The sequence below is a fragment of the Zingiber officinale genome, chromosome 9A (assembly GCF_018446385.1).
Source record: "Zingiber officinale cultivar Zhangliang chromosome 9A, Zo_v1.1, whole genome shotgun sequence".
Lineage (NCBI taxonomy): Eukaryota > Viridiplantae > Streptophyta > Magnoliopsida > Zingiberales > Zingiberaceae > Zingiber > Zingiber officinale.
Window position 1 is genome coordinate 20,136,052 of NC_056002.1, and position 72,089 is coordinate 20,208,140.

Here is a 72,089-nt window from a genome sequence, read left to right on the forward strand (position 1 = left end):
GAGAAGATAGCTTTACAGGCTCAACAAATAGAGGCTATGAAAAAGGAACTGCAGCATGAGCGACAGTCATTGAAAAACAAAGAGCTTGAAAGAAAAATCCTAGAGTTGTGAGTGGATCGGTTAAATTCCAGCCTCCAGGTGGAATCTGCTTTAAAAGACAAAGCCATTTCAGATATTTCTCATAAAAATGTTGTCTTAGAGAAAGTGGAGAGGCTTCACAATGTCTTTCTTTCTGAGCAGACTCAAGATTCAGCCTTAAGAGATTTTGCTATTCTACAAGAGCAAGAGCAAAGAAAGGCTCAGGACGTCGAGATATCCTCACTCCAGAAGGAGATAGAGCAGCTTAAATCAGAAAGAGATGCTTTCAAAGCCCAAGCTGCCACATTACAAACCGAATTTCAAAGTTATAAGGAGCAGGAGGAGAATTGATGGGAGGACAGGCGCTTAGTCTATCTAAGGTCCCCAACATTTACTAATGAATATATCCACCGGGTCATAGGAACTTTAAATCATTCCGTGACTGGAGTTATTCAACAATTGAGGGAAGGTGATTATCTACCTCGCGAACCTCCCCTTCAGTTCATAAATCGTCGCAGACTTAACCATGAATTACCCCAAGACTTGACAGGCGATTTTAAGTAAGCATGATTATGTACTCAAAAAGACTTGTAAATAAAAGACTTGTAATTAAGTACTTGCAATATTTGTAAAAATTCATACGTACCTGTTTTTCCGACCTTCATTATCTAGTTGCTGCTTCTTGAGAATACATATTGTCTTGCTTAAAAGCTTCTCCTATCGTGGTGTCTTAATTAATTATATGGCTCCGACCAATAAGGCTTCTCGGTAAACCCTTTGATCTCTATTCAGGCTTGACTGTATATAAGGAATTTCAAAGACCTCAGTGCTTCCGAGGGATGTATAATCTCGAGTAACTTTATCTGAAAAGTTCCATAGGATTTATGTATTCTTGGTTGGGCGTACAATCCCGAGAGATTTTAAATAGAGAACTTCATATGATTGTAACTTCTGATGGGGAATGTAATTTTGAAGGATGATATATAAAGAATTCCCTCTGGACTTTGAATCCTGGTCAGGAGTGTAATACCGAATGATCTTTATAAAGAAATCCAGATGACTTTGAATCTAGACCAGGCATATAATCCCGAACAATTCAATATGAAGAATTTCATCAACCTTTGGTCGGGCGTATGATCCTGGTCGATTAAATATGAGGAATTTCATCACATTTGAGCTTTCGATCAGGCGTGTAATCTAGATCGATTTAATATGAAGAATTTCATCAACCTCTGGTCGAGTGTATAATCCCGACCGATTTAATACGAATAATTTCATCAACCTTTGAATTTTCGGTCGGGCGTGTAATCCCGATCGATTTAATATGAAGAATTTCATCAGCCTCTGGTTGAGTGTATGATCCTGACCGATCTAATATGAAGAATCAACCTTTGAGTTTTTGGTCGGGCGTGTAATCCCGATCAATTTAATATGAAGAATTTCATCGACCCCTGGTCGAGCGTATAATCCCAACTGGTTTAATATGAAGAATTTCATCAACCTCTGGTCGAGCGTATAATCCTACCCGATTTAATATGAAGAATCAACCTTTGAGTTTTCGATCGGGTGTATAATCCCGATCGATTTAATATGAAGAATTTCATCAACCTCTGGTCGAGTGTATAATCCCGACCGATTTAATACGAATAATTTCATCAACCTTTAAATTTTCGGTCAGGCGTGTAATCCCGACCGATTTAATATGAAGAATTTCATTAGCCTCTGGTCGAGTGTATGATCCCGATCAATCTAATATAAAGAATCAGCCTTTGAGTTTTCGGTCGGGTGTGTAATCCCGATCGATTTAATATGAAGAATTTCATCGACCCCTGGTCGAGCGTATAATCCCGACCGGTTTAATATGAAGAATTTCATCAACCTATGGTCGAGCATATAATCCCGACCGATTTAATATGAAGAATCAACCTTTGAGTTTTCGGTCGGGTGTGTAATCCTGAATAGAGTCCTATGCTCTATCATATTCTGATTAGGTACTCAATCCTGTATGACTTTGTTAATGATAGTTTAAAATCTCTGGTTCCTCCCATGAAGGCCCGTCCGGGTTACTTCAAGAGATTTCCCGATCGACTATGTTCGTGAGAGTTTAGAGTCTCCAGTTCCTCTCAAGAAGACCTGTCCAGGTTACTTCAAGAGATTTCCCGATCGACTATGTTCATAATAGTTTAGAGTCTCCGGTTCCTCTCAAGAAGATCCGACCGGGTTACTTTAAGAGATTTCCTGATCGACTATGTTCATGATAGTTTAGAGTCTCCGGTTCCTCTCAAGAAGACCCGTCCGAGTTACTTCAAGAGATTTCCCGATCGACTATGTTTGTGATAGTTTAGAGTCTCCGGTTCCTCTCAAGAAGACCCGTCCGGGTTACTTCAAGATATTTCCCGATCGACTATGTTCATGATAGTTTAGAGTCTCCAGTTCCTCTCAAGAAGACCTGTCTGGGTTACTTCAAAAGATTTCCCGATCGACTATGTTTGTGATAGTTTAGAATCTCCGGTGCCTCTCAAGAAGACCTGTCCGGGTTACTTCAAGAGATTTCCCAATCGACTATGTTTGTGAGAGTTTAGAGTCTCCGGTTCCTCTCAAGAAGACCCGTCCGGGTTACTTCAAGAGATTTCCCGATCGACTATGTTTGTGATAGTTTAGAGTCTCCGGTTCCTCTCAAGAAGACTCGTCCGGGTTACTTCAAGAGATTTCCCGATCGACTATGTTCATGATAGTTTAGAGTCTCCGGTTCCTCCCAAGAAGACCCATCCGGGTTACTTCAAGAGATTTCCCGACCGACTATGTTTGTGATAGTTTAGAGTCTCCGGTTCCTCTCAAGAAGACCCGTCCGGGTTACTTCAAGAGATTTCTCAATCGACTATGTTTGTGATAGTTTAGAGTCTCCGGTTCCTCTCAAGAAGACCCGTCTGGGTTACTTCAAGAGATTTCCCGGTCGACTATGTTTGTGAGAGTTTAGAGTTTCCGGTTCCTCTCAAGAAGACATGTCCGGGTTACTTCAAGAGATTTCTCGATCGACTATTATTTGAGAAAATTAAAATGCTTGTACTAACCTTGTGATAGTTTTAACATCTTTGAGATTCTTTAAGGAAGCCTGGTCGGCCATTCCCCAGAGCTCCCAATCGACGAACATTTGAGTGGAATAAGAATGTTTGCCCAATAATCACCATGTTGTTTAAGCCGTGCTTATTTTTCGGGTGATACTTTGCTTGCACTGCATTTGTAAAATTAAATGAAGTACAGAAATTTCGAACATACTTGTTATCTTTCAGCAAGACCGAACGGAGCAGACTTTCTCAAAGTAAACTCAATTTGTTCCTCTGAATGCGTTACATTTCTCGTGATTAATCCGCTTGTTCAGAGATATTTATGTTTCTCGAACGATATAAACCCATTAGGTCTAATAGGGCTGTAAATGATTTGCACTCCATGGTCGTTCGAGAATTCTTCCTTCTGTATCTTAGAGATAATATGAACCTGACGTAAGTTTTTCTACCACCTTGTAAGGTCCTCCCCATTGTGGTGCTAATTTGCTAACATCCCCAGCGGGCTTAACTCGTTTCCACACTAGATCTCCCACTTGAAAAAATCTCGGGATAACTTTTCTTTTTTAGTTTTACCTCATTCGTTGTCGGTATGATGTGAGACGAGTTACAGCTTTGTCTCGAATTTCTTCTATCGGGTCTAACTCCATGAACCTCCAACCCGCATTATCATCATCATATAATTGTCTTCTGTCTGATTCTACCCCCACCTCAATAGGAATGACAACTTCTCCCCCATAAACCAATTGGAATGGAGTAATCCATGTAGCTTCTCGAGATGTAGTATGATATGCCAAAAGAACACTGGCAACTCATCTACCCAGCTGCCACCAACATGATCCAGTTTGTTTTTTAGGCCTCTTATAATTTCTCTGTTAGTTATTTCTGCTTGCCCATTACTCTGTGGATATGTCACAGAGGTAAATGCTTAAGTAATGTCGTAGCTCTTGCACCAGTCTAAGATTCTGTCTCCCTGAAATTGTCTTCCATTATCAGAGACTAATTTATGCAGAATACCAAATCTGCAAACAATATTTCTCCATAAGAATTTAATAACTGCATCTTCAATAATTTGAGCAAGTGGTTCTGCTTCTACCCATTTGTAGAAATAATCTACTACTACTAATAAAAATCTTCTTTGCGCAATTGCCATGGGAAATGGATCAACTATATCCATGCCCCATTGATCAAAGGGGCAGGAGACTATAGAGGTTCTTAATAATTGTGTGGGGGTGGTGTGAGATATTCTGATGTTTCTGATAAGAAATACAAGTTCTAATAAATTTAGCAGCATTTTCATGTAAAGTAGGGCAGAAATATCGTGCTAATAAAATTTTATGGGCCAAGGACCTTCCTCCTATATGACTGCCACAGGAGCCCTAATGAACTTCCACTACAAGAAAAACCCTCATAGACATCGGTGGAACAACAACGGTTTTAAGCAAAAACTGATGTCTTTGAGTATTTTACACCGATTTTTGGAAAACCCGGTGTCTATGAGCGCAGATTTTCACTCATAGACATCAGTTTTTTTAGCTGATGTCTATCAGCGTCTTTTTTTCATTAATAGACATCGATTTTAACCGCGGTTTTTAAAATCCGGTGTCTATGAACCAAAATTCTGGCGGACTTTCTTAGCGCGATTTCTTTTGGGCTTCTCCTCGCCCACCATAAATCGAAACCCTAATCCTCCGCATCCTCTTTTAGGAGTTACCATTTGAAAGACGAGCAATGAATCTCTCGACGGCGATGTGGACGGCGGCGGTCGTCCGCGCTGTCGCGGTCTACTGGTTCATGTGGGTGATGGGCTCGGCGGAAGTGAAAGGCAAGCGGGCAGTGAACCTTAAGATGGGATCGATTATGCGGGATAAGGTGCAGGAGTACTGGTCCTTCTTTCTCCGCTCCAAGGAGGGCCTAGCACCATTACTATATTAGTGAAGTGAGAGCTAGATCCCCTCGTTTCCCTGATCTGATCGCCATCCGAACTCCTAGGGTTCGACGCCCAGCGACTCATTCTTGTTCCGGCGGCCTCTCTGGCCCTTCCTCTCCCCCTGCATATCTTCCATTCTTGATGTAGGACAAGGCGGCCGCGGAGGACGGCGAGAAGGAGACTTTTTCGAAGAAGCCGCGCCACTACGAAGCCAAGATGCCCCTTACTGATTCCGAGGAAGACTCTTTCCTCTTTCCCGTGAAGGAGATCGTCCAGTACCCTCTTCCGGGATACATCGCTCCCTCTTCCATCAGCTTCAGCCCCGATGGGCGCTTGATCTCCTATCTCTTCACCCCCAATGGTACCCTCCACTGTAAAGTCTTCGCCTTTGACGTCGCCTCACGGCGGCAGGAGCTTGTGATTTGCCCGCCTGATGGAGGGGGCCTCGATGAGAGTAATCTCTCGGCTGAAGAGAAGCTGAGGCGAGAGAGGTCAAGGGAGAGGGGATTGGGAGTCACGAGGTACGAGTGGAAATCAAGGTCGACGTCCTCTTCTTGCTCCGCTCCAGGGAAGCCCACTATCATGGTTCCATTGCCAAATGTGGTCTGTGCTTTGCCCTATTTCCTGATTTAATGAGCAAGTGTTGACATTCAACTAATGGGTCAACCGCCTGTTATCTGGAACCATCTTTTAGTACCTTATGTTTCGACATATTGTTTCTATCAGGCATAATGTTAGTACCAAATAAATATTTATGTTATGCTTGTTTATACAAGACGTGCATGCGAGTTCAGCTTGCTTTATGCTTTAAGCTTGAAAGCCTATCAGAAAAACTTTTTCTATTATGATGTTACTTATAAGCAATTCATGTTTACAAAGATTTCATGATGAAGATTACTTAAATGATTATTTGTATTATAATAAACTTGAATTGGTTTGGACCTTTTGATGTGATTAACAATTCAATTTTAATTATTGTTCTTATTTTCCTGTGTTTGTAAGAATTCTATTGTAATGCTTATTCCTATTTTTCTGCATTTGGATCCTCTGTATGAGTATGTTTTCCTTCGTAAATCAGTAGTCTTAACTCTTATCAGTTCACTTCTATTAATCTCTTGTTAATTCTTTGGTACTCTTTCATATTATCCCATTTTCTGAGAAGACAATAAAGACTACATGAGAGCCATCCATTATCAACTGAATTTTAACCTCCGGTTACTACACTTAATATTATAAACCAATCTATTCCTGTTGCAGATTTATAATTTTAACCTCCGGTTAAGGAACGACAGAGGCCACTTATCACCATAGTTAATTTTTAGCAAAAAGTTGTTAAAAAAAAACTACTTAAAATGTATGATCATTTAACATAATTTTCTCGTCAAGAATCAGAAACTCTGTGCTTGATTAGAATTGCAATGCTAGAGCTTTTCTTAGTAATTTTTCTTATGCAAACCTCAATTACTCATGCTTTTGCAGATCTCGTCAAAATCTCTCTAGCACATCATCGTTTTACAATTTTTTTTGTTATCTTTGTTGGATGATATTGATATTATTTTGACTTAGCCATCCTCCTCTGATTTATTTGTTCTGACTTTGTCACGTTTTAATTTAATCTCTTGTGCTAACCAAGTCAATGTAGACTTTCTCATTGCAGAGCAAATTTAAAGAGAATAAGGACTCGTTCAAGAAGGTGAGCCGCAAAGTGAGACGATCTCAAGAACTGCTAATTAACGACTAATCTTCACTTTCAAGAATTGTGTTACTCGCAAGATGATCATAAAACTCTGTTTTAAAATGCAAGGTGAGTTGCACAAGGCCTTGTCACCGAATGCACAAGTACTTCATTCAAAAGCAAAACTAGTAGACGTGGATGAAGATTAGCACCTTTTTTAGTCAGCATTCCATGATTATGATGTCTTATTGTTCTGCCTAAATGTGATCATGGAATCTAGATCACTTTCTTTCAAATAAGAAAGGAAGTCAACTGAGTAGACTTTGCTGTAGGACACTGCCATCCAATGACTTCACCATAAAGCATGTGAAGAGTTCTGTTCCCCCAAATAAACTGATTTGTCCTATAAACAATAGAATTGTCCTCCTTGTCTCTGGCTCAAATATTAAAAAGATGATTACAGTGATTCCATATACTTTCACAATTTGTCTCTAACTTATATAAAAAAGGGTAAATCATGAGATTATCTTCTAGACACCTATCATGAATTGATCCTTATTTCATTATAGTAAATATATCATTCTCTAACCAATTGAGTATGTCTGTGAGGATTTCACATCACGTTATTTCCTCTATCATGAACAAACGGTGGACAGGAGAGAAGTCCTTGCATTGTTGCATTTAAAAAACATATATTTCCAGAATTTACTAGTCCACGGGGCAATAAGCATTCGACTACTTGTTCTTTCTTACTAGTAATTTCCAGAGTTTCCACTGTGGGAGTTGGAGCTGCCCTTGAATCAGAAAGCACACTATGGTTTTTTGACGCTTGGAACCCACCTTTTGAGCTTGCTAGAGTAGTTTCTCTTGTAATTCCATGATCAGATTCTCGAAAAGAAGCCAAATCAGAGTTATAGTGCCCATTTTCAGCAACTCCTATAGAGTGGGAGGAACATCTACTAGTGCATCCATTTGATTGGGTTCTTGTTTTCACAGGTTTGCTATCATACTTAGCTGCTGATGAAGTAGTGCATGCTCGGCCGTTTGCAATTAAATTTCAAATTTGAAGACCTTTTGAATTTACAGATGAATTGACTTTTATAGTTTCACTAGCAGAGCCTTTGTATAAATCAGTTGTCTTATAACATATTATTTCAAATGTGCAGATCTTATAACAGATTATTTCAAATGTACATATCAAAGAAGCTGAGCAAATAAATAAAAATTACCAGTAAAAGGTTACTTATCTCATTCTCAATCTCTATTTGAGTAGAATTTACAGCATCTTTAATTTCCCTTATGTAAGCAACAAACTGCTTTATATCCATATTGATTATTTTATTCTATTCAGGTAAGAGAACTGGAGAATCAATTAAATAGTGAGAGGACAACCAAGAAGGATGTTGCAAAGTTCCCAAAGCCTACAGTGACTCCTTTAAGATGGAGGTCTCCTTTACAAAGAATCATCAATCAGTTGTCACCCTCAGGACATCAAACAAGCAGAGGTGCCCATCTAGTAATAGATAAAGAGAATTGTCTATTAACAAATAAAACTATTGGGGAAGATTTAGTTAAATCTCTGCACAGAGCAAGGAGGATAACGTTGGCACCAATAAGAAAAATATTTGTGTACTATCTATTACCTTTTAATGTTGTAAGAAGCATAGTTATGTGTAATTTGTGGATACTGACTTGATGTGCACAATATCTATTATCTTTTTTATGTTGTAAGAAGAATATTTATGTGTTGGTTATATGGATATTGACTTGGTGTGTTTAGATACATCGGTGCATTTTTATTTATGATTTTCTTAGTGAATTAATAATATTAACTTAATTTTATGATTTGCTTGGTGATAATATTGGTTTTTCACTATTTCGAAAATCGAATTTGTGTCGTTAAATAATACTGATATTACATCGGTTTTCCACCGCTGCAAAACCGGTGTCATTAACTAATATTACATCGGTCATATATCGCTCCCAAAACTGGTGTTATTAACATATAATATTACATCGGTTTTATATCCGATGTCGTTAAGTGATACTACACCGATTATAACCCGATGTCTAAAATGGCAGACCTTTTACATCGACTTCATAGACATCGGTCGAAAATGTAATAGACAGCGGTGAAAAACCGATGTCTATGAGGGTTTTTCTTGTAGTGTTCCTTCAGGATATACTGTATATCTTCTGTCCCAATGCACTTAAGAAAAGGTCTGGAGAAAACCCTTTTATATAACTGTTCCCCTATCATAGTATACTGAGTAGCCATCATCTTAAATACCCTTGCTTGTTCTGCATCGCTAGGAAGAATACCCTGCTACAAACACAATATGATTTGTGCCCTCCAATCACCTTGTATATATGCGTCAGCCTATCTTTCAATACAAGATACTAATAATGTCTGCTCCACTAGCCGATCCAGGTTCCATGGTATTATAGCAGAGGCCAATTTAGCTAATTCATCTGCTACTTGATTTTCAGATCGAGGAATTTTTTGTATATTTACTTCTTGAAACTGAGTCTTCAACTTATCAAATGCCTCAGCGTATAACTTGAGTCTATCATTATTGATTTCGAAGTTACCTGATAATTATTGGGCTGCTAACTGAAAATCAGAATAGATGATAACCCAAGCTGCTCCTACATGCCGAGCAGCTTGTAATCTTACTATCAATGCTTCATATTCGCTTCATTATTGGTGGCCCTATAATTTAGCCTAACAGAAAGTTGAAGCCTATCTTCCCTTGGAGATATAAGAAGAACACCAATTCCACTGCCTTGTCTGGTTGAAGATCCATCCACATAAACTTTCTAAGTATTTTCTTCTTCAGAACCTTGAATTTCTATGATGAAATCTCCTAAAGCCTGTGCCTTGATGGTTGAGCGAGGTTGGTATTATATGTCATACTCACTAAGTTCGATCGTCCATTTGATCAATCGACCAGACGCCTCTGGGTTAAGCAACACCCGCCCGAGAGTACTGTTGGTCAATACAATAATTGCATGTGCTAAAAAATATGGGCGTAACCTCCGAGCAGTTAACACTAATGCATAGGCCAACTTTTAGAGTGTAGTATATCTACACTTGGCTCCTTTTAATAAATGGCTGGAAAAATACACAGGTTGTTGCTTTCTCCCTTCTTGTCTAACTAACACAGAGGCTACAACATTTTCATTGGCTGACAGATATACCCATAGGGTTTCTCCCACTACAGGCTTAGCTAATACAGGAAAGGTAGACAAGTAGTTCTTTAATTTCTAGAAGGCTTTGTCACATTCTTCATCCCACTAAAATTTGTTAGCGTTCTAGAGTATTTTGAAGAAATAGAAGCTACGATCGGCCGACCTTGAAATGAATCTAGACAAGACGGTAATCCGGCCAGTGAGTCTTAAGGCTTCCCTCATGTTACGTGGTGGCTCCATGTGTTTGAAGTACTTTGACCTTGCTTGGGTTGGCCTCTATTCCTCGCTCGGACACCATGTAACCCAGGAACTTTCCACCTTTGCTCCAAACAAACATTTGTCCGGGTTCAGCTTGAGCCCATACTGCCTCAATGTTTTGTAAGACTCCTCTACATCCCTGCATAGATCAGTAGCCTGAAGAGACTTAATTAAAATATTGTCAATATATACTTCCATATTTCTTCCAATTTGTTTCTGGAAGACCCTATTCATAAGCCTCATGATAAGTTGCTCCTGCATTTTTTAATCCAAACGACATAACATTATAACAATAAGTACATTCAGATGTTACAAAACTGACATTCTCTTGATCCTCCTTAGCGAGAGGGACTTGATGATAGCCTTGATAAGCATCCAGCATAGAAATATATTTACATCCGGTCGTAGAATCCACTAATTGATCAATCCGAGGTAAAGGATAATAATCTTTCGGGCAAGCTTTGTTGAGATCACGGAAATCAATGCATACCCGCCATTTATTTCCAGGTTTGGAGACCAGGACCACATTAGCTAGCCAGCTAGGGAATTGCACCTCCCTGATGTAGCTGGCTTCTATGAGTTTGACTACTTCTTCCTTGATAATCTGATTTTGCTTTGCACTGAAATTCCTTTTTCTTTACATGACAGGCCGAGCATCCAGGAAGACATGTAAAGAATGTTCCATTATTGAAGGAGAAATGCCCGTGACTTCTTTAGGCGTCCAAGCAAAGACATCACTATTTTTCTTTAGGCATTGAACCAGTTCAGTTTTCAGCGTAGGATCAAGATCGGTCGCGACATAAGTAATAGCTTCAGGTCGACCGGTCTGTATCTGGACCTCTTCCTTTTCCTTGTAGATCAGGACAGGTGGCTTCTCCTAAATGGCATTGACCTCCATTCTTTGGATTTTTCGGGCGGCATTGGCTTCAGTCCTGACGATCTCCACATAGCATTTGTGAGCCGTCTTCTGATCACCCCGTACTTCCCCGACCTGGTCATCAACAGGAAATTTAATTTTTTGGCAAAAAGTAGAAACGACCGCCCTAAACTCATTCAGGGTCGGTCGACCCAATATCACGTTATAGGTGAACGGGACATCCACCACCATGAAGTAAGATCTTCTTGTCCTCATTAGGGATATTCCGCCCCTAAATATATGGTCAACTTTATTTGGCCCAGCGGTTATACTTCGTTACCAGTGAATCCATATAGAGGAGTCACCATCTGTTGAAGTTCGCTCGGATCAATCTGTAGTTGGTCAAAAGTTTTTTTGAAAATAATATTCACAGAACTACCAGTGTCTATAAAGGTACGAGAAATAGTATAGTTGGCTATCACAACCTTAATTATTAATGCATCATCATGGGGTATTTCCACCCCTTCAAGATCTTTGGGTCCGAAACTGATTTCTGGCCCTCCTGCTCTTTCTATACTACATCCTACAGCATGGATCTTGAGTCTTCGTGCATGCACTTTTCTGGCCCTGTTGGAATCTACATCAGTGGGCCCGCCTACGATCATGTTAATGCTTTCCCGAGTAGCATTGCTTCTATTCTCTTCTTGTCGGGCGGTCATGGCCTCAGGTTGAGTCTTCTCAAGCACCTGAGTTGTACCGACCGGGATTGGTAATACACCTTGTTGAAGCTTAACCGGGCGATATTCTAATTTGAGTGGGCTTTGCTGTTTGGGATATTACTGCTGATAATAGTTTTGCCTCTGATATCGATCCCTATTTGCTTTCCTATTTTTCAAAACAAAGCAATCTTTTGTTTGATGACTACTGGTCTTGTGATAAGTGCACCATCTCCTTGGTGCTTCTTGTTGCATCTCCACATGCTGTACCGCTTGTGGGCGATATTCTGGATGACGATAGGGCGGAGGGATTACTCGAGGTCCCCTTGGTGGAGGAACTGGAGCGGGAGCCTTGACTGCTGGTCTTGTGATAAGTGCACCATCTCCTTGGTGCTTCTTGTTGCATCTCCACATGCTGTACCACTTGCGGGCGATATTCTGGATGACGATGGGGCGGAGGGATTACTCGAGGTCCCCTTGGTGGAGGAACTGGAGCGGGAGCCTTCTCCTTGACAGGAGCAAAAGAAGAAGTAGTATCTTCTTTTCTGCGTGCAGCCTGGGCTTTTTCAACATTAATGAATTCAGTAGCATGCTCAATTAATGAGTCAAAATTGGCAGGAGGATTTCTCACTAGATCTTTAAAAAAATCATTGTCATTCAAGCCTTGAGAGAAAGCATTTACTAATATTTCAGTAGTAGCATTAGGTACATCAATAGCTACCTGATTGAATCTCTTGATGTAAGCTCTGATGGACTCTTTAGATCCTTGTTTAATTGAGAATAAGCTCCAAAGAGTTTTATGATACCTCTTGTTGCTGGAAAAATGATGCAAGAAAACATTCTTGAAATCTTTAAACTTCTTAATATAATTCTCAGGCAATTTCTTAAACTAGCGTTGAGCAGCTCCTCTGAGTGTTGTAAGGAACATCCGACACTTTACTCCATCAGAAAATTGTTATAATAAAGCTATGTTCTCAAATTTCAACAAATGATCCTCTGGATCTATAGTTCCAATATACTCATCGATCTGAAGATTTTGATACCGTTTAGGAAGCGGATCATCCAGCACACTTTGAGAAAATGGAGAAATAACTCTTTCTGGTGAGCTATCACTAGCTATCATTATCTTAGCTTTGCGCTTCTCTTTGTTAGGTGCCTCGCCAGAGGATTCCTGAAATACAAGTCTTCGTCCTCCCTATTCCAAAGGAGTGCGAAGGAAAGCTCGAGGACGCCTAATCGGAGAAGTAGTGGTCAGAGGGAAATATGCATGATCTTCTTCTTCCGGCTCCTTCCCCCTTCAGTGCTCAGTAGTTGAGATCGCCGGATTATGAGCTACTGGTAGAGTAGCTCCAGTATGAGCTTGTTGTTGTTGTTGTTGCTATTGTAAAGCCTTCTGTACATGAGTGTTGATGAGGAAATTCAGATCTTCACGATTAATAGTGAGTAGGTTCGATTTTCCAGCGTCTTCCATCTTGTAATCTCAGATTCAGGTGAAGATTCTCACAGACAGCACCAAATTTGATCCTGTCTGAGAAGTTGTACAAAATGGAAAGTTGGGAGAGAACTCACTGTTGATGGGGGATGATACCTGCAGAATACCTGATCCGAGAAATTCAAAGCGGATCTGAAAGAATGCAACCACCGAACACCCTTCTAGCACAGAGATCCAAAGACTGAAGGAAGAATCCGATGAAAAATACCAAGATCGAGATTTCCGACGACTTCCTGCGCACAAGAGACCAACCAACGCTATTGTCAGTGACCTAAGATCGGGGTGGGAATCCCTGGCTAGGCCCTCCGACGCTCAAGTCAGTGATCTCTCTTAGTGTGGAAGAAGAAAGAAGAAAAATAAACAGTAATTGGAATTAGGTTTTTTTGCGATGTGGGTTGTGAGCGTGAGCCTCCACTTACCTTGCCAACGGAGAAGATTCCCCCTTTTATACCACTTTATATAACCTCCGTAGTCATGAAGTAGACCCCGATTTGTTAGAGTTTGTTATGAGATGACGTAAGCTGTGTACTTGTGGAAAATATCTTTTAAGGAATCTTTTTTGTACCCCAGATGTACCTTCTTTGTCATCTAGTACCTGCAGAAAAGTCTAGAAGCATTCTTCCCACCAAATTAGTCAACCTGTTATATAATCACATAAGTTATTTAAGAATATTCTTGAAACATTTGTTCTCGCCCTGTCTTATATCGAGTTATATTTATCGCTCATGTTTGCTTACCCTGTCTGCACTATGTTGTGGACAACCTGATATTATACTATGATTTATATTGGATAGAATTGAGCCTAAGTTATGTCCAGGCTGGTTATCATTATTGTTTAACGTAGGTCCTAATCGTACAGTAATATACTATAAATTCCATAAAGCCTTGTATCTTTTCAGATGTGCTAACTCAAACAGTCTTGACTCATCTATCTGACCATGCTTACTCTCGGCCGATATTAGCCTACCTGCTTAGGGTATTATCCCGGGCGAGATGACTCTATCTTTCTCAAGGTATATCCCGACCGATATTACTTTATCTTTCTCAAAGTACATACCGACCGATATTAGCCTACCTTTCTTAAGGTATGTTTAGATCGAGATTGTTCTATCCTTCTCCGGGTATTATTTTGACTGATTTGGACTTTTCTTAAAGTATTATTCTGATTGGTTTATACTATCTTTCTCAAGGTATATCCCGACCGATATTGCCCTATCCTTCTCAAGGTATATCTTGACCGATATTACTCTGTCCTTCTCAAGGTATATCCCGACCGATATTACTCTATCCTTCTCAAGGTATATCTCGACCGATATTACTCTATCCTTCTTAATTCTGCTATTTCCTTTCTTCCCACTGGGGATCTACTAAACCTAACCCATATCAACGATCTAACTGGTTGTTGCTGTTCAAAAGCCCTAATAGATAATCATACAAAATTCCATAAATCTTTCTTAACCGATCCAAGGATGCATCAGTGAAACTTGAGGTGGTAGATCTATACCATAGAGCAAAAGAAGATTCTCCAGCCATGGAGTGTGCTACCATAGACTGGTGAAAATAAGAATCGTAAAGATGGACTGGAACAACTTACTATGTGAGAAGGAAAGCTTAAAGACAAAGAATGGCGAATATAAAATCAATAATTGTGCGCAGGGATGTTCTTGTTTGACCTAATATAGCTTGACTCGCTTAATATGAATTGTTAGATCTCTACTGTTATGAGAGCGAGATAAATTTCTTATCATATAATCAAGCACATGGAACAAATAAAATTCAAATAATCATTACCTGAAAAGAGACAATTCATCTTCTCTACCAAGAGTCACATCACATTAATGTGATGCAACCTCAAAGATGCATTTGTGTATTCTGGGCTCAAAAATCGAAGCATTTGATGCATGAGAAGAGCTCAAAAGGAGTGACTGCATTTAAATATATAATAATTGAGACATGCTGACATTTAATGCGTAATCTCTTCATAAATACACAAATGGATCCACCATGTGTCTTAAATAGTTGAGATAGCTGGAATTATTTTGATCACACAATAGTTTAATCAGTTGGACTTTCGCCTCCTTCGACTATATTTGAAAGAGAGACTTGTGATTCAAGGGAGTGATCATTGGGTGCTACATGGATAAGAGGAGATTGGTGAATCTGCTGAGGTGATTCTCATAAAGGGGAAGTCGAGTCGACGCCCGACTCCCTGGGCTCCTGGCTCCTTGACCCCCCCTGCTCCTTGGCCTCCTAACTCATTGGCGACAAGCATCGGAACATAGGACTATTTCAAGAAAAGGATAAATATAGTATAAATCTTGAATTATTTTAGGAAAAAGATAATTATTACACAAATCTTGAATTATTTTGGGAAAAGATAGCGCGCGAATAAGTCTTGTATTTTTTAAAGAATTAAATAATGATAATGTGAAGATCAGAACGGAAGGAAAAAGTCTGTTTTCTCTCTATAAATGGTAGCTCTTTTTGACATCCAAAGTATATATGCATATATACGTCTAAACCTTAAAATTGTTCTTTTCCATTTCCATCCTTTAACTTGTGCGTGGAGTGGCTGTGCCAAAAATCCCTGACCATCATTTTAATCTCTTTTTTCTTGTTAGCTGTCATCTAGGCTCATAGAACCATATCATCATCATTATCATCAAGTGATTGACGATTAAGTTAGTAATAAAGTTAACTCATCAACTAGGCAGCATTAACAGTTAAATACTTTTTATTGTATTTTGATTCAATTATTTGTTGATAATTATAATGGTGAACTAGAATATAAACTTCTATGTCACTATTATTTTCTGAACAATAAAAAATAATAATAATCTAATCTGGTATATATTATTAGATATTTTTTTTTACATAATTTGAAGATTAAGAATTTGACCATGTCATTGTGTTGCATATGTGGATATTGCAAAAGATCCACTAGCATAGGGTAGTGATACGAATAATAAAAAGTAAATAAAATTTAAATTTAAAATTGGATGAATAATCTGAAAGTCAACTTCCGTATAAATTATACTATGAATTTATCTAACAGACTAACCAGAAAGGAAGACAGATGATTTATTTTTAATTACGGTTGGATCCTAATTATAATGTCATCGTAATTAATTGTGATTTTTTTATAAGTTCATCATCTTCATCAAATTATAATTTGGATCGGAGCGAATGATCGGAAGTCGCCCCCTGCACAGTGTTCGATAACTTGAATATTTACCCACTTCCGACAACCTCCGGATGATTTTTAACCGTCCGTTCTAATCTAAATTATAATATGATGAAGACGATGAACTCATAAAAAATTATAATTAATTACGATTAGATCATAATTATAAATAAATTATCTCCTAATTTATTTTTTGTTTTTTTTACTAGGAGATCTTTCTCTCGGCAAATCTTTCTTTTCTAACAAGATGTTGAATATTTATCAAAGAAACAATGTTTCTCGAAAACTTCAATTATATATTATCTTATTATCTGACAGTACCTAACGGTATAATTAAAAGGGAACCAACATTAATTAATTCAACCTTTTCAAATTAAAAAACGTTTTTTATATAAAAGAATTTTAAAAAATAAAAAACAAAACAAAACAAAAAGACGTGTCGTAGCCGGCGGAGCAGCGGACCAACCAGACCCCCGATCGCCCAACAAGGTCGGAACACGCTCCTGGGGGCCCGCCTTAGTTTTACACGTTTCGCGTTCTTAGTGGTCAAGCGACCTGTGTAGGTGGTCCCCGTGCCTGCACGGGCGCGCGTTGAGTTACTCTTTGGCCGCGGAGGACCAAGATGGGGGTCTATTTTGAAATATTCATTTTAGGAAGAAACGATGTGTAATTATGCGGTAACGGGGAACTAACCGTCGGATACGGAGTCGTGAAGGCATTTGACGGATAGATAAAAATTTGGAATTGCTATGGGTTAGGAATTAATTAAGAGGGATTAGTGACAAAAGGTTAATTAAGGGCAACGATTGGAGGCGTGGCTTTATAGATTCAACGCTGCCGTCTCCGTTTCCCTCCACTCCTTCGTCGTTGCTTCGCCTTGCGGAGGAGCGGCGACAAGTAGAGGAGGCGTCGGTGGGGCGATCGATGGCGTTCCAAAACCACCTCTCCGACGAGCTGGTGATGCCGCAGTACGTGGAGCAGAAGCTGGCGGCGGGCACCCCTGCGATGCTGAGGAAAGCCATCGACCAGTTCACTGCGGCTCAAAATTCCGCCGGCGCCTCATCGAGCGAGGAGGAAGACGGTACCGGGGACGGAAATGATTTCCACCGCCTAATGGATGGCGTCGGGAAGCCTGCCTTAGCCGGCGGGAGCGGCCCGACTTGGCTCAATAGCGCAATTCTCCAGCAACATGGACATGGGAGCTTCTTGCATCTCCAGACCGCTCCTGAGGCGGATCCTTTGCCAGGATGGCGCGGAGGGGGCGAGGGGTACTGGTTCCCCTGGCCGCCAATCCTGCGAAGCAGCGGGGGAGAGGAGGGGGAGGAAGTTCCGGTGTCGAGCGACTCCATCGTGGCAGCGGCGATGTCTTCGGGCGGCGGAGAAGGGAGCGGCTTGCGCGAGATCGGCGAGCCTGAGGCGAGGGGGAACGGCGGCGCCACCGCGGAGGGGACGTGGCAGAATGCGAGGTGCAAGGCGGAGATATTGGCGCACCCCTTGTACGAGCAGCTTTTGTCGGCACACGTCTCTTGCCTGAGGATCGCCACGCCGGTGGACCAGCTGCAGAGGATCGATGGCCAGCTCGCGCTGTCGCAGCAGGTTGTGTCCAAGTACTCGGCGCTCGGCGGTGGCCAGATGATAGGAGACAACAGGGAGCTCGATCAATTTATGGTATGCAAAAAAAAAAAAAAAAAACCTACCTTATCCCTCTGTACTTTTGTCGGCGTCTTGTCAATCCTTAACTTCTTGCTTGGATCGAACCATCATCGATTGGTCTTTCTTTCTTTTTCTTTGAATTTGGATGAATTTTCCTCTAGGTGTGATTTATGGAGAAAGACTAGAGGAAATTTTTCTGGCTAATTTTATTTCGGAATGGAGAATAAGCGTTTCCCTTTCCTGTTCTACGTCGTCATTTCTATGCTTTGGACTCGGAGACGCTTCCTTCCGATGCTTTCTTTTTGGCTATAGAAATCCAGGAGCACTCTGTTTACTGAACCTTAAAACGAGTTTGTCACTTCTTTGAATTTCTTCAGAAGAATTATTGAGCCTTTGAGAGGGGTAAGCGCTGAGGAGGGCAAGGAATTTTCATCAAGTTGCTGCTTCTCTGGTGTCCTTTCTGCCACTATACATCTTGAAATCGACAAATTCTTAACGTAATTTCTGCTAGAAACGATTGTATGTTTCTTGCTTCTTCATGTTATTAATCTCTTGGTTTGCCGAGCAAATTTGTTTTGGGTATGAACAATATACAAAACTAAGCATTCACTCTGATATTGGCTCCAGGTTTGTTTGTTACTTTCTTTGTTTTTGTTGTCATGTTTTTTATGGTTGGGTTGTGATCATAGGACCCAACATACCAATACTGCCTCTGTCAATTATTTTTGAGAGCTTGTGATTTATGAGATCTTCAAGTGTTTCATATGCTATCGCATAATTGCTATTGTGGTGCGTGAGTATGCTTTACTAATCCTAGACACTGCTTGTTGATTGTTAGACACATTACGTCTTGCTGCTTAGTTCCTTCAGAGAACAACTACAACAACATGTCCGTGTTCATGCTATGGAGGCAGTGATGACTTGTTGGGAGCTTGAACAATCACTTCAAAGCCTCACAGGTTACATTCACCTTCTCTGTCTCAATAAGCTTTTACTGAACAATTTATAGTGAGTTGTAATAATACTGATACCAAATTACAACTTGATATGGTCTTTGATTATGCACTAGGTTGCTCTTCTAACTTACAACTGACAAATCAAATTAAGCCAAATTGAAAAACAATCAATTTACCGACTTGTAAGGTAGGTAAAAATATATCAATTTAGATTTGAACTCCTACGTAGCAAATTTATAATCAAATTGGGCCCACCTATCTAGTCAATTGATCTTTAAGTCGGTCTCTATTTGGCTAGAAGGACCTTCAAGAAAAGTATCAAGAAGCTATAGAACATTTTTGTTACAAAAAGTATCTTCTCCATGTCATCGTGATCATGGTTATGAAGTCATATTACTATCAAATATTTTTGAGATCAGTTATCCAAATCTTATTGTTCCATTGAACTTTATGCAAAAGGAGACAGAATTAAGGCGAAGTCCTCCATTTTACATCTGATAGAGTCTCCTTTTTGTTTATGGCCGTCTGTCGTACATACATCTTACAACAAGTTGATTAAAGTAACTTTTTTGTGTATAAATCTTTTATTTGTTTACAGGTGCCACTACTTAGTCTCAGTAAGAATCTCCATTTAGTTTAATCAGGTGTCTTCATTTAGTTTGAAATTTTAACATCAAATTCAAAATGCCATCATTTAATTTTAGCATGTACCTTCATTTAGTTCAATCACATGTCTTCATTTATTTCTAGCATGTATCTTCATTTATTTAATCAGATATCTTTGTTTAGTTCGCATAGGTGCACTTACCATTTTCACATCATATTACAAACTCCTTTACTTGATTCTACCATGAACTTCATTTAGATCAATCACATGTCTTCATTTAATTCGAGCAGCTACTTTCATTTTATAATCTTTATTGGCAGCAAGTGTAATGCATAGTAAGAGATCTACTTTCATCAAATCTAAGGGGCCAGAAATGCTTGCTCGATATCTTTAAATAGTTATACTCTTACTGTCACTAATTAACTTGTCTTTTAACTGAGCCACCTGATACATGGTCTAAATGCTTAACAAGCCAAGACTGTTTAATTGCATGCTTCACTGACTATAAAATGTTATTATGGCCACTCAATCGTGATCATTCAAAGTTCCCTTTCAAAGTATTTGGGTTACTGAAGGAGAGCATCTAAATAAGCCAAATGCAGCAGGAGTCTCTCCTGGTGAAGGCACAGGAGCAACTATGTCCGATGATGAGGATGACCAAGAAGACGGTGACACAAACTTGCTCGATGGAAGCTTGGACGGACCAGTGTACAGCATGGGCTTTGGCTCCCTTGTTCCGACAGAGACCGAGCGATCCTTGATGGAACGTGTCAGGCAAGAGCTTAAGCATGAGCTAAAACAGGTAGGCACAGACCAATCTATTGGATTGCAGATTATATAAGTGTACTCTTGTGAGCTTATATGTAGTCTTCCGGTGAATGATCTGGCTACAAGGGTTACAAAGGCAAGATCGTAGACATTAGAGAAGAAATTCTTCGTAAGCGAAAAGCCGGTAGACTCCCCGGGGACAGCACTTCCACAATGAAGGCCTGGTGGCAATCACACTCCAAGTGGCCTTACCCAACGGTGGGCTTGGTGGCATCCATTCTGTTATTTTATCTTCCATTCATAAACTTCAACGCCCTTAAAAACGTTGTCTTTTTGGTTCCCATGAAAGGAGGATGACAAGACACGACTGGTGCAAGAAACAGGGTTACAGTTAAAGCAGATCAATAACTGGTTCATCAACCAGAGAAAAAGGAATTGGCACAGTACTAATCCATCGTCGTCGAGCACCCTAAAAACCAAGCGTAAAAGGTTTGCGATTAATTACTACTAAGCATTTGTGATGACTCTTTTCCTGCACCTTTTGTGCTCAACTTGAAACCAAATAATGCAGGTAGGTGATGAGAATTTTGCTCGTAATACGCAGTTGTATTACATATAGGGAAAGCTGATTATCGAGCTAGAGAAATGGATGTTTGTTTCATCAGTCTTGATACAGATATCGAGCTCTTGGTAGAGAGAGGGTTCGAGGTGCCTTTCTTTCTCGTTTTTGTATACTTTGATGGTGAAGTGTAAGACTTGGTTTCTGTTTGCATATACAGAGAGGATTCTCAGTCAAGAAACACATGCGAATGTACAGTTTAATAAAGCGTTGCAGTGTTCTTCAACTATTTCTCATCTTTGTGACAATTTTGAATTTAGTGTTGGAGATGCTGTTAGAGCTTTCTTATGCTGTTTGGTTTCAGAAAAGCTAGCAGGGACCATTCAAGATTCGTTGGAAGATGATTTGGAGATATGTATTGAAGATATGATAATTTTACAGTGTGTATGTATATATATTTATTTGATAACATTATCCTTGTAAACACATATAATGCTTAGTTATTTATTGATATTTTGATGAATTTCTTTTGGACATCAATGTTTGAAATATCACTGTTGTTTCTTGGAAAGGTATTTAAATGTGGGAAAAGAGAAAAAAAGAGATTAGAGTGGAATTAAACTTTTTTTTATATTACTATGAAAATATTTTTGGATATATAATTTTAACTCGTGATTTTATGAGAAAATTGTAGGTGTAGAATGGCATATCTACATCTACAATATTTAATTTTGTAATGATAAAATAATACAGTGAAAGGGTATATATATAGTTTTCCATAAAAGGAATAAATTAAACAGTAGTTAGTAAATAAATTGAGTTGAAAATCAATGAAATTGTTGTTCTCATATCTAAATTTAACAAAAAAAAAACATAGAAAATTTTATAAAATTTTCACGTCTAAGTTCAATTAAAATTGTAAAATTTTCACGTCTAAGTTCAATTAAAATTTCATTCACATGTTTAACATCTTGTTCTTTGTTACTGTTGGAACTTTCATTATTATTAAGTGTACAAGCAATGTAGGTCAAGAAACCTTTATAATATTAAACTCATTAATCAACTAAATTAATTTGAAATTATAAAAAATTTTAAAGAATAAGAAATAAAAGCAAATTTAAATAATTATTTTAATGATTTAATTTATCTAAAAATTGACTTAGATTAATTTAAAATTATTTTATTAAATAAGTTTGAACGAAACATAGCTCACTCGCCATACGTAGTTAGACGTTGTTGAAGGAAACATTGTTGAACGAAACTTGGGCATCACTACTCCCTGTCCTCATGACACGTAGCCTCACAGTTCGCTCGCGACGATGTCATCCTGGTGCGAACAATCCTACTGTGCATGTGGTTCGACCATTTGAATCGGACGTTTGGGATCGCCTCAGCAACTCAATTAGGGTTTGCCAACACCCGGCTATTTAATGCCCCTTCCGACTAGCGGTGCCTGCGAGCGCAGAGCTGTGCGGTTGCAAGCGGGAGCGGCTGCCCTTCCCAAGTCCTATCAGAATCATCTCAAAAACTAAAAAATTAGAAAAGAAAGGAAGAGAAAAAAAATTGAATCGACGGGTCTCCGATACATCAATCGGAATCCCGTCTTCTGTCGTTGTTGCCTCTTGATCGGTTAGGGCTCGTGTAGGATCCGGGGAAGAAACGGTATTGTGGTCGTCTGTATTGGAAGGGCGAGATGGCGCAAATGCAGATTCAGCCCCATGTGATCTCCAGCGCGGCTGCGGCGGCTGCAACGGGCGGCGGCGCGGTCCAGTTCCCCTTGACGTCGTTGTACGTCGGTGACTTGGACCTCGGCGTCACTGACGCGCATCTGTACGATGTTTTTAGCCAGATCGGGCCGGTTGTATCCGTCCGCGTGTGTCGCGACATCAACTCCCGCCGCTCACTTGGTTACGCCTATGTGAACTTCAGCGATCCTGCTGACGGTATTTTTGCACTCTGACATTGCGTTTTCTATTTTGGTTGTTGCTTGATCGATTTGCATGACGGGGTCAACCAATAAATGATTTTTTTTGACTTCACATAAGGCATATTTTACATACAACTATTCTCACGTAAAACCCAATTGTATATAAAATTTGCTTTAGTTCTGTTTTCTTTCTAATGTTCTTACTAGTGGTTTAAACTTTCTGGGTTCACAATGTTTGTTTGAGCCATGGTAGATAATTTTAAGAAAAATCTTGATAGCGCAGTGGCCAATAAGTTTACCCGAGTCTGCTTATTACTTCCTTAGGTTGAAGAACACTTAGACAGTTGTAGCAACTCATTTTTTTTAGGCTGTCCTTGTTTCTAAATAGGGAGAGATTTGTCATGATCGTTTTAAGATTCACTGCAATGACATATAGAACAATGCTTTAGATTCACTGCAGACATTTATAACTTGAGAAGTCAATGACGTACAGAACACCAGTGTTTGGGTGTTACAATGTTACAACCTCTCGTTTGCTTCACCTTCTTTTCCTGAATCATAAAGCTTTATTTATTATTGCTAATTATAGTTGAATCTGTTAGAGTTGAAGGTCTAAGGAGTAGTTTAAGACCAAATAAAAGCTTTAATGGAATTAAAAGTGACTTGATTGTTCTCAATATTTCCATTTATAAAGCACTGCAATGGAGATATAATATCCATACACCTTATAACTGAAACACAAAAATATTGATGATGATGATAAATTGAGAGAGTGATGACCCATACTACAATCAATATATTTCATTTGCTTTCAAATAACAAGATAGGCATGACATACATTCTTAGACTTGTTCATTATTGGATTTTATATCCTAGAATAATCAAGAGTGCTTTATTATGTAGATAAATAACACATTATAAATTTTCTCTAAAGAACTTGCCCTTCTAAGGCATCGTTTATATATATTATCTTTTGTATTTACTTCTTGTTCTTGATCTGGAAATGGAAATTATGCCATTGCATTCTTTCTATTACTTAGGCATTGGATTGATGGTGAGGCTAGCAGGGGTAGTGATTAGTCGATTGTTTCAATTGCTTGATTATGTCGACAATTAGTACACAACGAAAATAAAATACAAACAAAGACACAAGTAAGCAATAAGAATTTTATGTACCTTGAAACCCTCGGTTCTTATTCCATGATATATGATTCGTCAGTGAATCACCTTTTACAATCCACTATCTTTCTCCTTTTTAGAAGCATCTTGTAACTTGAGATAAAAAGAATATATAAACTTTATTGAAGAGTGAGACATATTTATATACAAACTAGAGATATATTTTAGGAAACTATAATTAGGCTAATTGACAATTAACCTAATCGACCCATATATATTAACTAATTTGTACTAATATGGTAACTAATATATACAAATAATACTCCCCTCAAGTTGGAGTATAAATATTAATAATACCCAACTTGTTACAAAGATAATCAATTCGAACCCCATTTAAAGCTTTTGTGAAGATGCCCCCTGAGTTGTTTTCTAGTCTTCATATATCCGGTAGCAATCAAGCTTTGTTGAATTTTCTCACGAACAAAATGACAATCAATTTCAATGTGCTTAGTTCGCTCATGAAACACAATATTCAATGCAATATGAAGAGTAGCTTGGTTATCACACCACAATATAGTTGATGTTGAAATTTTAAATCCTACTTCAGTCAAGAGTTGATATATCCATATTATCTCGCACACAAACTGTGTCATAGCCTTATATTCTGACTCTTGACTGGATTGTGAGATCACATTTTACTTATTATTATTCCATGGGACTAAATTTCCTCCAACAAAGATACAAATAACTTGAAATAGATCTTCTATCCATTTTAGAACTTATCCCAACTACATTTGAAAAACATTTAATATGAGTGTGCCTATTATTTTTATATAAGATACCCCTTTCGGATACTCCCTTCAAGTAACACAAAATTTGTTTTAATGCTGCCCAATGATGACCGGTTGGAGATGACAGACTGACAAAAGTTATGGCAAGGTAATTCAAATTCCCAACCAACCTTTGCTATCTCTTATTATGTTTAAATAGTTCCCCATCTCCTTTGAGATGCATGTTCTGAGTTATTGGAGCACTAAAAGGCTTTGCCATCAATTTTCCTGTCTAAGTTAATAAATCAAGGACATATTTTCTTTGAGATAGAAATATATCTTTTTTACTCATAACTTTAACACCTAAAAAATACTTTAGTATCCCAAGTCTTTCATATGAAATTGAGTATGAATTAAAGATTTAAAAGATGAGATTCCTATAGTATCACTTATAGCCGTCTACATATACAACTAATAGAATAATACCAGCTTCTGCTTATAAAATACAGAATAATCAGACTTACTTTTCGTCATACCAAATTTTTCAATAATCTGATTAAAATTTTCAAACCAAGCATTAAAACTCTATTTCAAACTATATAAAGATTTTCGAAGACGACAAACTTGCCTGGACTCCCTTGAGAAACAAAATCAGGAGGTTGCTCTATATACACCTCCTCTTGAAGATTACTACGAAGAAAAGTATTCTTCATATTAAGTTGATGTAAAAACCAATGATGAGTAGCGGTCATTGAAATAAACAATCAAACATATGTCAAGTGTCAGAATAATCCATCCTATAGATCCGAGTATAGCTTTAAGCGATAAGACATGCTTTTAATTTGACAACTGACCTATTCAGATTGACTTTAACTGAGAATACCCATTTGCATCCAATAGCTGGTTTCCTTACAAGTAGATTGACCAAGTCCCAAGTGCCATTGTCATTGAGGGGGTGCTTGGTTTGTGGAAGGGAATGAGAATAGGAATGATATTCATCGAAGTGAAGAATGGGAATAGGGAGTTTTGAATCCGTGGGACCCACCATTCCCATTCCCTCCATTTTATTTGGTAATGGCCCAATCCCATATTTGGGGGTTTGAATCCGTGGGACCCACCATCAATATCCCAAACCAAACACTAACTTTCAATCCCATTCCCATTCCTCACTTCCATTCCCTCCAACCAAGCACTCCCTGAAAGCTTTCATCTCCTCTATCATTGCATCTTTCTAACTAGGATGAGATATGACTTCATGCACAGTCTTAGGAATAGAGGACGATAAGCCATTATAAGAAAGAAAAGAAGTAGGATAAGTACACTGTTGTTTACCTTTACGTAACAAAATAGGAAGATTATCGCTGGATTTGATGATGAAGTAGTAGGTGCAAGACATGAATCTAGAGGGCGATACCTGTAGTAAACTTGAATAATAGAAGGCTTGACAAGTCGATTTCGGAACAAGTGTGGAGGGTGTGATAGAATACACTAACAAATCATCATTCTCCCCTTGATGAGTCGGAGTAGGTGAGGATGGGAAATAAGGTAGGTCTTCCGTAACATCAATTGAGGTAAAATATTTGTTAATACTGAGACAATAACACGTATAACCTTTCTAAAGATGAGAATAACCAAGGAAGATACACTTTCCAAACTTAGGATCTAATTTAGTGACATATGGACGAACATCTCAAACAAAACAAGGACTACTAAATAATATCCTAAGGTTAATAGGAAATGATTTACTAGAAAAAGGATTTTGTAAGGGATTTTTCCATGAAGAGCAGAGGATGACATGCGGTTAATGAGCAAACATGTTGTAGAAATTGTATCAGCCCAAAAAGGCTTGAGAACATTCATTTGAAATAAAAGGGTGTGCAGTTTTAAGATGTCTATTTTTACGTTCAGCTACACAATTTTGGGATGAAGTGCCAACACAAGAGGTTTCATGAAGCGTTTGGGCGGCGTGAGGCTATCTAAGCCTAAGTCTGAGGCAGACTTGGCATTCCAGCAGGCGTGGCATGGGCACAAGCCATGCCAAGCAGCAGACTGGTAGTGCGCCCATGCCCAAGTTTGCAGGAGTCAGACTTGACATACATCTGAGCTGGGCATGCGCAAGGCATGCCAAGCGGAGCGGCAGCGTGGGGCCGTCCAAGCCTAAGTCTACACGAGGAAGACTTGACAAATGTCTAAGCTGGGCATGCGCGCAAGGCATGCTTAGATGCGGCGAAGGATTCTGGTAGTGCGTGGGCATTGTCCAAGCCCGAGTCTGCAGGAGGCAGACTTGGCAATGAAGCGGGCGTGACATGTGCGCAAGACATGCTAAGTAGCCAGTGGACCGACAATGCGGGGTTGCCCAAGCCCAAGTCATGCAGAAGGTAAAGACTTGGCAATCCAGTGAGCATGACATGTGTGCAAGGCATGCCAAGAATTGGAGCAGTGTGCATAGGGTGCTGCTCAAGCCCAAGTATGCAAGAGGCAGACTTGGCAATCTCTCGAGTATGGCCTGCTGAATAGTGGAGACTTGTGACAGTACACGGTCCAATGCACTAGACATGTAGGGGCAGACTTGGTGATAATGCAAGCAAGGCATGTGTGCTGGGTATGCCAAGCACCAAATGAGCGAACAGATGAACTTGTCTGTGATGTGGATAGATGGACTTGCCTGTGTTGCCAAAGGATCAGATAAATGGACTTGTCTGTGGCAACAAAGGTGCGGGTAGATGGACTTACATGTGGCGCCAAGGGATCGGACATATGGACTTGTCCGTGGTGCTAAAGAAATAGAGTCGTGGGCCGAGCACTTGGTGTGCAAACATACTTTGGCGAGGGGCCAAAGAAGCGGAGCCATTGATGGAGCGGATAGATGGACTTGTCCGTGGTGCAGACTAATGGACTTGTTTCCAAAGGCAGACAGATGGACTTGTCTGTGGTGTCAAAGATATGAAGCCATTGTGCGAACATTGGGTGGATAGATGGACTGTTCGTGGTGCTAACGAAATCAGATTGTGGTCAAGCACAAGGTGTGAAGATTGACACTTGGCGTGGACGTGAAGCCATGGGGGCGAAGCACAAGCGGTGCATGCTGACACTTGGCATGGACCAATGCAACATGATGATGGGGCAAAGCACAAGGTGTGCAGGCTGCTACTTGGCATGGAGCCAATGCAACCAAGACATGTGGACAAAATGGTTTTGTAGAAGTTGAGTCGGTTTTGTACATGTGGCATTGGTGGTTAGGGCAACTACCATGTAACTTCCTTGTAACCGCTTACCTTTGCATGATAAATAGACAATATGGGTCATTGGCAAGAGGGTGCCAAGGGTGGTGCCAAAGTGTGCCAAGAGTGGTGATAAGGGAGTGGCCAAGAGGCAAATCATAGGCGAGATTCTAGGCAAGTACCAAGGGGCATTGTCTAGGCGGATCGTGAAGAATTGTCAGCAAGATCGTGAAGAATTTGTATGTGCGGATCTTGAGCGATTTGTAAATAATTCTGTATTGTTCCACTTGTATTCCTTTGTTATCGGGTTAATGAAGGTTGGGAGTTTTCCTGTACTTGTTGGTGTTGCTGGCTTGCTTGAGGCTTTTGTTGTGTCTTTGTATTGGGCATTCTTCATACCTAACCTCGGTGGTGCATTTGTTGGTAGGCTGAGTCAAGTGCGGGACTTGATTGCCACACTGGGAATTTTCTAAGGTGAAAATTTACCCCTGTGACAATTGGTATTCTGACCCATATATGACTGGAATAAATCGGATATATACTCCTTAGCATTATCACTTTGCAAGGTACGGATGAATGTTTTGAGCTGAGTTTTAATCTCATCACAAAAGACACAAGACAGAGAAACTAATTCGGAATGATTTTTCATTAAATATAATTAGGTTACACGAGAGTAATCATCAACAAAAGTAACATAATACCTAAAATCAGGTTTAGATAAAATAGGACAAGGATCCTAAATATCGGAATGAACTCATTTAAAAGGAACAATAACACGTTTATTTACTCTAGGACCCTAACTAAGATAGTGATGTTTTGCAAATTGACACGACTTAATCTAATGAAAACTGCTTAACATATTGTGGACAAAACTTTTTGAGCAAAGGTAGAGATGAATGCCCCAACCTACAATGATCCTTGAATGGAGAAGTGATACTCAAGTAAGTACAAGAATTTGTGAGCGGTGTGTCAAGAATGTAAAGGCCTCTAGACTCGTGTCCTTTACCAATAATCTACTTTGTCAAAAGATCTTGAAATAAGTAATGATTAGGAAAAAAAAATGAGATGCAACAATTAAGATTACGAGTTAGTGGAAATAAGGAAATTAAAGAATAAATTAGGTAAATATAAGACGGAGGACAGAGGAAGCAAAGGGGTAGAATTGATATTGTCAGACCCACAAACACAAGATGGAGACTCATCAGCTAAGGTAACAATATGAGTGTTAGCTTTGGACTAAAAAGTAGAAAAGATACTAGCTAGGGAGGGGATTCACATTCGACTCTATGTCTAAGCGTTGCTATTACTGCTGCTTGTTTAGTAAAGTCCAGTTTTGGGCCATGTCTCCCTCTCTCTCTCCCTAGCTTTAAAGTGAGCTATCCAAATCTAAGGGGGCGTTTGGTTCTTTCCTAGGAATATGTATCGGAATGGGAATCATTGTATAGTGGAATGAGAATGGGTATGAGCATGAATATCACTCTTAAAAGCAATGTTTGGTTAGTTACATATTTTCTATCGAAATAAATCAAAATTTTCTTTTTTACCATTAAAGAAAAATAAGAGAAAGAAATAGATGTGAGAGAAAGATGAATGTGAGAGAAAAATATGATGAAAGAGAATGATGAGAGATAAAGCATGATGAGAGAGAAAGTGTGATGAGAGAAAAATGAGAAAAGAGAGTGTGATAGGAGAGAGCATGACGAGAAAAGATGAGAGAGAAAATATGATGAGAGAGGAGGAAGAGAGAGAGAGAAAATGTAATGAGGAGAGAGAGTGTGATGAGAGAGATTGAGGAGAGAGAAAATATGGTGAGAGAGAAAGTGTGATGAGAAAAAAAGAGAACAGTGAGTGTGATGAGAGAGTTTGAGAGAGAAAATATGATGAGAGAGAAAGTATAATGAGGAAAAAAAGGAGGGAGTGTGACAAGAGAGATTGAGGAGAGAGAAAGTGTGATGAGAGCGAAAGTATGATGAGAAAAAAAGAGAAAAGAGGGTGTGATGGGAGAGATTGAGGAGAGAGAAAGTATGATGAGAGAAAAAGTATGATGAGAAAAAAAAGAAGGAAGAGAGTGCGATAGAAGAGATTGAGGAGAGAGAAAGAATGATGAGAGAGAAAGTGTAATGAGAAAAAAAGAGGAAAGAGAGTGTGATAGGAGAGATTAATTAAGGATAGAGAAAGTGTGTGATAAAATGATGAGAGAGAAAATATGATGAGAGAGAAAATATGGTAAGAGAGGATAAGGAGAGAGAAGTGATATGAAAGAAAAAATAAATAAATATATTTTGATATTTGATATTAGGGGAGAAAATTTTAGTTTTAGGTCAAGGGTATTTTTGGAATAAGGGAATATTTTGATTGATGAAAATAGGGTAATAACTCATTGAAGGGGAGGTACATGGGAATGAGTTATTACCCAATTTCAAGGATTCATTCCCTTATTTGTATTCCTATTCCTATAATCCAAATATTAACAATGACAATCAATGATTCTCATTCCCATTCCCCACTCCTATTCCCTTAAACCAAATACCCCCTAAGTTCAGTGCCCTATTGGTCGATCCTAGCAAGTCGTGAATGACTCCCTCTAAAAAAACGTCAGCAATCTTTAGTTGTAAATATAGTCGCAATTTATACAATTTAATTTTTTATAGTGATTCAAAACTACTCAAGAATTAGAGCAAATTACAGCAATTGTGTGAATGACATGTGTCATTCACTCTAACCCTACCCTCGACCCTTCGATTCATGACCTTGACTTGACCTTAAGGGCATCCGTAGGGATAGAGTGAATGACCCATAGCCATTCATGACTTGTTACTTGAGCTCGAGCGTGATCGCAAGTGAGAGGGCCAATGAATAGCTTGAGACGTGACACCAGACTCAATGACTCATTTGGAGGATGAGGGAAGAAGACATGCGTTTTGTTCATTTGAATCAGCAATAGCAGTAACAGAGAGAGATGACAACTTAAATGATTCATGATATTTTGAGAACTTGGCAAATTCTCAAAATACTTTGTTGATAAAGATGATTTATCTTACTCCAATCTAAATAGTTCGAACCATTTAGTTTATGGTCTAGACATCATGAGCACTGCATCTGTCACAAGATAAGGTTTATTTTTGGTCATAAGATTTTATCTCATGCATAGTTGTCAAAAGCATTTGCTTCACTCGCTTAAGCGCGAAGCATTGCAAGGCGCAAGCTTCACGCTTCTAAGAACTTAGAAGCATAAGAGATCCAGGAAGCGTGTGTTTTGCACAAAAGCGAAGCACAGAACTTTCCTCTTTTGTTGATTTTTTTTGTTTCTTTTTTAAGTTTAAAGCCCTAAACCTCTCTCATTTTTGTTTACTTCAAACCGTTGCCTCTTCGTCTGCCTCTCGTCGCTTGTGCGTCTTTGATCGTCTCTTCGAGTTAAGTGTTTTGTTTGTTAGAATGTTGTAATTTTTCCAATGACTTCGGCATCCCGCGATCCCTCGACTCTTTTGGCGGCTCCAGATGTGTCGTGCCGTCATGGGACGCTTTCAGCTTTGCCAGAGGCATTTGGCTACGCTTCTGGCACAGTCGGAAGCCTTGCGGGACGCTTTCGGTGCTGCAGGTAGTCTCGTTGGACGCTTCCGGTACCTCGGAGGCATTTGGCACGCTTTCGGCGGCGCCAACAACATCGTCGGGCTCCTCCGGTGCCGCCATAAGTGTATCGCGACGCCTCCAGTACCGCCGAGGCATCATGATCGTGATCGCGAGAGTACTGTACGTATTTTTTTAAAGAGTTAATTAAATCAAATAACTCCTAACTTAAATGGAGCATTTTGAATAGGTTTTTATAAAGCTTAATTAAATTATTCGAATAAAATATATAAAAATATATTTTAAAAAAAACTAATAAATTTTATTAATTTATATAAATCAATAAATTAAATTTAAATATATAAAAAATATATTTAAAATAAAATTCTAATAAATTTTATTAATTCATATAAATTAGTAAATCAGATTTAAATATATAAAAAAATCAGCTTTTTATTGAACTTAGTAGATAAGTTTCCAAAATACTCAAATCACGTATCATAGTTTTAAAATTACCAAATCACGTACCCACTTGTCGTTTTACCTTTGTCCTTAAATCAATTTGACTAGAAAAATAAATCAGTCGATTGATTTTTTTCCAATCGAATCGATTTCATTCTGTTTGAAAAATCCATTAGCCGGTTTTGATCAAAATCGGCTGATGGACCTAAAGATCTCAGAATGATATGAAATCAGTTCCTATATGTTTTTAGTTCTCTTGATTGTCAAAATGTTATCAATTATTAATTTGATCAAATATATTGAGATTAGCGATTTTTTGAATATGTATTAGTTTTTCAAACACATTTATGTTAAAAAAAAATCATTACTCTCAATATATTAAGTCAAATTGATATTTGATTGCATTTTAATAATCACGAGAACTATATGAACACATAGGAACTAGTTTCATATTATTCCGAGATCTCTAGGTCCATTAGTTGGTTTTGACCGAAATCGATTGATGGACGTAGAGACCTTGAAATGACATGAAATCAGTTTCTATATGTTCGTCTAGTTCTCCTGATTATAAAAATACTATGAAATATCAATTTGACGCAATATATTGAGAGCAGTAATTTTTTGAAACTATGATCGAATGAATCCAAATAAAATTAATGTAGGTTCATTCGGCTAAAATTGGTTGATGGACCTAGAGAGTTCGAAATGAAGTGAAACCAAATCCTATGAGTTCTTCTAGTTATGATTATAATCATGCTTTCAAATATCAATTTGACCTAATATATTGAAAGTAGTGATTTTTTAAATACGAATTAATTTTTCGGACGCATTCATGTTTAAAAAATTATCGCTCTCAATATATTGCGTTAAATTGATGTTTGATAGTATTTTTACAATTAGGAGAACTAGACGAACACATATGAACCAGTTTCACCTCATTTCGAGGTCTCTAGGTCTATCAGTTGATTTAGGTCGAAACGGTTGATGGACCTAGAGAGCTCAGAATGAAGTGAAACCAGATTCTATGAGTTCTTCTAGTTCCTATGATTATGTTTATGCCCTCGAATATCAATTTGACTCAATATATTGAAAGCAATCGTTTTTTAAATATAAATTAGTTTTTTTGGTTATATTTGTGTTTAAAAAATCATTGCTCTTAATATAATAGGTCAATTGATTTTTGATAGTATTTTTACAATTAGAAGAACTAGATGAACATATAGAAATTGGTTTCATGTCATTTCGAGATCTCTAGGTCCATCAGTTGATTTCGATCGAAGCTGACTAATGATTTTTTTCAAACACATAGAAAGAAATTAATTCGATTGGAACAAAATTAGTCGATTGATTTTTTTTCGGGTCAAATTGATTTGAGGATGAGGGTAAAACGGGAAGTGAACTATGATACGTGATTTGGGTATTTTGGAAACTTATTTACTGGTTCGGTAAAAAGTTGTAAAAAAATTCTAATAAATTTTATTAATTCATATAAATCAGATTTATATTTTATAATTATTTTTTTCTTGTTTTATATTTTTTTATTGATTGATTATTATTGATTTTAGCAGTCTTGATCTTAATCTTGTCAAATACAACAATTCCATCAACTTGGAAGGATATTGTTTGGAATGATTGTTATGTAGTATAAGTGCACGGTACAAAAGATATCAAATCCACATGAACTGTTGATTAAGTATTAGTTAACTTCGCACGGTAAATTATCTTAGATAATAGAAAGGTGGTTCACAAACGCTAGGAAAAAAAGAGAAAAGAGAAGAGAGGAGAGAGAGAGACTTAGTAGAGAGGGAGAGAATGAGTGTAGTGAAGTTAGGATGATAGATTCTAGGATTTTAGTTTCGTTATGATGCTAGTTAATGTCCCTATGTATTGTTCATCTACCTAACTCCATGCTTAAACTTGTGTAGGGCTTTTAACTGGAGTCCGGTACAACTCGCGAAAGTCGCATCAAAGAGTCTACTTAAGTTCTAACGTCATTAAGTAAAGAAGCAACTCTATAAAGTTCAATTAAAGAGTTACTCTCTGTCACAGCCCCCCCCGGTCATACAATAGCTAGAGTTATCGAATGTATTTTCTAACGTTAGCACTGGAGTATCCACTCTAATTAGAATGCCCTAATAAGAATTAGTCCCTATGTTAAGATCTTTTGACTCTAGAAAGTGAGTAAGTATCGATGTCTTCTGTCACTAAAGGCATAAGATGTTCGGTTGAATGAGTATCTTCTGTCACTAAGGATCCCCAGTTATCTAGTCTAATAGCAACCTTAACATAGAGACAAATCCCTCACATCTATATGAATTGACCTTACACACATTTCGTCAAACATATACAAGGTACGACACACATAGAACATGATATCAATATTTCATTGCAAAGAAAAATGTCTAAATACATAGTTCATACATCACATCATAACTACTTCCTACATCCTAAATCTAGAGATCTACTCTATCGCAAGAGAATACAACCAAAAGACAATGAAAATAGCAAACTACAACTCAATATAAAGAAATAGAGAGAGGAGAGTGCTTATCCTTGAAGCCCGGTGTCTTTGGAGGTGTTCCCTTGCTTCGGAGGTGGATGGATCGGCGAAGATGGAAGATTTAGGGTTCCTCTGAGGGGGAGAACCTTTCTCCAAGAAATGGGGACAAGCTCCAAGCCAAAGATTCCCCAAAAAGGGGGAGAAAAACCCTTTAAATAGGGTAGAGCACGGGCCTGGCATGGCTCGTGCCACGGTCGTGTGGAATCCACATAGCTAGCTTCTATTTGGCCTTAAATCAGGTGACACGGCCGTGTGGCTTCACACGACTGTGTCCTACTTGGTCTCTGATAGGTTGCACGACTGTGTGGAGTCACACGACCGTGTTCTTCTTCTCCTTTAGTAGGCCACACGACTGTGTGGATTCACACGGTTGTTATCTGCTTCTACTATGGAAAGTCCATATGGCCGTGTGGATTCTGCCTTGGTGGTCTTCTCTTTTGGAGTGTGGCACGGTCGTGTGAGTTCACACGGCCAGAGCTTGATTTGGCACGGGCAAGACCACATGACTGTGTGGTTTCACACGACCTGAGCTTGATCTTCTCTATGTTCGTTACAATGTGTATTTTTGTTCCATTTTCGCTTCAAACGACATCCTGTCAATCAAAACAAGTAAAGAGCAGATTTCCGAATAGAATATAATGGAAGTACGATATTATAATAAAATAAGGTGCTATAAACATAGATTATGCTGATAAAATACAAGTAGATGTGTGGCAAAATATAATCTACGTACATCAATTATGTAATATGTTTGGCACGGTACATCAAGTAGATTATGCTGATAATGAAAGTCCATATGGCCGTGTGGATTCTGCCTTGGTGGTCTTCTCTTCTGGAGTGTGGCACGGTCGTGTGAGTTCACACGGCCAGAGCTTGATTTGGCACGGGCAAGACCACATGACTGTGTGGTTTCACACGACCTGAGCTTGATCTTCTCTATGTTCGTTACAATGTGTATTTTTGTTCCATTTTCGCTTCAAACGACATCCTATCAATCAAAACAAGTAAAGAGCAGATTTCCGAATAGAATATAATGGAAGTACGATATTATAATAAAATAAGGTGCTATAAACATAGATTATGCTGATAAAATACAAGTAAATGTGTGACAAAATATAATCTACGTACATCAATTATGTAATATGTTTGGATCCTAAAAATCCAAATATTGTCAGTTGTATTTTTTTGATAAAATAACAAATAGCGGAATTTATCGACACAAGCTATATTTAGTTGGGGGCAAGTTATAATCTACGTACATCAATTATTTAGTTATATTTTTCTCTCATAATACTTTCTCTCTTCATTTTTTTCCATCACTCTTTCTCTCTCAGCACACTTTCTCTCTCATTATACTTTTTCTCTTCTCAATCTCTCCTATCATTCACTCTCTCCTCATTTTCTCTCATCATACTTTCTCTCTCTTCATTTTTTCCCAACACACTTTCTCTCTCATCACACTTTCTATCTCATCATTTTCTCTCATCATATGTTTATCTCACATTCAACTTTCTCTCTCATGTAATTTTTTCTCTTATTTTTCTGTAAGGGTAAAAAAGAAAATTTAGGTTCATTCCGATTGAAAATATTTAACTAACCAAACATTATTTTTAAGAATGATATCCAAGTTCATACCCATTTCCATTTCATAATACTATGATACCCATTCCCATGTCGATTCCTAGGAGAGAACCAAACGCCCCCTTAGATCGGGGATGAAACCTCCATCATATCTTGAAGTGAGGGTTAAGTATTTGATAGGGTTGACAAATGCGAACTCGCTTCTCAAATCCCATGAAGAAGATCATGCTAAGTTTGGGTGTACAATCATGGCAAATGGATGAATGGATAAAAAGCATAGGACTCTTATAAATTTTTTGATGAATGGTCTCAAAGGAAGTATATTTGTTGAATCAATTGATGCTTCATGCTATTCTCACACAACTAACAAGATGTTTGAGTTACTTTCTAAATTTGTGTATCACATTGGAGAAAAAAATGTGGCTCAGATTGTAACAGATAATGCAAGTTGCAATGTCGGTGCACGTAATATTTTAAATTTTTTACTTTTAATTAATATTTGGATCAATTTTTTTGATTATTTTTTTTTAGGACATCTTTTGGAAAACCAATTTCCACACTTGTACGGGCTCTTGTACAACTCATTGTTTAGATTTGTTGTTCGAGGATATATTTAAAATTTCTCATCTCAGAAAATTGCATGAATGAGCGTTGATGGTAAATGGTTATATTTACAACATACCACAAGTATTGAGCATGATAAGAAAGTTTACTAGAGAGAGACATGATAAGAACCGTAAAGACACGTTTCGCAACCATTTTTTTTTTTACTTTAAAGCGATTTTATGTATAGCCAGCAAATTTGAGAAAGATGTTTATATCTGAAAAGTGGGTAAATAGTCGATGTTCTAAAGAGATTACAGGAAAACGTGCAGTAGAAGTGATATTTATGTCTTCTTTTTGGAAAAATATGATTTTTACATTAAAAGTTGGTGGCCATAGACACTGGAAAAAAAAAGTCTCCTATGAGTTATATTTATGAGTCACTAGACATGGTCAAAGAAGCTATCACTACATCATTTAACAATAATGAAGAAAAATATCGTAGCATTTTTGACTTCATTGACGAAAGATGGAACGTCCAATTTCATCGACCTTTGCACGCAGCCAGATATGTCTTGAATGCATAGTGTTTTTACTTAAACCCTGACACAGAAAATGACCTTTGCATGCAGTCAGATATTTCTTGAATCCAGAGCATTTTTACTCAAAACTTGATATAGAAAATGATACAGAAGTGATGGTGTCACACTCGGGGGGGATAGTTTCCGGTACCCCACTTGGTGATAGTATAATACAAGAAGGCCTAAGAACCATCTAAACAGAATAATAAGGAAATTTATCAATTTTTATATTTATATCATCTTTTTCGTAGATAACAAAACTATACAAGTAAGATGACACATGAAACAAAACATAAATTCAACGAAGCAAAATTAAAAACAAACCAGGAATTAACACGTTGAGATCTCTTAGCAACTTTATGTAAAGCTGGGACCTTCTATAATATCAAAAGGAGTCTGCAAAACTGGAGGTCAAGGAATGTAGAAAGTTAGCCAAATGGCTAAGTGGGTAATCAAGAAAGATGTGCGTGAATTTAATCTTGTTTAAGAAATCAAAGAAGTAGAATAAATCACAATCTTTTATTATAACTTTAAGTTATTCTTAAAGTTCTTCATTTATACATAAATATTTATGTATATTTATCTTCAGTTATCATCATTTATAATCATGTAATATTTTTATATTAGAATTTAGAATTTTCACTTTATCATCATTTGTTATCATCGATTAAAATCAATTCTTCAGTCTTATTATTTAATCAATCGATATAGAAGTCATTTATGGTAATTTCAATATGTATATCAATGGTCTAAATCTGATAAATCAATTAAAAAGTGAATAACTGGAGTCAATATCTTCAGAGTGTAATGTCATATGTATAGGTTAAAAGCCTCTAACCAACTCCTGTAGACCTACCATTCGAGAAAATCACGTCGCGAAATGCGTCTCCTCAGGGTATAATATTGTTGCATATGTCATCTGACATACGAGCTATTAGTTCTCACCGGTGGAAGATATAATAAACACTGACTGAGGGCTACATCACGTCACCACGCCTCGGGTGTACGGTCACTCTAGACCGTAGGTCGTCGTGCTACCATAATAACATGTGGGCAGTCCAATACTCCAATATAAATCTATGGTATAAAGCTAGGTTCATAGTCTTCATTTTTTAATATTCTTCATTTACCATCTTTATTATTTCACTTTAAGAAATTTATTTTATTCATTTATCATAATTATTCTTTTTTCATATTAAATGGTCAATCAAGTTAACATTTTTGTATTAAGTATGTTAATTTATCATCTTAGGGTTCACAGATAAAAAGTTACAAGTATCAACAGGTAGAATATCAAAAAACATGAAGTATGTAAGGTCAAGTAAGTCAAAAAGGCAGGTTTCAATAGAAAAGTAATTTAGAATATTTATTTAATTTTTAAAACAATCTTTCCCATATTAATCCTAGTATGAACCCACATGTGAATAAGAAATAATATTAATTATTTTAATCCATTTTGCTACTTGTAATATCATTTTAATTCCCTTTTGAAAACAATTATACAAATATATATAATTTCATTATTTCTTTATTCATGCACAAGGATAAATATATAAGAGTCAAAGAGAATGTACCCACTTTATGTACAACAAAAACTTCGAGTGTCGGCAAGTCACCGTGCTCCACCCGAACTCGTATCTATATATATAATACAACAATAACTCAAATTTTCAAATGATAATAAAAATCATGACATAAGATCTAAACGTTATCTACGACTCGAAGTCGGTAGATTATTATTTTTGATCTCACTATCTCGTACGACTTAACATTCCTAAAAGAGACCTCCATTACTATCTAATTATTTACCCATTCTAACCACATATTGATTAAAATGAAATATACCTATAAGGAACAGAGGCTGCTGTTAGTGGCACTGAAAGGACTGCTATTGGTAGTTGTTGGCTGGAAAGAAAAAACAAAAGGGCAACAATGAAGATGATGTTTTTCATAGGAAAAAAAAAATGAGCTATTGCTCTTGGATAAATGAGGGAGAAGAGACTACCTTTGTTGGGGTGGTTGGACAAGAGGCAAAAAGGTTTCTTGAAAAAGCTACTGCTCCTTTGTTAGGCAACCTCAGTTAGCTCCGGTGAGCTCTATCGCAACACTGAGAAAGCAAGGAGAGGATAAAGGGTTGCTTGCACTTGTTGTTGGGAGGGAGCAGCAACTAGGTTGCATTTCCCTTCTCCGCTGGAGGCTTTGGCGAGCTCCGACGAGCTTCGATGGGCTCCGGTGGCTACTGCCCAGAAGCAGGAAAATAAGGGGGAAGAGAAAGAGAGGGAAGGGAGGGGCTATTGCTCGTATTCCTCTTGCTTGTTGGTGAAGAGGAAGAAGAAGGACTCGTGCTGGAGAAGGAGCTGCTACGATCTCTTCTTTTCCTATGTCGAAGAGAAGCAGAAAAGAGAAGTAATGGGGGAAGAAGAAGAAAGAAAAAGAAAAGAGAGAGGTGAGGTGGAGGAATGGGCGTGAATATGATGTTGGCATGGGCTTGTCCCCTTTTTTTTTTTTTTAAATACTTAGATGGAACCCTAATTTAATTTCTAATGCTATGATGCCATGTAACTTGAGAAAAAGACAATGGAGATGAAACCTAATTTCGAAGGAGAGGAGATGAAACCCTAATTTAATTTCTAATGCTATGATACCATGTAACTTGAGATAAAAAGAATACATAAATTTTATTGAAGAGTGAGACATATTTACATACAAACTAGGGATTTATTTTATGAAACTATAATTAGGTTAATTGACAATTAACCTAATTGATCCATATATATTAACTAATTTGTAACGATAATATTGTAATTAATGATAATTAATATATACAAATAAATTTCTAAAGATGGAGAAATCTCTTATAATCTTTTCTTGCAAGTTGGAAATAAAGCACAATAAGAGTTACAGTGCCCTTTTATATCATAGTTAAAACATTTTATACTAGATTTTGGTTTAGTTATCCTTTTGTGTTTTGATGTCTTTTTAGGTCCTGAAACATCTTCTTGACGACTTCCTTTTGTCCGAATTCAGATGAAGATACCTCCTTTTGCTTCTTCTTTGCAACTAAAGCTAAACCTTTTTCTTTTAGCTCACAGCTAGTTTGCTCATGTAATTTAAATTCGCAAAATAAATTAATTTGACTAAAGTGAGGTTTGAGGGATGGATTTTAGTGTGTATTTCATGAGGTCTTGCTTCTCTAGCCTCCCTCCAGTTGCATGGAGACTGTTGAGAATCTCCTTGAACCTCTCATATACTTGCTCATGTCTTTCTTTGTGAAATTTTACATTTGATTGATAAATCTTGTTTAGCAATACGAGAATCTTGCTACCTTCATGAAGCTCTATGAGCTTATCCTAAATCTCCGTTGCACTCTTGAATGGTCTAACTTTATCAAGTTAATTCAATGCTTGTTTGCATTGAAGAGTTAATGTTGCATTTGCTTAGGCTTGTCGCTTCCTCTTTATTTTTGTGGTCCACTTGTCATTGTTAAGAATGCATCCAAATTCATCCATAGACATCTTGAATCCTTTCCTAATAATACACCAAATTTCAAAATCAGCCATAGGTGAAGTTGGTGTCATCCAAAAATGGTAGTTGTGCTATGCTATATAGGACCTATGTGACCAAGTGAAGATCAGAAAGTGCTGATTGTTTTCATAAAGCATATCGAAAGATTACAAGAGCAAGCTAAAAATGATTATTACTAGTGACATGTATGGTTCTGAAGTACAATTGGTGCATTTCACAGAAGTTAGCCATGGAATCATATTACAATGAGAAGACTTACCTAATTGGTTGATAATTGTAGGGAGCAAGTTCTGAAGTTCTGAAACTAGAAAAATCACAAGGTTACACTTACAGAAAACTTTCATAAGAGAAATTATAAGATGACATCATATTGAGTTAAAAAGTTGATGTTTAAACATATTGTCAAGTCAAACACATATATAAAGTACTAGCTACTTATTAGTAATCTACTTAATGAAATTTCTTCTTCTATTTTCCCTTAATTTAGGAGTGGCTGACTGGGCTTGGATATCGTTTGTTGGATTGTTGGTGAGGCTAAAGAGGGTGAATCGCTGTCGATTGCTTGGTTGCCTACAATTCAAATTAGTATGCAACAGAAAATAAAATACAAAGAATGATGTAATTAAGCATAAGTAGAGTTACACTAATGAAAACAATTAGAGCATCATAATATTAAGACAAAGAATGAGATATTTTTCATGTTGCTTCTTTGGCCCATATTTATACGCGATGAATTAGTCTTGTTTTATCTTACATTCTGCTTTCTGGCGTGCAATTAGTTGGCTGCTTCTTACTTCTAGCCAACTAGTAATGTTGTTACATTTGCCTTCTGTGTTGCAATGGTAACCTTTGTTAACTCAAACATGCTATTAGTCGACTAATCAATAGTAGTTTGTAGGTCACTTAGTTGTTGCAATCTATCAGTGTAATATCAATGACTCTTCGTGGATTTTTGTTAATGGATTAGCCAATTGAATTTGCTGTAGTTGATTGACTGGTTAAGTGAACTTGTCTCAGTTGATTAATTAGTTGATTGATTAGTGAATAAAAATATTCTGTTTATTGGAAAATCAACTTGGGTCGACTAGGCAGTCGACTCAACCATAAGTTGGTTGAATTTAGACCATTAGTTGATTGAACTTTTTGCAATTAACTAAAAAAAAAAAGGGGCAACCCGGTGCACGAAGCTCCCGCCATGCGGGGTCCCGGGGAAGGATCCATTGTACGCAATCTTACTCTGCTTTTTGCAAGAGGTTGTTTCCAGGATTCGAACCTGTGACCTTTTGGTCACAACTAATGATTTGACCAAAATCCCATAATTGACTTATCCCGCCCACAATCCTCTATACATGTGCATTTAACTTCTCTAGAGGTTACCTGTCAAATATTTCACTTCCGAGACTTGCTTCCAGGTCTTTTGTACCAAGAGACTTTTGTCTCCGACTTCTTTGTTTTCCAATCATCTAGCCACTATTAAGCTATGTAAGACTTTAATATGCCAAGTATTCAATCTTTGATCTACTTGGACTTTTTTCATTGCAACGACAATATCTATCTTAAGTAATTTGCACATGTGAGATACAACATAATACTAACTTAAACCTTTAACATCAAACCTATACCCTTAAGAGGATGATTGCACCAACATTGGGTACATTAAAATACCATGTACCACTATATTGAATTACATGACAACAAAGATGAGGTTATCCACGAATGTTTGCTTCTAGTTCTAACTATGACACAAAACTTGTTCATAATTTTTATGCTTATCAAGACTTGCATAAATCATAATGTCATGGTTATTTGATTTTATTTTTCTTGGCGATAGAAGCCCCAATAGATGGTCACTCAGATTATACCTCTTGATTTGTTGTTATACTCGATTTACATAGGTTTGATCTTAATCAAGGATTGGGTGCCGACTTGTGCCGTTTGAAACGGGCAATTTTTATTGTCCCGGCATGGGAATGACACAAATACCCTTTTGACATCAGCATTGATGGAGCCATGAGGAAATGAGATGCTTCTAATCTCACTGTGACCCTGTGGTGGTCTTGGCGAGGTTGTGAGGCCGCTGCTACCTTGCGGCGGCCTACGTCCTCGCTTGGCTGTAACTTGTTTTTTTTTTTAAATTTCTATCCGGGTTTAATTTTTATTTTATTGATATTTATAGGATTTAAAGTTTAGGATTTAAGGCTGTTAATTTCTTTCCTCTTTCTTTTTTTTTTTTAATATTTTTTATCTATTAAGTCCTTTTCTGATGGTAATTTCTTTTTCTCTTTCATCCATTTCTTTCCATCGTCCGTGTACAAAATAAACAGCAAAGAATAAGGATTGTTACATAAAATAATGAGAAAAAATCTCTTTAAGATAAAGGTGGAGACGAATTATTAGAAAAAGTGTATAACAATAAAAAATTAATAAAAATATTTTTTAATTAATATATTTTATATTTTAAAAAACACCAAAATCATATTGGCATGACACGATATAGTACCAAAATTGTATCATTCCAGTCATAAACTAAAACTTCGGCATGATTCGAAATTTTAAATCTTGATCCTAATACACAATGTCTTCTAAGCTGTAATATAATTGAATCTTAAGAGATTGAAATGTTGGATTTTTTTTGGGTTTTGTAAAAGGAAGGTCAAAATGCATATTTTCTTAATTTTTCTGATTCCTTAGGTCACCTTTTGGTTAGGCTTATGTTCTACACTTCATCTTCCATGTACAACTCAGAAAAGTATTTTCAGAAAGAATCTTGGATGATGCAATTTCTAAGACCTAGTGTTGCTTGTTTTGGTATAAATCAATGAGATTATTTTTTAAATAAATTGTTTTTTATTGTATTATAAAATTATCTTTCATTGATATTCAATTTGATGCTATGGCAATTGATATGCGATGAATTTTTTAATAGATAACATAATCTGTGAGTTTGTTATAATTCTATCTTTCATAATTTGAAGTAAGGATTTGTTTCAGTTGATCCTTGATAAGTATGTTCTAGCATCCTCTTGAGTAGATGCTGATTAACGTATTCAATGACTATGTGGGAGCTCATATCCATGGACATCTATGGATATAACACGAGCAAATTTACATTCTATTGGATTTTTTGGATATTGTGGTGACTTTCTTTCTGAATTCATTGTTTCTTGATTATGATTTTCCTCTGTGCCAAACCATCTATGTTTTGGTTGAATATTATGTGGTTTTTTTCTGTACTGATAAGTTTATATTGGCAGCGGCAAGGGCAATCGAAGTTCTTAACTTTTCACTTCTCAATGGAAAGGCTATTCGCATTATGTATTCAAATCGTGACCCTAGTGTGCGTAGAAGTGGGGCTGCGAACATATTTATCAAGGTTTGGTACTTGTACTTCTGATTTGTTAGGAATTCGGATATAGTCTTTTACCTTTTTAATAATTTTGCTTTGTTTTCTTTTTCAGAATTTAGACAAATCTATAGATAACAAAGCGTTGTATGATACATTTTCTGTCTTCGGTAACATCTTGTCTTGCAAGATTGCATTAGATGCATCTGGTCATTCAAAAGGTTATGGATTTGTTCAGTTTGAAGAAGAGGAGGCGGCACTAAATGCGATTGAGAAGTTAAATGGCATGCTCATGAATGATAAAAAAGTATTTGTTGGGCCATTTGTTCGGAAACAGGAGAGGGAGAGTGCTGCAACCAATGTTAAATTCAATAATGTATTTATAAAAAATCTCTCAGACTCCGTGACAGATGATGCTTTACAAGAAGTTTTTGGCGAATTTGGAAAGATCACTAGTTGTATTGTGATGAGAGAGGGAGATGGAAAATCCAAGTGCTTTGGCTTTGTCAATTTTGAGAACCCTGATGATGCTGCTAAGGCTGTTCAGGAACTTAATGGGAAGAAATTTGATGACAAGGAATGGTATGTTGGAAAAGCACAAAAGAAGTCTGAAAGAGAACAGGAACTTAAAGAGAGATTTGAGCTAAGTAAGCAGGAGGCTGGTGAAAAATTCCAAGGAGTTAACTTATACTTGAAGAACTTGGATGATAGCATTGGAGATGATAGCTTAAGAGAACTCTTCTCTGGATTTGGGACAATTACTTCTTGCAAGGTCTTCTTTTGTTTATAATTTTTTGTTTGCCAACATATTTGACAACTTGTTAACTCATTATCTTATTTTTATTTTATGTTTTGCAGGTCATGCGGGACAAGGATGGTATGAGCAAGGGATCTGGATTTGTGGCTTTCCAGTCTCCTGAAGATGCATCACGGGCTGTAAGATCATCAAACATCTAGACCCTTTCAGCTGTTTCTTTGTTTATTAATTTTAATTTATGGGGGTGTACATATGTTAGGTGTCAGAGATGAACGGAAAAATGGTTGGCAGTAAACCCCTTTATGTTGCGCTTGCACAACGCAAGGAAGATAGGAAAGCAAGATTGCAGGTAGTTTGGCGATGTTATTTTAGTTATTGTTTTTATTTCTTATATCTTGAACATAAATGTAAATTGCATCTTTGCTTGCTCTAAACCCCCATCATTTGGGTCAGCGTCAATAATAGCCTCATTTTAATATACAGGGTAGTACAAAACCTGTTGGTAGTTCTTTGAGATTATAGTTAATTTTATTGTGGTTGTTTATGTTTCTTAAATAGGATGATGTAGAATTAAGGGTATTATGGATGTACGTAGATGTTTTTTTGGCCCATTCCTTCTTGCTTATTTGGGCATATTTTAGCTATAGTTTTTTGCTGATCAATGAGGCAACCTTATTTACAGGCTCATTTTTCACAAATTCGTCCTGTACCAACACAAGCTTCAGTTGCTCCTCGGGTTCCATTATATCCTCATGGTGCTCCTGGATTGGGGCAGCCACTTTTCTATGGCCAACCACCACCTGCACTTGTTCCCCAGGTTTGTCCATTATACATGACATGTTATGTTTTGAGTTGGTTTTCATATACTTGTTCTTGAAATTGTTCCATGTTGAGGCAATTTATTGATTATAGTGTCAATACTTTTGTGTAACCTTTCTCTTTCATAGCTATTGATTGTGCTTTTCTTAAACATCGATGGTAGAGGTGTCAATGAGTCGTGATTGTGCCAAGCAGTACTTAGGCTTGCCTCAGCCCCAAAATTCCTGATTTGAGCTAGGGTTAAGCTCAGCCAGGGGGCAATCAAGCCATGTTGAACGTGACTCAGACCCACCCGACCCAATTTTAAAATATGAAATATTTTTATAAATTATTGGAATTCATAAAATATTTTAAAAAGCAGAAAAATATATAAGTTAATACTTTATATTAAATATTATTAAAATATTTAATATTTACAATTATGTTTATGTCAATTATAAGAAGATGGTGATCCTGACTTAGCCTTGACTTGCGGATCGTGACCCTGTCCTTGGCATGTGTCTGCAGATAGTGTTGGTCCAGCACCTGGGCCTAGCGCAACCTGAACAATGTTAGACTGGGTCTCATGGTTGACTGGACTCATTTGACACTTCTAATTGCAAGGAATTTGTAATTTTTTTCTCTTTTGAACTAATTTGTCCAGGTCGTAATCTGAGCATGTAATTGGAACAAATTTATGCTATCATGCTAACTCTATTTTCCCCTTTTAAAAAACATTTTTAGATCAAGGAAAGGAAAAAACCAGTTAAATTTCTTTTCAATATTCTGTCACCCTATTATCTTCTCACAGGCTATAAGTTATTACCTTATTTGAGGAAAATTGCCATCAAGTTTCTTGAGTGGGGAGCCAATGGAAGGAAAGAGGAGAAAACAAGGTTCTCTCGTTTGCTTTGAAAGAAAATGGGAAGGATGAGGTTGGAAATTTTAACCTGGTTTTTTCCTCCCAAATATTTCAACTTAAGGGAAAGAAAGAGTTTCCTCTTCCCTCTTTCTACCTTGTGCTCACTCCTAATTTGCCTTATAATAACTCTACCAACAAATGTGTGGTGATAAGGTTAAATCGTGTGCTGGGAATTGGTGTATGTTGTGATTTGATGTGTACAACGTTGGCGCGTGTGGACTGCTCATATCTTTATTGCCCTCTTTTTTGGTCTTTGACCACGTGATGTCACCACGTAGCAGTTTGAGAATCTTGTGGTGGAGGTTGACATATTGCAGCTTTGGCAGACATGTTGAATGGGAATGAAATGTAGAGGAACAAAGAGGTATGATTCATTCCTTATTATGCGAGTGAAATGGCCACAAAGTGAAGTGGAGTGCCAGATGGAGGACACGTGCAAAGCAATATGACTGTGGATAGGAGCAGATTCAAAGAATCAATATACAGAGTAGCACATTTCAGGTGGAACAACAATAAAACAACATAGAGTAAATAGATATCTCAATGGCCATGCAACATTTGACAGAGGCCATTGGACTAGTCACACATCCTAGGCCTACAAAATCGATGAGAATTTTGTGGAATCTTGGAGGGCGTGGTGACATCTTGCAAAGACCTTTGGAATGGATGCACCTTCTGGTACATATAACAAGCGAGGGAATTCTAACCATATAGGGAATCTTGAACTGCATGAAAGGTGATTAAATTTTCTCTAGTTTGAAAACTCAAACCTCACTTGGGCTATTATCTTTCTTCAACCCCACTTCCTTTTCAGCCTGCTAATTAAGTCATTTACAACAAGGTTGATGCTCTGCTCTATCTCAATCATTTATCTCATCCCAACCTTGATTACTGTTGGACAATTCTACCAGACACCAAAATCCAAACACCAAATACGAAGCAACATAGCAAATTGATGTACACTTCACCCTAACCCACTTTTCATAGTCAAACTAGTTCCATTTCAGATGAACCTTCTTGGACTTAAATCTCAACTCGGTCAAACTCCACCTAAATTCTTCTGATCTGTTTCCCAGCCAAGGTCAGATCTAGTTCTTGGCAGTTGGCAAATCAAGTGTAATTTTCTGTGAAAATACAGCAATTTTATTTGATTTTTTTATTGTAATAATTGAATGGTTTTTTCTATTGGAAGCCTTTCCTGTAATTTTGAATTGTCGGTGTATCCTTTTTTTTTTTTTTTTTTTTGGCAAATTTCATATATCATAATACCATAATAGAATAGACCATGTAAAAGAGACTAGGATGAGAAAACAAGGGCATAAACTCTACAGTGACTAAGACATAACATGACTTCTAAGTCACTATTGGCTATTGATATCACCTTATAGTCATTTTATTTATGAATGCAATAAGACTTATTTTTCTTAATCATTATTATATGTTCAGTTCACGTTGACTCATATTTTGTATCCATTTATATTTTTTCTATATTATTGTTAAAGTTTGAGATATTTTGTTTTTTACCTTATATGACCTTTATCCCATGGATTGAAATTTTCTACCGTGTTAGGCAAAAATGGTTGAAACATACATATCATTTTGGTAAATTCCTGAAACTCAATACTATTCGATATACACAATGTCTCCTCCTTTTGCTTCATTTCTTTCCTTCTTCTACCTTCAATCCATCTCCGACACCATGCATCCAAAGTCAATGTGAAACTTTAGTATGACTTGAGATTAAAGCTTCCTTTATACTTTTATCTTAGAATATAAGTTCATCATTTCTTCCTTTATTTTCTAATAATTTTTGTTCAATTTATAATATATTAGATTTAGTTTAATTTGATTTACTTTTTTTAGTTGGTTATTTAATTTTTAATGAACCTTCCTTTTTATTTAACGAGTCTTAATCATATTTATCAAACTGAGTTGTCACAACCCTTTTTCTTTTCAATTTGTAGGTAAGAACTATATTGTTTTATATGTGAGTTGTATTGTATTGTATTGTATGATAGGAATTAAGTGAGTCGTAGTTTGATACTCTGGTTTAGAATTGAATTGATATACATCAACGATTCTATTACCCAATAAGGATGATACTGAATTGAAATAATGTGCTCCCAATAAAAATTTACAGCCTGGATTCGGTTTTCAGCAGCATCTTGTTCCTGGGATGAGGCCTGGAGCTGCACCGTTTCCCAACTTCTTTATGCCAATGATCCAACCAGGTCAGCAAGTCCAACGGCCTGGCGGAAGGCGTGGGGCATCTGGTCCCATTCATCAGAATCAGCAGCAACCTATGCCCATGGTTCAGCAACAGGTTGCTACTTTTGCAACTGTCGTCTGTGTATGGCTGTATTTTTAATAAAAACTTAGGCATGTATGCATATGCATTTTATCAAATGTCATAAGCCAATTGAATTTTTTGTGGATTCTATTCAATAATGCCAGATGTTTTCAAGGGGTGGACGACCATATCGATATCCTGCTGGGCGTAATGTGCCAGATGTTTCTGGTTTTGCTGGAGGATTGTTCCCATATGACATGGGCGGTATGTCCGTTAGGGATGCGGGCATATCACACGCTATACCTATTGGAGAATTGACTACAGCTCTTGCAAATGCTACACCAGAGCAGCAGCGAACCGTATGACATTCTTCATTTAAGCAAACCTGCCTCTTTGATTAGCTTTGCGCTCTGTGCACCATATGCTATATATAATCATCTGTTCATTTTCAGTTGCTGGGCGAAAGTTTGTACCCACTTGTGGATCAGCTGGAGCACGAGTATTCTGCTAAAGTTACTGGCATGCTCTTAGAGATGGACCAAACTGAAGTGCTACATTTGCTGGAATCTCCCGAGGCTTTAAGTGCCAAGGTAGCAGAGGCCATGGAAGTCTTGAAAAGTGTTGCACAGCATCAGCAGCAGGCTGTCTCACCAGCTGACCACCTGGCTGCTCTGTCACTAAATGATGTTGCTCCCTAAATTTGCCCCCCTGATTCTACTGGGGCTTCATGGTTTGTGTCTGAGCGAGTTTTGCCTGGACATGTTCTTAGAGGTGACTTTGCCAACGTTTTGGTTATTTATTCAATTTGCTGTGTAGGAAAGGAGATCTTTGAAATTCTGCTGCTATTTAAAATGGTTTTTTAGAGTAACCGCAAAAGAGTTGTGATTCATCAATTTAGTTTTGGGGCGAGTTAATAAGGCTTTATTGGCATGGCAATGTTTGCTTATATGGCTGTACAGTGGAGAATAATCTGAAGTGAGAACTTAGGTAATTTAGACTCGAATTGTTTGATAGTAGAAAGAAAATTTAGTACCGCCATCTAGTTCCTTGATGCATTGCCATCTAGTTCCTTGATGGACTATGATAGTTATCGCCATCTAGATCCTTGATGCATTGCTCTCGAATCATTTCTTTGGTTATTGGTTTTAAAGTATTAACATGGATGTTATAACATTTACATGATGTTACAAATCAATACGGATTAGTGTTATAATATTCATACATTAATATCCACATTAATATTGAACGTGGTTAATAAGTGTATTTTATATAAAAAATAAAAATTAAGAAAATAAATTTTAGATATAATAAATAAAAATGAATAAATGGATAGTGGACTCTTAAAATGAATGTAAGTATATGTTAATAAAAAGAATGTGCTAATATAATGGACATGCTATTTGAAGAGGTGACATATTCATGTTCAAACTAATATAGATGTCCTTAGGCGCTATATTCAAGTATTGAACAGTGTCGACGTAAACTGGATACTTGGTAAGATCATACCTCTTCGCCAACCAAGAATATATCTAATATTTCTTGACAAATGGACTTCTTTTTAAGGTATCTTATTATTTAATTAAGAATTTAGATCCTTCAATAATCAACTCTCAGTTGATTTCAATATAAAAAAATATAGCGTTAGAGACGAAATTTTCTGTTGCTATTTTGTTGCTAGCCGAGCTTACTGACTAAATAGAGACGGAAAAATTACGTGGATACAGGTTTCGTCGCTACTTGTATTTAGAGACGGAATTTTAATTTCTGTTGCTAATTAATGATGGAACATAAATTCTGCCTCTAACATTAGAGACCGGATTTTATAACCATCGCTATATATGTAAAACGGTGTTAGTTGGCATTAGCGATGAAATTTTAAAATTCTATCACTAACTAGAGATGACTTTTAAATATTTGGTTGCAATCTATGGCGATTCCAAGTTTTTTGGCACTAAGATTAGCAACAGAAGTTTAATATTCCGTCGCTACCTAGCGACAGAATTATAATATTTCGTCGCTATGATTCTAGACATATTCCTTGCCAGACTTAGTGATGGAAATTAAAAATCCGTCGATATTTAGTGACGGAATTCTAATATTCCGTCGCTACATAGCGATGGAATATTAGAATTCCATCGCTAAATATAAATAGATATTTAATTTTTATCGCAATATATTGCGTTCCAACCAATTTCGATGCTAAGGTTAGTGACAGAATATTAAAATTTTGTCGCTAATTAGCGATAGAATTATAATATTCCGTCGCTAAATGCTGAAATTTTTGGCATAAAAAACCTACTTTTACATTCATCCATGTTTACATTTCATATCAATATAAATCATCACATACGATGATCTTCAAACAACACAATACATTTATAATTAAACAAACACAACACAAAATAAAACTAAATATAATACTACAACATTTCCAACAACAATAATCCAGGCACAAAAATAAAACTAAATATTCAAACATCTCCAACAACATCTGAATGTATAGTACTACAATATTTGAATTTTAAAAACACAATACAATGCGTCCTAGTAAAGAAAATCTAATTCAAAACTAGTGAGTAGTAATCAATCCTGCAGAAATTTTAATACGATAGATTATTAATAAAATAAAGAACAAACTCATACACAATTATGAATAACACATTAAATTTAATAATATGAAATTATTTATATACCTGAATGCTAATTTGAATATCTGATGATGGTGTTGTATATAATAGATATCAAAGTTCATGAAAAGATATAATACAGTGTTAGAGATAGTTTCATTAGTAAACAAAAAAAAAGTTAAAAGTCAAGACACCTATGACAATCTACTGATCAAGGGGGTTATTAGGGTCCTGAGTCTCTTGAGAGGCAAAATGATGCGACGTTGCACTCATCTGAGCCAAGAAGTTCTGCATATCCTGCCCAATTTGCTTAAGATCCATTCGGGATTGTCGTTCCGCTTGAAATTCTCTCTCCAGGCTTGAGAGTTGGGTCTTCAAATCTATGTTTTCTTGCTCTAAGACATCTACTCTAGCAGATGATCCTGATGCGCTCGATGATGTGCTGGGATGACCCCTGGTGCTAGGAGCTATTGCCTGATCATATATGACTCTCACCTGGAGTCCAAGACCATAGAGGGTGGAGGTCTTTTTCTTTCCATCGACCACATCATAATAAATATCATTTATGCGGTAAGTGGATAAAGTCTACTCCTCACCTCCCTCTATACTAGGCTAAGACGCATGTGCAATCCTAACAGTAATTTGTTCCTATTTACATTAAAAAAATATTTTTATTAGATATTTATTAAAATGATAGGTAATTATTGTTAATAGTTAAATATATTCAAGTGTATATTCTTACATCTAAAGCCAATGATCGATGATCTATAAAGTTGTCATCTTTTAACTTGTGTGTCTTGGTAAATATCTCCCAATAAGTAGGATGTTGCTTTAGCTCTTGTTCCTGAATATTAAAGAATGCAATTATTTTCAAATATTAGAATTCATTTATAATCCAAGTACAAAATTCTTATATAATTTATTAATTGTAAACTCACCAAGTCTAAGGCATGCTTAATGATCAATTGGGATCCAGCAGTATGCTTTGTGGATCCAGTACTAGGGCCAGCCAGCTCACTCTTTCTATTGGGTCGAGCCATCATTACATTTTTCTACTATTTTTCTGCAGCCTAGATGACTCGCCATGCATCCTAAATGTCCTCAGGTACATAGGATGGGTTTATTCCCTTTTATCTTGCTTTGTATAGCATGTCTTTGTAGAGTTTGGTACAAGCTGCATTCCAGGTGTCATAAAATTCCGCCTTGTGCCCTGTTTCCCAAATATATCTTTTCTACAATAATATGTTCACAAATTATTATAAAAAAACATAAAAAATCATGATAATTAAAACTGCGTACCAAAAACTCATCGTGATAAAATTACTTCATTTCCTGGTCTACCTGCTTCCATACAGTACCAGCAGGGTTAAATCGTTCTTTAAATTTGGATGTGATGTAAGCAGCAACTCTATGACCATCTGGGGTAAAATTGCATTAAACAAATAAAAATATGTTAAAAAAATAGATGCAGTGAATAATACTAATAACATCAATACTTACCAACCCCTAATAATCCACAAAACAATTTGGCCATTAGCGTCAGACATGTCTATATTTGCACAATTACATTATAACATATACACCTGCACACTAGTTTTAATTATAAAAATAATAATGACTAATAGAGTAAGACTAGTAATATAATCAGGAATATTTAGATCTAAATAGAAATTTACCGTAACATTAATGCATAATAGAGTATAACTAATTAGATATAAGAATCTTAATCATTAACATTAACATTAACATTTTGTAGGTCCTTCTCACTAGACTCTGTTAGTTCAATAAGTTCCTCACCGCTGGACATCTCTCCATCATCTATCTCCTCATAAGATACATTAATATCTACAAGTAGTTGCGATGTTGATTGAATATGAGAATCTACTAAATGTATCTCCATTGTATCATTTTGAAATGCATCATGATTTTAGGCCGTGATAGAGTTCAGTATTTCTATGGTAGAGCGAGGCTTTGTTCGGCAAACTACTAACCATGCACTAGCTCTTCTCCTCTTCGTGGGATATTCAAGATAGAAAACCTGCCCTGCTTGTACTATGAAAATGAAAGGTTCATATTGTTGGGACATTTTAGAGGGTGAATTTCCTCACCTTTGATTGCTCGCTTCGCAGATGTTGTTGCGGCGGATAAACTTGAAGCAAAGCTTCCCAATGCTAGCACAATAATTTACTTGGTATCCATTTCAAGATGAGGTAACTAATCCAAGGATCCGACCCTCTCTCACACATCTACTATCAAGACAGTCCTTCTTTGAAATACTCTGGAGGTGGAGAAACCTTGTACAAGATCACAATACAATAAGAATAAAAGAAAAACTAGTACAATAGAAATCTTACAAGATTTACACAAATAAAACCCTAGCTAGCTTCTCTTCTTGTTTGGGAATGCCTCTTGACCTTGAAAGTGCAGCAACACTTATCTCTAAGAAGCTTTAAGAACCAGCGGTGATGATTTGAACTCGATGAAGAGAGTGGGAGCGGAGAGATACTGAAACAGTGCACGCCAAAACCCTTTTATGGGGCTCATAATGGCTAGCTTTCAAGCGTAATTGATTACCCTAATCGATTACGCCTTCCTATTATAGACCTGACCACGGTTCGGAACCGACGGTTCGACGGTTCGGAACCGCCGGTTCGACGGTTCCAGGCAGGTCGACCCTTAACCTTAACCGCCCAAGACGGTTACGGTTCACGGTTCAGAACCGCCGGTTCACGGTTCGGTTCACGGTTCGTCACGGTTTGTCACGGTTCAAGATTAATATGTTAATAAAAATTAAAAATTAAAAATTAAACATTAAACATTAAAAATTAGAAATTAAAATTTATTAAAAAAAGGGCTTGCACTTATTTAAGTTGCCTACGTATCCCTTTAGGGGAATCAAAGCCCACGTAGTTCTTTTACATTTTTATCCTTTTACATTTTCATTCACTTCCATTTCCTGTTCCTGTCGTATTTGTTCCTTCAGTATCAAAATCTTCAACTTCGTCATCTGAAAGTTGCATTCCTTGGATTCTTTTCTTCGCTCTGGTCCAATCGTCCAGTAATGCTTGGGCTTCCAATGAGTCAGGAGACAAAGTTGATCGTCGTTCATCTAATATGTTGCCGCCGACACTGAACGTCTGCTCCACAGCAACAGTTGACACTGGACAAGCTAAAATTTCTTTTGCGATCACGGAGAGAACGGGAAAGCTTTGAGCCTTCTGTGACCACCACTTTAAGATATCGAAGTTTTCGCTATCTGCTTCATTAAAATCAAAAGAAGCGTAAAATAATTCTCAAGTTCCGTGTGGAACTTGAGGATCCCCGTGGACGTTTTGTCCGTTCTTTTAATAAGAGTTGTGCTTTTGTAAGTTTTAAATTACTACTAGTAGTTTGTTGAATTTCAGAAATATTAATTTGTGTTCCATATTTTGCATAATATTGATTATAAATATCATATAAATAAATTCTAACATTATATATAATATTAACTGGATCAGGGGAAGAAGAATCTTTAATTGGAATTAAAGCGTCATAATATAAAGTTAACATTTCTTGTAAAACTTCTAATTTAAATCTAGGATCTAAAGCAAATGCAATTAAATAAATTTCAGGAATTAAATAAAAATATTTTTCCCATTTAGTTTTCATAGCTAAGATGCAAGGAGATAAAGATTCATTATTAATATGTTCATTTAAAACTAATACTATATTAGAAAAATTTTCTAAAACTAATTGAGCGGTGGGATAATAAACACCGGAAAGTTGTTCGGTTGCATCATTAAATACTTTTAAAATTTCACAAATACTACTACAAATATTCCATTGTTGTGAAAATAAATATATATTAGCATTAGTGTTTTGTGCAAAAATGAACATAATAATTCTTTATATTGAAATGAATCTTGTAATAATTGGTATGTTGAATTCCAACGTGTTGGTACATCACGTGGAAATTTTTAGGTCTCATTCCATTAATTTTACAAAACCTACCCCATTGTTTCATTATAGATGGATGAGACCATAAATAAGAAATTGCAATTCTAATTGGTTTAATATAACTTTCTAAAATTTTTAAACCATCTTGAACACATAAATTTAAAACATGGCATACACAACGAATATGAAAAATAAACCTCCAATAATAGGTTGACAAACAAATTTTAGATCATCTATACAAGCGGTATTAGAACTAGCATTATCTAATGATATTGAAAATATTTTATGAGTTAAACCATATTCTTCTAAAATTAAACATAATAATTGTGCGATATTATGAGCATTATGTGATTCATCAAAAACTCTATAAGCTAATAATCTTTTTGGAGATTCCAAGAGTTATCGATCCAATGGCAAGTCACACCCATATACGAATGTGTTTGCCAATGATCACTCCAAATATCGGAACATAAAGAAACTTTATTATCTAATTTACTAAATTCATCAATTAAATTCTTTTTCCTTGTTTTACTAATTTTTAATTGTACGAGTAAGTGTAGTCCTAGGAACACGTTTAGCACATGGATTAAGAGATTCTTTACAAAATCTTCAAATGTGCATTTAGATCCAAAACTAAAAGAAAGATGTTCTACTGAAACAAATTTAGCTAATGATTCTCTTAATTTATTATCCGAATATAAAATAAACCGGAATCGGTACTACCGCTAGTTGAAGAAAATCTTGATAATTGTGTTTGAGAACGGTCGAGTCCATATTCCGTCGGGTGCTTCGTTTCTACATGTCGTTTCAACGACCCATAGCCGGCTTGGAATTTGTAGGAAGCATTGCGGTGCTTACATTTTGCACGCATTTCTCCGACGGAAGAGTGACCTTCTCAAAATGTTTAGTAAAATAGAAGATTTTAGAGGAGGAAGTTCCGAACCTTAGAAGTAATTGCATCGGTACTTCCTTGTGTGTCGGGTGTCGATTCGGAAGATGCTCGATCTCATCATCGGTGGATTGAATGTTGGGGTCCTCCTCCCTGATTCATTATTTGCTTTCCTTCCGAGCTCGAGATGATGCACCTCCGCCTCCTTCCATTGTAATTGAAAACGAAGCGTGTAGAGATTAGAGAATACGAAAATGAGATTAAGAGTAGAGAAGATGTGTGTGAAAAATGATGAAATAAGCTCTCTATTTATAGAGTTTTGATAGTAACGGACACTAAATCATAGCCATTGATCAAAAACGGTCAAATGATCCTAACCGTTGAAAAAATACCTAAAAACCCTCCCAATGGCTACGGCCGGTTCCAACGGCTATGAATCGCCGGTTAACCGGCGGTTCAAGCCGTTAAAAAAAAATTACGGCTGAACCGCCGGTTCAACTCGCCGGTTAACCGGCGGTTCGGAGCCGGAACCGGCAACTTGCCGGGCCGGTTCCGACCGGGTCAACGGGCAACCGGCCCGTTGACCCGGTTACGGGCCCGGGCCGGGTCCGGGCCAGACCCGGCCCGGGGTCGGGTCTACTTCCTAATCGATTGGCCTAATCAATTAGGAATCTTTCTATTCACACGAGAAAGCCTCTTAAGCCATTGTCCTAATTGCTTAAGATGTACCTAATCGATTAGGCACCTCTCTATGCACTCGCATAAAACTAGCTTAATCGATTAGGGTAATCGATTAAGCCTGCCGTAATCGATTACCCTAATCAATTACAACTTGCTAAATTGCTTGTCCTAAGCGATTCAACAACCCTAGCTCCTGAACTTGAGTCCTAGGGTTCTTTGTCTTGCATCTGGTCAACCCTTTGACCCACTTGAACTTTTCTCCTCTTTCCAAGTGTCCGGTCAATCCTTTGACCACTTGAACTTACCATCTCATGCCAAGTGTTCGGTCTGCCCTGACCCACTTGGACTTCCAATCACTAGGCGTCCAATCAACCATTGACCCACTTGGACTTTCAATTATTTGGCTTCACTCGCCAAGACTTTCTCATTGCTTACCTTCACACACTAGGGTTTTTCACCTAGCTTCACTCACCAAGACTTTTCATCACCTAGCTTCACTCACTAGGATTTTTCAACTACCTAGTTTCACTCACTAGGACTTTCCAACTGCCCAACTTTACTCACCAAGACTTTTCTGTTGGTGCAATCGACCTCCAAGATTTTAATGTCTGACAAATATATTTAAGTAAGTTTAATGGAGCTTGATCATGGGAAGTCCTAGTTGTGGCTAGGCAAGGGTGGAAAGTCAACCGAGTGACTAGTCCTAACTGCAGTTAGGCAAGGGAAGTCCTAGTTGCAGGCTAGGCAAGGGAAATATTGGTAGATTATCGAAGCCAGGTGGATTTGATAGGTCTGAAGGAGTTGATCCCTGGGTAGCTGAATACTGAGGCAAGGGAAATCTTGGTAGATCGTGGAAACCAGGTGGATTCGATAGGTCTAGAGGACCTGATCCTTGGGTAGCCGAATATTGAGTCTTGGTGAGTGAAGCCATGTGGAGAAAACCCTAGGGGGTGGTAACCTTAGGTTTTGGTGAGTGAAGCCAGATGGTGAAAATCCTAGGGGGAGATAATCTTAGGTAGCGAGAAGTCTTGGAGGAGTGAACTCCAAGCAAGGTTGATCGGACTCGCGGTTGACTGAACCAGTGGATCTCGATAAATTTAAGTTTAGGTTTACCATAATATTCTGTATTACTATTATTACTGTTGGCTAATGTAGTATTGCAGGAAAAGCCTTAGTGGATCAGGTGATCAGACACTAAGCAGGCAAAGTCCAAACAAATTTGGAGGATCAACGTTTGGCAAGTAGGTTGAGGTAAGCAACTGGAGGAGCGACAGTGAGGTCGTGTTCTTGAAAGGAACAACCTAAGGTCGCTGATCCAACTAAAGAAATCGAGAAGATTTTCAAGTTGAGATCAAGACAGTTGAACTCTCTATTATTATTACTCATGCATTATATTTATTATTAATGTGCTAATATCTATTTTGCAGGATTATTGTCTAACACTATTTTGCAGGTTCGGTTTGATCGGTTGACCAAACTATTGGTGCGGGAAGTATCCGACGATCGAACCTTAGTTTTGATAATGGAAAAAGGGATTCAAAGTTAAGGTTAATTGTTATATAACGAGCTTGAATGAGCTTTTTAGGAAAGCCCTAACTTCGGTTAGGTAGATGGAAAACCTCGGGGGTGGTAACCCTATGTCCTAGGGGGTGGTAACCCTAGGTGGAAGAAAAAGCCTAGGGGGTGGCAACCCTAGGTCCTAAGGGGTGGTAACCCTAGGTGGAGGAGAAACCCTAAGGGAGACAACCTTAGATCTTAGGGGGAGGTAACCCTAGGTGAAGAAAAATCCTAGGGGGTGGTAACCCTAAGTCCTAAGGGGTGATAACCCTATGCGAAAAGTCCAATCGATCTGCAGGACTGGACTGACATCAGGTATGCTCTCCTGAGTGGAGTAGGTGAGGACGCGTTCCTCGGAAGAGGGAACAATAGGCGTCGGTTCAACCTAGGGTTTCCGGTTGGAAATCCGAAGTTAGAACCGGACAGCCCGAAGGCTGTCAAATATTTCATCTATTATGTTTATTATGTGCTAACATTGTGCTGCAGGGTATTTTGGGACTAACATATCTTACAGGTACTAAAACATAAAGTTTGCCTCAGATGAACAGTACCCGAGGCGCCCTCCATGGAGCTTGGAGGCTCCTCGGGTGCAAGTCAGGATTGGCTGTGAAGAGGAGTTGGAGGCACCCTCAAGGGAACTTGAGGCACCCTGGACTGCTGGTTGAAGGCGCCTTGGACTGGTGATGGAGGTGCCTCTAGGCGGATAAACAGTAGTGACTCGAAGGCTTATCGTAGCGGTCAACTCGGGATAAAATTTAGGTTTGAGGTGCCTCAATGGGGCATTGGAGGCGCCCTCAACGACCTATAAAAGGCAGTCTCGAAGCAACACTTCAATAATCAACGCTCAAGTGTTCTTTCTCCTGTGTGCTGCTAACGAAAGGTTCCGGCCAAGCTACGACAAGTCCCCGACAACCCGACGCTCCGATTTCTGTAATTTATTTGTCGGTATTGCTTTAAATTTATGTTGTACCCATTTCATACTTGTACTGAATTTTTCAATATAATAGTTGTTGCCCACCGAAATCGATCAACGATCATGGGCCTTGGAGTAGGAGTCGCCCAAGGCTCCGAACCAAGTAAATCTTGGTGTTCTATTGTGTTTTTTAATTATTCCGTTGCTTTTCTCGTCGATTTATGAATATAAAATGCGTGAAAGCCACGAGCGCTATTCACCCCCCCTCTAGCGCGGTCTCGATCCAACAATTGGTATCAGAGCGGGGTAGTTTCGATTTGGTGCAACCACCAATCAATCATTCTTTTCGTGGTGATTTCAGTTTTACGGAGTCGATCTGAATCGGTATTCTTGCCATCTTCCGATCTTATTTTTTCATAATCATATCCTTTTCTCGAGGTTGGTGCAACACCACTCAAGAACGTAATTTATTCTTATTTTTATACCGAACTGCTAATCCAGGATCAAGTCCTGGGACATTCTTTTTGTTCGTTTTCTTTGTGCTAGATCTAAAATGACTTTCCAAGAAGGTTTCAACACTTCTCGCCCATCACTCTTCTCCAGAGATGATTTTGTGTACTGGAAGGGCCGGATGGAGGCGTATCTCCAGACTCACTTTGAAGTCTGGGTGATCTTCAAAACTAGGTTGGAAATACCAACTGCCGGCACCGGCAAGCCACTATCGTACAAAAACTGGGACGCAACCCTTATCAAAAGGGTAGAAGCCAATGCTAAAGCAACTTGTACCCTCCAATGCGGACTGACGAAGGAGGAGCTGAATCGCGTTGGCCCGCCCACAAGCGCCAAAGAACTTTGGGAGAAACTGATCGAGCTTCATGAAGGAACGCCCGACACTAATGTAAGTAAGAGGGATTTATTATTTAATAAATTATATTATATTAAGATACAGGAAGGTGAGAAGGCTAGCCAGCTCCACACCCGGATATAGGATCTACTCAACGGTTTACATGCAATTGGACAAAAAGTAGAGAATCGAGACATCTTGAGGTATGCCTTAAACGCTTTTCCAAGGAATACCTTGCGGGCATCCATGGTAGACGCTTACAAGGTTTCCAAGGGTCTCTCTTCCATTAAGTTAGATGAATTATTTGCAGAGTTTGAATTACATAAATAGGTAAACTCACGTCCGACCGAAAAAGGTGTTGCTTTGGTTGCAGGTACAAACAGAACCAGGGAAGCAAAAACAAAGTGCATAACCGAACCAGAATCGGAAGAAGAACCAGAGTCTGATGAGGACGATGAACTCACAACCGAACTCGTCAACCTAGTGAAGAAACTCTACAGAAAGAAGAAAGACTTCAACAAAAAGGATGTTAAAAAGTTAATTCAGTCGAAGGAGGGTCAACCATAGGTAAAGTTCGAGGTGACATGCTATGGATGCAATCAGAAGGGGCACATCAAGGCGAACTGCCCAAATCAGAAAGATGTAAAGAAGCCAAGAAGGAAGAAAGCTCTGAAGGAAACCTGGGACGAGTCATCCTCAGAAGAGTCCGATGATGAAGAACTCGAATAGACAAGTTTTCTCGCAATGAAGGCCCGGGACTACATCAATGAATCCGGAAGCGAGGACGAATCGGAAGCCGAGTTCGAGAGAAGCCACGGATCTGCATCCGTTTTCGAAGGGTCAAACCCCTTTGTAAGTACAAATCGTCTATATAATTTAATTAATTATTTAATGCATAAATTAGCAAAATCTAATGTTCGGATCAAGTCGCTTTTAAAGGAGGTAACATCCCTTAAAGAAGTGACTAATACTGAATCCTTGCTTGACCCTGTTCAGACTGAAACCTCAACTAAGTCCAAAAACTTGAGGAAGAGAATTCCAGCCTGAAAAGTCAAGTCAAGGATTTGAAGGTTGCATTGGAGCGGTTTACACTGGGTTCCAAGAATCTTGACTTGATTCTTGGAAAATAGAAAGTCGTATACAATCGATCTAGACTAGGATATAAAGCTAAAAATAAATATCGGTCTTATTTATCGCTTATTAACATATCGAATAGTAAGATAGTCCAACCATGAGTGCCTAAGTCTAACTTGGTCAATCAAGTTGGACTTGGTCAATATTGGGTCCCCAAGGATCAAGTTCATTACCTTGATAGACCATATCGAGGCTATGATCCAGGGGGAGCCAATAGAAAAACTATCTTAATAAATAAATATAATTGTTTGATGGTTGTTTATTTACTTTCTTGTTAGTATGCATGTTTAGATTAGGATAGATTAAGAACCTAGGCATAATTTACACTTGTTCAGTTAAACCTAGGGATTTCAAAAAGAAAATTAAATATGTCATTTCTTTGAGCGGTTCTGTCTAGGAAGTGGTGGATGATCCCATAACCAAGAACGCCTAGTGCCTCACCACGACCTGAGAACCATTCTTTGAAATACATATTTAATTGACTAAATGGAAAATCTAAGTTTAACTCAAATGTAAGTTAATCCATAGAAATAATCTAAATCAAATATAACCATCTCACAAAACTACTTAAGGTTCCCTGATTGAATATTTAGAATGGGGTGAGATGCATAGTGTACAGTCTAGACTTCAGAATGTTTATTTCTGTGCATCGCAATAAGTCTGGACAATAAATACCAAAGTACATTAATCAAGTTAAGTTATCCAGTCTTAGTTTATAACTGGAATTCTAAGCTTAACTTGACTAACCAAGTGAAAGTTGTTGCCCTCTAGGTAATCAGCTAATAACTAATGGTTAGACATGTGACCAAGAAATTTAAGTAATTACCTTTCAGTTACTTATGCTTGGACTTTAAGAATATTTTTCTGCTTGTTTTAATTCTCCAAAGTGAAAATACCTCAGTTAAAATTTTACAAATTTTTCAAGTTAAGCATTTTTTTTTCAAAATTATCTAAGTATTATTTTCTAAAGTTTATTTTTCCAAATTTGACTAAGCTTTTTTTGGTGTTTAAAAACTTATTAAAATTTACTAAGTTACTTTTCAAAGTCAAAACACTTCACTTACCTAAAAGTGTTTCAAACTTAGCATTTAAAGCGATTTCTAAAAGCAAATTTTTTATGCTAAGTATCTTTCAAAACTTGTTAAGTTTGACAAAGTACTTCCAGCTAAGTTACTTTTGAAAGTCAAAATAATTCACTTAGCTAAAAGTTTTACAAGAAAAATTAAGTGTTTATCAACGTATGTTTAAATCCCCATTTAAAAGCCTTTTATGTTTCTTGAATTTTTTTTCATTCCCTCTTTAAAAGCTAAGTGTTTATTTGACGCCCTATTTTTGAAAAATAAGATAAAAATTATTTATGAAGAGTTAAGGTTTCTCAAAACTAGCCAAGACAATTTATTTTCATTCTTTTGCTCCCTTAGTTATTTTGATATATGGCAAAGAGGGAGAGTATAAGAAAATTCAAAGAAAGCTCAAAGAAATTTTTAAATTTAAAATTTTTATAGTCTAAAGGGGGAGCTGTTATTAAGGGGGAGCTTATCTTTGTATGTACTAAATTTGTGCTATCTTCATGTTTGTGCTTATGATTGGTGATGCTTTGTATCTTTTCTTATTGGTGATGCTTTGTATCTTTTCTTTATTATCCTTCTATTTAACTTTGAATTTCAGTTGTTATAATAAAAAATGGCGAGATTGTTGGTGTGGGAAGCATCCGACGATCGAACCTTAGTTTTGATAATGGCAAAAGGATTTAAAGTTAAGGTTAATTGTTATCTAACGAGCTTGAATGAGCTTTTCAGGAAAGCCCTAACTTCGGTTAGGCAGGTGAAAATCCTAAGGGGTGGTAACCCTAAGTGGAAGAAAAACCCTAGGGGGTGGTAACCCTAGGTGGAGGAGAAATCCTAAGGGAGGCAACCTTAGGTCCTAGGGGGAGGTAACCCTAGGTGGATAAAAACCCTAGGGGGTGGTAACCCTAGGCGAAAAGTCCAGTCGATCTGGAGGACCGGACTGACATCAGGTATGCTCTCTTGAGTGGAGTAGGTGAGGATGTGTTCCCCGTAAGAGGGAACAATAGGCGTCGGTTCAACCTAGGGTTTCCGGTTGGAAATCCGAAGTTAGAATCGAACAACCCGAAGGCTGTCAAACATTTCATCTATTATGTTTATTATGTGCTAACGTTGTGCTGTAGGGTATTTTGGGACTAACATATCTTGCAGGTGTTGGTTGGTCCTAGGAAGATCGTACCGGTTCCACTGTATAAAAATTTGTACAAGTGTCGAACCTTTCCTAAACAACCTATTGTGTTCTTTAGAAGTTAAATAAGGAATCGCAAACGGAACTTAACATTATTGATTCCAAATTTAACTTATCTATTCTTAATTGTTTAGATTTGGATCGCAAGCGAAACTTAACACTATTGATCCAAATCAACCTATGTTATAAAGTTAATTAAATATTTATTTCTAAAATCAGCTCCCAGGTCAAACATGACGAGGAACTAGGCCTTCTTGGGTATAAGATCATCCACCACTGCCTCGACAAAGCCTTTAATAGAAATTCAATATTTAATTTCCTAAAATAATATTAGGTTTAACCGAAAAGAACAATCAAATCACAAATTCGAAAAATAAAAAAACACAACTCGATTTACAAATTTGAAAAACTAGAATCTAACGCCTCTTGTGTTTGGAATTCTTACAAAGAAAAATAACTAGCATGATTCGGAAAACAATTACTAGTTATACCTTTTCTTTGTATGCTAATAACTTTGAGATCTTCTGTCGTATTCCTCGCCTCCTCTTGAACGTCGTGTGGGCGACGATCCTCCAAGATGAACACCACCCAAAAGCTTCTCCTCCTTCTCTAGTATTCGACCACCACCACCACTAAGGAACCAAAGAGAGCAAGGGGAAAGAAAAGGGGAGAGATCTGGCCACACAAGCAATAGAATAAGAATAGATGCTATCCCTACTTCTCTTCTTCTTCTCCTCCTCTTTGTATCCGACCACACAAAGTATCCACAAGAGGTGGCCGGCCCTAGCATGAAGAGAAGCAAGGGCCGACCCTTAGGAGAAGACTAAAGAGAAGAGAGAAAATAATAGAATTAATTCATGAGGCCTCTCCTCCCCTTCTTTTATATTACTTGCCCAAGGCAAATAAGGAAAGACTTTTTACAAAAATTAAAATCTTCCTCTTGTTTTTCCTTTTCCCCTTTTATTTTTCCTTTTCTTTCCCTCTTGATTGATTCAATCATCAATCTTTGATTGATTAATTGATTGGCCGACCCCTTGCTTGGGCACCAAGCAAGGGTCGCCGACCACTTAAAGAGGAATAAAAACTTTGTAAAAATTTTATAAGCAAAGAAGGAAAACTCTTATAAAATTTTACAAGCTTTCTTTTAATTTCTTAATGTGGATGTTAAAAAAGGAAAGTTTTAAAAATTAAAACCAAGTTTTAAAAATTAAAACCAAGTTTTAAAATTTAAAACTCCTCTTCTAAAATTTCCTTTTTTTAACATGGTTACAAAAATAGAAAGTTTCAAATTTAAAACTCCATTCCTTTTTTCCAACAACCATGAGGATGGTTAAAAAGGGAAACTTTTAAACTTTCTTTAAAACCATGTGGCCTAATTCAAATAAGGAAAGTTTTGTAAATTTAAAATCCTTCTTTTAAACTTGTAGTTATCTATAAAGAAAAGATTTTAAAAATTCAAAACACCCCTCCTATTTTGAAATATAGTGGTCGTCCCCTCCTTTGTTTGGGCACTAAGCATAGGGCCGACCCTCTTGAGGAGATGGTGGCCGACCCTTGGCTTGGTCACCAAGCCTTAGGCCGGCCCCTTTCTTGGACACCAAGATGGGCTTTTATATGGATGGACTTGAGGCTTTAATGAGGCTATGACAGGGACCTAGAGGAGAAATTGATTTTGGCCTTCCGACGAGCTTAAGTATCCCGTGTTCGCCCCGAACACACAACTCAAGTTCATTAATAATAACTCATTCCACTAGAGAGTTATTATTACACTACCGCACCAATCCCAAATTACATTATGAGCTCCTTCTTATCATGAGTGTGTTAGTCTCCTTGTGTTTAAGATATCGAATACCCACTAATTAATTGAGTTACTAACAACTCATTTTAATTAATGTCTTAGTCCAAGAGTAGTACCACTCAACTTCATTGTCATGTCGGACTAAGTCCACTTGCAGGGTTTAATATGACAATCCTTATGAGCTCCTCTTAGGAACATTCTCAACCTAGATGACTAGGACACAGTTTCTTTCTATAATCAACAACACACACTATAAGTAATATCATTTCCCAACTTATCGGGCCTATTGATTTATCGAGCTAAATCTCACCCTTTGATAAGTCAAAGAAATAAATACTAAATATATGTGCTTATTATTATATTATGATTAAGAGCACACACTTCCATAATAACTAAGGTCTTGTTTTTTTATTAAGTCAGTATAAAAAGACTTACCTTAAATGATCCTACTCAATACACTTAGAGTGTATTAGTGTAATTTATTAGTCAAGATAAACTAATACCTAATTACACTACGACTATTCCAATGGTTTGTTCATTTCTATCTTAGTCGTGAGCAGCTATTTATAATTTATAAAGAACTGATCACATGATCTTCTGTGTGTGACATCACACACCATGTTATCTACAATATAAATTAATTGAACAACTACACTTAACAAATAAATGTAGACATTTGACCAATGTGATTCTTTTATTTCAAATATAAATGTTTACAAAAAGCTAGACTTTTAGTATACACTCTAACAGTAGGTACTAAAACACAAAGTTTGTCTCGGATGAATAGTACCCGAGGCGCCCTCCATGGAGCTTGGAGGCACCTCAGGTGCAAGGCAGGATTGGTTGTGAAGAGGAGTTGGAGGCACCCTCAAGGGAACTTGAGTCACCCTGGACTGCTGGTTGAAGGCGCCTTGGACTGGTGATGGAGGCGCCTCCAGGCGGATAAACAGCAGCGACTCGAAGGCTTATCGCAGCGGTTAACTCGGGATAAAATTCAGGTTTGAGGCGCCTCCATGGGGCATTGGAGGCGCCCTCAATGACCTATAAAAGGCAGTCTCGAAGTAGTACTTCAATAATCAACGCTCAAGTGTTCTTTCTCCTATGTGCTGCTAACGAAAGGTTCCGAGAACCCGGCGCTCCAATTTCTGTAATTTAGTTGTCGGTATTGCTTTAAATTTCTGTTGTACCCATTTCATACTTGTACTGAATTTTGCGATATAATAGTTATTGCCCACCGAAAGCGATCAACGATCGCGGGCCTTGGAGTAGGAGTCGCCCAAGGCTCCGAACCAAGTAAATCTTGGTGTTCTATTGTGTCTTTTAATTATTCCACTGCTTTTCTCGTCGATTTACTAATACGAAACGCGTGAAAGCCATGAGTGCTATTCACCCCCTCTAGCACGGTCTCGATCCAACACGAACAAGGGCAACTCAGAGCAGATATCAGTTCAGACCAAAACAGAGCAGGGTCCAATCAAACCTTGATCGATCGGCCGAATCAGAGGATCAGTCTACGGAACCCTAATGACTCAGCATAGTTCAGATTGAGCAGAAGTAAAGAAGGTCGAGCGATTGATCGGTCGACCGAATAATTATCACTTAATGGCACATTAATTTCAGATCTCGACGAATAAGGAAGGATCTCGGTTTGGTCGACCCAACAAGGGGATCGGTCGATCGAACACTTAATTGTCATTAAATGTTGAAGATCGAATCAACATCAAATCTCAGCGAAGATGGAAGAGAGCTGGTTCGGTCGGCCGAACCCAAGGATCGGTCGATCGAACGTCGACGACTCTTATAAAAGTGAGCTTGAGGTCCGAGGCTGGGTAACGAAGTCTAATTGATTCGAAGTTCATCTCTGCGCAAGCTACTATCTGTGCTACAGCTACTCTTCACACGTGAGCTACTGCTCTAAGAAGTGCCGACAAGCTGCATACTCATTCTTAAGTCGGTATAATTTTACTATCTTGTAATTGTATTTATTTATTAGTAGGATAGTAGGCTGTTACTATCTTACTCATTTGTATGCACTACTTCTTTCCGAGGTTTTCGGAAAGAAGAGTTTTAGTGGATTGCCCATCAGTGCGATCAAGGATCGCGAGCCTTGGAGAAAGAGTCGACCTAGGCTTCGAACCAAGTAATCGAATTGTGTTTTCTATTTTACGCTACACGACTTTGATTTTAACAAGTAAAAGAAAAGTTTTTAAAAGTGCGATATTCACCCCCCCCTCTATCACACTCTTTTGATCCTGCATTTTCATCTGACTAGCTTCACTCACTAGGGCTTTTCACCTAGCTTTACTCACCAAGACTTTTCATCTACCTATCTTCACGCACTAGGACTTCCTAATTATCTAGCTTCACTGACTAAGACTTTTTAGCCAAGCATCCGATCAATCTTAACCTACTTGACTCTTCTTCTTCCGCTAACCATCCTATTGGCCTTGCCCTTGCCTAACCTCCAGTTAGCACTTCCCAGTCATGTATCTGGTCAACCTTGACCTTCGTGACTTTTCTCATATTAAACTGGTTAACCTTGACCAATCTCCCCAAATGGACTATTACACCTACAATCTACATATATTGTCAAACATCGAAACTCAAACATAAAGACTCAAGCTTGAGCCAACTCAAGCTTAGTCAAACTAGTCAACCTTGACCTTGGGGAATTGCACCAACAATCTCCCCCTTTTTGATATTTGACAATACATTTAAGTTAGGCTAATCCCATAGTCTCAATTTCTTCTTTATACCAAAGCATGAATGAGGGTTTCCTATATTCTCCCCGTTTGGCACACATAACAAACTCTTCTCTTTAAGAGTTATCTCATGTTATTCTCAATCTCACTTGTTGTTCACAACATCATAATAAAGGTCTCATACCCTGTTGGCTACTACTCAGAATATCATACTGGTTCCCCTGTACAAAAATTTTGTACAAGTCCTGAACCATTCCTAACAACCTATTGTGTTCATTAGAAATTAAATTTGGAATCGCAAACAGAACTTAACATTATTGATTCCAAATTCAATTTATCTGTTCTTAGAGGTTTAGACTATTGGACCCCGTGGTTGTTTTGATGTGATCAATCAAGTTTAGGTTAGGTCCTGTTTGTCTGATCCCTGTGTCTAAGTGTACAGGAGCTTAGGAGTGCAGGAAGTCAAGCGGAAGACGCAGCTAGCGAGAAGGACGACACGGGAAGGGAGCCGACGAGCTTGGTGCGTCCGAAGGATGAAAGAGCTACAGAAGAGTACACCAGTGGGCGAGAAGAACGTACGCGGTGTTCCAGGGACGTAAAGCCAAGACGAAAGACTGCTCGAGAAGAAGACCGGGAATTGGGTTCGGGTGAGCCCTATTCCGGTTGGCTAGAATCACCCAAACTCATGAAGCTTCAGAAGTCAAAAGCAAGGAGAAAGCAAGCTTAAAACAAAACTTAAGGCGCCTCAAGCCAGTATTGGAGGCGCCTCCACCTTGGAGGCGCCTTAATCAAACATTGGAGGCGCCTTCAATCTTGTTTGAGGCACCTCCGACTGGTTAAAGATGATCGTTTGAGTGCAGATAGAGTTTTATCCGCTTGACTTGGTTAGAGGCGTCTTGAACCTTGTTAGAGGCACCTTAGACCTTCGAGATAGGATTTCCAGGAGCTATTTAAAGGCCCCTGGAGTTAGGAAATATTCATCAATTGTTTAATCAACTCTGTATTCATTCCTAGCAATAGTTCTGAGCTGTTAGAGTGTAAAAGGCTTCTCCGCCTTCAGTAAAGGAGACTTTTTCTAGTGCACTTTTCATCGCCCTGGATTAACAACCTTCTTGGTTGTAATCAGGTTAACTGCTGAGTGTCTATTTTATTTCTATTTCTTTATTTCAGTTATTTTATTATTACAATTATATTTTTGAGTTGAAAGCACGAGGAGGGTATAGTTTTTATTTTTTCAGGCAATTCACCCCCTCTTTCCGGTCTCCGCTGCACCAACAAGTGGTATCAGAGCTCGATAGCTTCAGAAGGACTAATCGTCGATTGAAGCACAAAGATCAGGACGATGGCCGGTGTGAACATTCATCCCCCGAAGTTCTATGGAGACTTCGCTACTTGGAAGCGAAAAATGGAGGTATTTTTCAAAACTGAATTTGATATACTTTTAATAATGAAGTATGGATATGCAGCGCCAAAAGATAAAGAAGAGTGCAATTGGACGAAGAAGGAGCAGGCTGATTGCGTGGCCAACGGACAGGCCGAATTTCACCTGCTCAGTGTTCTGCCGCCCGAGGAGGTAAGTCGGATCGGAAGTTACGACCCTGCCAAAGACCTCTGGGAAAAATTCCTGGAGCTCCATGAAGGCACCTCAGAAGCAAAGCTAGCAAGGCGCGACATCCTCCGGACCTAGCTTATGAACCTCTGGATGAATAATGGCGAGAAGGTAGCGCAACTCCAAGCAAGGATTAAGGAACTAATAACTCAACTAAGCAACATTGGAGAAGAAGTAACGAACCAAGACTCGATCTGGTACACGCTCAACGTCTTCTCGAGAACTCCCGAGTGGGCCTCCTTAGTAGATGCATACTACATCTCTAAGGACTTCGAGGTAAGTACTTTAGAAATTTATTTTCAATTTTTGAACTTCACAAATCTCGAATTGCAGAGCCTAATGAAGTGGAGAAAACAAGTCAGAACATTGCCTTAAAGGCAAGAACAAACGATTCTGACTCTGAAGCCTCGATCGACCAATCGGAAGTGACACTACTGGTAAAGCGTTTCAATAAGTTTTTTAATTCTAATAAATTTAGATCGCAGACAAAGAGGCATGAGCGAAAGAGAAGAACAGTTTGTTGCTACAACTGCAACAAAAAAGGGCACATCAAAGATGACTGCCCAAACTTGAAGAAAAAGGGAAAAGGAAAGGAAAAACGACAATCTTCCTCCACATGGTCAGACTCATCCTCTGAATCAGACGTCGAAGAATTCTCGGGGCTAGCGCTAATGGCTAACCATCAGCTGGAAGAAGAGTCAAGCTCAGATATGAGCATAGATGAAGGGGGAGGAACATCAGAAGAAGAAAGCTGCGATGAAGGGGGAGCTACGGATATACAAGTAAGTGAGGTACGTAATCTAACTCTCAAGCAGTCCTTTAAGTTTATTAAATATCTTTCTAAAGATTTACTTAAATTAGAAAATGAGAACGCTGATTTAAGTAAATTACTAGATAATTTAAAATCAGAAAATAATCATTTAAAAATGCAAATTTAAAAGTTGAAATCTGCTGCATGTTCAAATGTTTTCAAAAATCTAAATTAAGAATTTTTGGTAAATTAAACTGGTATATTAGAAAGCATCAAGGTCAACTTAGGAAAATTCTTAAAACTCATGTACCCCTAGATTTTTTATTAATTCTGTAGGAAGGAACCTTTACTGGGTTCCAAAATCTGTGTTAAATTAAAATTGTTATTAAGGCAGTCAGAAAAGAGATTAAATGTTTAAAATTTCTTTATGAGGCTTTGTCTAAGGAAGTGGTTGTTGCTCCAATAACCAAGAAGGTCTAGTGCCTCGCCACGACCTGGAAGCCGAAATATCAAAATAAAATGTTTAATTAAATTTCTGATAAAAGCATTAAAATTAAAATTATATAATGCTTTGAAAAGTTTTTAACCATTTCCTTGGAAAATCATTTTTTTTTTACTTAGAAAATTTCTTTTCCCCGTTTTTGCTATGATCAAAGGGGGAGAGTTAAGTAACAAGTTTAGGGAGAGTCATGAATAATTTTTTTTTATTTTTTTTTTAATTTTTGTGCTTAAAATGTTAGTTTAGTAATTTTCTTAAAATTACTATTTGTTTGTTTTTACCCTAACTTAAACTTGGGTTGATGCACATCAAAAAGGAGGAGATTGTTGGACCCTGTGGTTGTTTTGATGTGATCAACCAAGTTTAGGTTAGGTCCTGTTTGTCTGATCCCTGTGTCTAAGTGTGCAGGAGTTTAGGAGCGCAAGAAGTCGAGTGGAAGACGCAGTTAGCGAGAAGGACGACACGGGAAGGGAGCCGATGGACTTAGTGCGTCCGAAGGATGAAAGAGCTGTGGAAGAGTGCACCGGTGGGAGAGAAGAATGTGCACGGTGTTCGAGGAACGTAAAGTCGAGATGGAAGACTGCTCGAGGAGAATGCCGGGAATTGGGTTCGGGTGAGCCCTATTCCGATTGTCCGGAATCACCCAAACTCATGAAGCTTCGGAAGTCAAAAGCAAGGAGAAAGCAAGCTTGAAACAAAGCTTAAGGCGCCTCAAGCCAGTATTGGAGGTGCCTCCACCTTGGAGGCGCCTCAATCAAACATTGGAGGTGCCTCCACATTGGAGGCGCCTTCAATCTTGTTTGAGGCGCCTCCGACTGGTCAAAGATGACCGTTTGAGCGCGGATAGAGTTTTATCTGCTTGACTTGGTTAGAGGCGCCTTGAACTTTGTTAGAGGCGCCTTGGACCTTCGAGATAGGATTTTCAGGAGCTATTTAAAGGTCCT

General features: G+C 37.8%; 2 protein-coding genes across 6 annotated transcripts; both read left to right on the top strand.

The window, feature by feature from the left end:
• Window positions 1–17,256: 17,256 nt before the first annotated feature.
• LOC122020379 (homeobox protein knotted-1-like 13) lies at window positions 17,257–21,509 on the top strand. 4 transcript variants are annotated; one of them, XR_006122201.1, is made up of 7 exons: window positions 17,257–18,111; window positions 18,935–19,055; window positions 20,262–20,461; window positions 20,554–20,685; window positions 20,777–20,916; window positions 20,999–21,135; window positions 21,207–21,509. XR_006122201.1 is itself a non-coding variant. In XM_042578290.1 (6 exons), exons 1-6 carry the CDS (start codon window positions 17,368–17,370, stop codon window positions 21,000–21,002), a joined length of 1,341 nt encoding a protein of 446 aa, XP_042434224.1. In that variant the 5' UTR covers window positions 17,257–17,367; the 3' UTR covers window positions 21,003–21,509. The 4 variants fall into 4 exon arrangements, 3 of the variants coding, with proteins under 3 accessions (XP_042434224.1, XP_042434223.1, XP_042434225.1); XM_042578290.1 differs by having other exon boundaries at window positions 20,999–21,509; XM_042578291.1 differs by having other exon boundaries at window positions 17,261–18,111; window positions 20,265–20,461; window positions 20,999–21,509.
• Window positions 21,510–22,426: 917 nt separating this feature from the next.
• Window positions 22,427–49,841, top strand: LOC122019726 (polyadenylate-binding protein 2-like). Of its 2 annotated transcripts, none has more exons than XM_042577219.1 (9): window positions 22,427–22,929; window positions 44,097–44,215; window positions 44,301–44,957; window positions 45,044–45,121; window positions 45,202–45,291; window positions 45,625–45,759; window positions 48,803–48,985; window positions 49,117–49,311; window positions 49,405–49,841. In XM_042577219.1, the coding sequence occupies exons 1-9, from the start codon at window positions 22,680–22,682 to the stop codon at window positions 49,648–49,650; spliced, it is 1,953 nt and encodes a 650-aa protein (XP_042433153.1). In that variant the 5' UTR covers window positions 22,427–22,679; the 3' UTR covers window positions 49,651–49,841. The 2 variants fall into 2 exon arrangements, with proteins under 2 accessions (XP_042433153.1, XP_042433154.1); XM_042577220.1 differs by having other exon boundaries at window positions 48,821–48,985.
• The last annotated feature ends 22,248 nt before the right edge of the window (window positions 49,842–72,089 follow it).

Excerpts from the sequence above, each read along its gene's own strand:
- LOC122019726 (XM_042577219.1), top strand. The coding sequence starts at position 22,680 with ATGGCGCAAATGCAGATTCAGCCCCATGTGATCTCCAGCGCGGCTGCG. Across the intron at positions 22,930-44,096 it reads CTTCAGCGATCCTGCTGACG|CGGCAAGGGCAATCGAAGTT; the intron begins GTATTTTTGCAC and ends TTATATTGGCAG. Across the intron at positions 45,760-48,802 it reads CACCTGCACTTGTTCCCCAG|CCTGGATTCGGTTTTCAGCA; the intron begins GTTTGTCCATTA and ends AAAAATTTACAG.
- LOC122020379 (XM_042578289.1), top strand. The coding sequence starts at position 17,368 with ATGGCGTTCCAAAACCACCTCTCCGACGAGCTGGTGATGCCGCAGTAC. Across the intron at positions 18,112-18,934 it reads GGGAGCTCGATCAATTTATG|ACACATTACGTCTTGCTGCT; the intron begins GTATGCAAAAAA and ends GTTGATTGTTAG. Across the intron at positions 20,462-20,553 it reads TTAAGCATGAGCTAAAACAG|GGTTACAAAGGCAAGATCGT; the intron begins GTAGGCACAGAC and ends TCTGGCTACAAG.